This window comes from Triticum aestivum, chromosome 7D (assembly GCF_018294505.1).
Source record: "Triticum aestivum cultivar Chinese Spring chromosome 7D, IWGSC CS RefSeq v2.1, whole genome shotgun sequence".
NCBI lineage: Eukaryota > Viridiplantae > Streptophyta > Magnoliopsida > Poales > Poaceae > Triticum > Triticum aestivum.
The window spans coordinates 530,601,646-530,673,734 of NC_057814.1; the positions used below are offsets into that span (position 1 = coordinate 530,601,646).

A 72,089-nucleotide genomic window follows, 5' to 3' on the forward strand; every position below is an offset into this window, starting at 1 on the left:
CGCACTCTGGGAGACTTTCCTCGTCCGAGTACGACATTTCCTATGTTCATAATTCAAATATTAAACGTCTACAATTAAATATATGTACTAAAAAGCTTAAGTTAGATCATTATTATTCATCACGGGTTGACTATCGGTTTGTCGAGTCTTTTCGTGAAAACTCTCAGCTCACGTGGTGTATACATTCGACCGTTGGTGATGGTCGCTCCTCCATTTGTCCCCGAGTGCATTACACCAAAATGTCTAGCACACGGGAACAAAGGAGAAGCGACCCCCACGACAACAGTCGGGATTCTTCGTCCTCTCATATATATATATATGGTGGAACTCTCCCTCACTGATTCCTCTCTAACATTTGCGACCGTCGGTGATGGTATGGTAGCTCCTCCTTTCGTTCTCGAGTGCATTACACCAAATTGTCTAGCACACGGGAATGAAGGAGAAGCTACCCCCATGACAACAGTCGGGATTCTTCGTCCTCTCATATATGGTGGCGACTCGACAGACTTACAGTCAACCCGAAATATCATTTAATTATCTTTCTAAAAGAGGATTTGGCTAGTCTCACCTCGATGTCGGAGGGGCGGTGACGGGGACGACGGCGGGGATGATGGAGGGGCCGGGGGCTCCTAGATTTCTGCGAAAACAAAAACCCTATAAGCTATCAACTAATCATATGCATACGCCTTGCATAGTGCTCTCCAATTTTAGCATTCAAAGTAGGAGTAGTTTTCCACTTTGAGCATTCAATAAGCAAAATCAAATCACAAAATAAAGTAGTATTCAAATTAGGATGCATTCAATTATAAGTAAAACTACATCATCTCCATGCGTCCGTACATCGTCGAATATTATCACTAATACACCTCGAATACTATCATACATATAGCATCGCTAGTACAGCTAGAACAATAGCGCCCGACGGGTATCGGCGCGGGCCGTGGACACCCAAAGGGACGGAACCATCACAGGATCATAACTCTAGTGAGATCCCTGAAGAACCTGCTAGGTATTGTCAAATCTGCCCTCCAACGCAACCATGTAGCGACGGACGTGCTGGTCCTCCTCGCTGACACGGTGACGTACCACCTCCGCGGTGTCCGGAAGCCTCGGCACCGTCACTGGCCCACGCGACCGCCACCAAACAAGGATCGGGTCAACGACGGGCTGGCTCCTCACCAACCTACGCCCACCGGAAGGTAGCACCTCCCAAATCAAGCCCGGCGGAGCCCAGTCCCGGACGTGGCCCCTCTGATCAAGCCGGCCTCCTCCGCCGAGTCGACGACGAGGATGCGGGATAGGCATCGTCGACGTCGATGCGGGATTAATTGCTTGAACTAAAAAATAAACTAGTTCTATTAATTTTCTTGCTAAAATAAAGTAGTTCAACTAGTTCAACTACAAAGCACTTACTATAAATAAATAAAATAAAGTAGTTCTTACTAAAAATAAACTACTTCTATATATAGTAAAATAAAGTAGTTTTATTAAATCAACTAGTTCAACTACTAATTAAGCACTTACTATAAATAAAATAAAGTAGTACTTACTAAAATAAACTACTTCTATAGTAAAATAAAGTAGTTTTATTAAATCAACTAGTTCAACTACTAAGCACTTACTAAAAATAAACTTGTTTAACTAGTTCTATTATATTTAACTAGTTCAACACAATTTTTTTTTCTAAATATGCACATATATATACATAAATTGACAAAAAACATCTAATTCAACTAATCTAAAATACATGGAAAAACATCTAATCCAACTAATCTAACTAATTTTATTAAACACTTACTACTATATATACATGGAAAAAATACATATACAAAAAAAATGAAAAAAGGATTCGGGGCGGCGGCGGCTCACAGCGGGGCCGGCCGGCTAGGGCGACGGGGGGGCGGCGACGGCGTCGACGACGGCGACGGTGGGGGCGGCGGACGGCGTCGGCGTGCAGAGGATCCGGGCGGGCGCGCGGAGCAGGGCACGGGCGACGGCGTTGGCGGCGGACGGCGACGGCGTCGGCGTGGGCTCCGGGGCGGGGGCGACAGCGACGGCGTTCGGCAGCCTGGCGGCGTCCTCTCCGCGCGCGTCGTCGGGGGCGAACTGCAAGATGCAAACCAAAAATTTTCACAAGTGTGCCTTATATACATGAAGCTTTTGTCCCGGTTCTTGTCACGGACCAGGACAAATGCCCCTCTTTGGTCCCGGTTGGTACCACCAACCGGGACCAAAGGCCTCTTTTCAGCAGCCCAAAGGGCGGGAAGCAGAGGGCTTTGGTCCCGGTTGGTGGCACCAACCAGGACTAAAGGTTGGGCATTGGTTCCGGTTGGTGCCACCAACCGGAACCAAAGGGGGGCATTGGTCCCAGTTCGTGGCACCAACCAGGACCAATGTCCCGCACCTGCCAAAGCCGCGGTGCGGTGGGATGTTTAGTCCCACCTCGCTAGCCGAGGAGCGGCATGACCTGTTTATAAGCCCTGCCCCGCCAGCTCCATTGAACTCCTCTGAACTGCAGGCCTCTGGGCCTAATCTTGCACTGCTATGCCTGTGGGCCTTCTGCGGGCCTGAATCCTGGCCCATGGATGGGTTTCTAATCGTATTCCGGCCGTGGTGGCCCAGTAGGTGGCATTTTTAAATATTTTTTCCTAGTTATTTTGTTTTCTTTTTTGCTTTATTTATTTTATTTTGTTTCTACTTACAACAAAATACTTATTTATTTTATTTTATTTTGTTTCTAATTACTTATTTATTTTACTTTAAGATAATTCTTTTTGCTATTAAAGTTTCTATCAAAAAAAGTTCTTTATGAAAATTCTTTTTTGCTTTTAATGATTTTGAACAGAAAATACTTCGATAATTTTAGTTGCATCAATTTCATATGATTTTAGTTTCAATAATACAAGAGGTTTCTTATAATGTTTTGAACAGAAAATACTTTGTTAATTTTAGTTTCATAAATTTTATTAAAGTTTATTTTATTTTGTTTCTACTTATATATTTTAATAAAGTTTATATCATTTTGTTTCTAATTACTTATTTATTTTATTTGTTATTTTTCATGCAACATTTTCATGCATTTACTAATTATTTTGAGCTATAAGACCCTAAAATTGAAAAGCATTTCAAATGAACTCTGAAAAGGTTGAAAGTTGGCATGGTATCATCATTTCATCCACATAGCATGTGCAAGAAAGTTGATAGGGTTACGGCAAAAACTGGATGCACTTCGTGTACAAAACGGACAATCTCTTTCAATGTATCAAGATTTCATACGGAAACTCATCTGTTACAACGGGATTTTATTTTTTTAAACTTATTTGAACTCCTGACTTTTTGTGTGTTCAAAATGCACCATTCAAAGCCACATCATCATTTTTCAATCCTTTCTGACTTCATTTGTTATTTTTCATGCATTTACTAATTATTTTGAGCTATAAGACCCTAAAATTGAAAAGCATTTCAAATGAACTCTGAAAAGGTTGAAAGTTGGCATGGTATCATCATTTCATCCACATAGCATGTGCAAGAAAGTAGAGCGGGTTACTGCAAAATTTGGATGCACTTCGTGTACAAAATGGACAATCTCTTTCAAAGTATCAGGATGTCATACGGAAACTGGTCTATTACAAAGGGATTTCATTTTTTAAAACTTATTTGAACTCCTGACTTTTTGTGTGTTCAAAATGCACCATTCAAAGCCACATCAGCATTTTTCAATCCTTTCTGACTTCATTTGTTATTTTTCATGCATTTACTAATTATTTTGAGCTATAAGACCCTAAAATTGAAAAGCACTTCAAATGAACTCTGAAAAGATTGAAAGTTGGCATGGTATCATCGTTTCATCCACATAGCATGTGCAAGAAAGTTGAGAGGGTCCCGGCAAACACTGGATGTACTTCGTGTACAAAACGGACAATCTCTTTCAAAGTATCAGGATTTCATACGGAAACTCGTCTGTTACAAAGAGATTTCATTTTTTAAAACTTATTTGAACTCCTGACTTTTTGTGTGTTCAAAATGCACCATTCAAAGCCACATCATCATTTTTCAACCCTTTCTAACTTCATTTGTTATTTTTCATGCATTTACTAATTATTTTGAGCTATAAGACCCTAAAATTGAAAAGCATTTCAAATGAACTCTTAAAAGGTTGAAAGTTGGCATGGTGTCATCATTTCATCCATATAGAATGTGCAAGAAAAGTTGAGAGGGTCCTGGCAAAAACTGGATGTACTTCGTGAACAAAACGGACATTCTCTTTCAAAGTATCATAATTTCATGCGGAAACTCGTCTGTTACAAAGGGATTTCATTTTTTAAAACTTATTTGAACTCCTGACTTTTTGTGTGTTCAAAATGCACCATTCAAAGACACATCATCATTTTTCAATCCTTTCTGACTTCATTTGTTATTTTTCATGCATTTACTAATTATTTTGAGCTATAAGACCCTAAAATTGAAAAGCATTTCAAATGAACTCTGAAAAGGTTAAAGTTGGCATGATATCATCATTTCATCCACATAGCATGTGCAAGAAAGTTGAGAGGGTCCCGGCAAAAACTGGATGCACTTCATGTACAAAACGGACAATCTCTTTCAAAGTATCAGGATTTCATACGGAAACTCGTCTGTTACAAAGGGATTTCATTTTTTTAAACTTATTTGAACTCCTGACTTTTTGTGTGTTCAAAATTCACCATTCAAAGCCACATCATCATTTTTCAATCCTTTCTGACTTCATTTGTTATTTTTCATGCATTTACTAATTATTTTGAGCTATAAGACCCTAAAATTGAAAAGCATTTCAAATGAACTCTAAAAAGGTTGTAAGTTGGCATGGTATCATCATTTCATCCACATAGCATGTGCAAGAAAGTTGAGAGGGTGCCGGCAAAAACTGGATGCACTTCGTGTACAAAACGGACAATCTCTTTCAAAATATCAGGATTTCATACGGAAACTCGTGTGTTACAAAGAGATTTCATTTTTTAAAACTTATTTGAACTCCTGACTTTTTGTGTGTTCAAAATGCAGAATTCAAAGCCACATCATCATTTTTCAATCCTTTCTGACTTCATTTGTTATTTTTCATGCATTTACTAAATATTTTGAGCTATAAAACCCTAAACTCGAAAAGCATTTCAAATGAACTCTGAAAAGGTTGAAAGTTGGCATGGTATCATCATTTCATCCACATAGAATGTGCAAGAAAGTTGAGCGGGTTACGGCAAAATTTGGATGCACTTCGTGTACAAAACGGACAATCTCTTTCAAAGTATCAGGATTTCATACGGAAACTCGTCTGTTACAAAGGGATTTCATTTTTTAAAACTTATTTGAACTCCTGACTTTTTGTGTGTTCAAAATGCACCATTCAAAGCCACATCATCATTTTTCAATCCTTTCTGACTTCATTTGTTATTTTTCATGCATTTACTAATTATTTTGAGCTATAAGACCCTAAAATTGAAAAGCATTTCAAATGAACTCTGAAAAGGTTGAAAGTTGGCATGGTATCATCATTTCATCCACATAGCATGTGCAAGAAAGTTGAGAGGGTCCCGGCAAAAACTGGATGCACTTCGTGTACAAAACGGACAATCTCTTTCAAAGTATCAGGATTTCATACGGAAACTCGTCTGTTACAAAGGGATTTCATTTTTTAAAACTTATTTGAACTCCTGACTTTTTGTGTGTTCAAAATGCACCATTCAAAGACACATCATCATTTTTCAATCCTTTCTGACTTCATTTGTTATTTTTCATGCATTTACTAATTATTTTGAGCTATAAGACCCTAAAATTGAAAAGCATTTCAAATGAACTCTGAAAAGGTTAAAAGTTGGCATGGTATCATCATTTCATCCACAGAGCATGTGCAAGAAAGTTGAGAGGGTCCCGGCAAAAACTGGATGCACTTCGTGTACAAAACGGACAATCTCTTTCAAAGTATCAGGATTTCATACGGAAACTGGTCTGTTACAAAGGGATTACATTTTTTAAAACTTATTTGAACTCCTGACTTTTTGGTGTTGAAAATGCACCATTCAAAGACACATCAGCATTTTTCAATCCTTTCTGACTTCATTTGTTATTTTTCATGCATTTACTAATTATTTTGAGCTATAAGACCCTAAACTTGAAAAGCTTTTCAAATGAACTCTGAAAAGGTTGAAAGTTGGCATGGTATCATCATTTCATCCACATAGAATGTGCAAGAAAGTTGAGAGGGTTACGGCAAAAATTGGATGCACTTCGTGTACAAAACGGACAATCTCGTTCAAAGTATCAGGATTTCATACGGAAACTCGTCTGTTACAAAGGTATTTCATTTTTTAAAACTTATTTCAACTCCTGACTTTTTGTGTGTTCAAAATGCACCATTCAAAGCCACATCATCATTTTTCAATCCATTCTGACTTCATTTGTTATTTTTCATGCATTTACTAATTATTTTGAGCTATAAGACCCTAAAATTGAAAAACATTTCAAATCAACTCTGAAAAGATTGAAAGTTGGCATCGTATCATCAATTCATCCACATAGGATGTGCAACAAAGTTGAGAGGGTCCCGGCAAAAAGTGGATGCACTTCGTGTACAAAACGGACAATCTCTTTCAAAGTATCAGGATTTCATACGGAAACTCGTTTGTTACAAAGGTATTTCATTTTTTAAAACTTATTTCAACTCCTGACTTTTTGTGTGTTCAAAATGCACCATTCAAAGCCACATCATCATTTTTCAATCCTTTCTGACTTCATTTGTTATTTTTCATGCATTTACTAATTATTTTGAGCTATAAGACCCTAAAATTGAAAATCATTTCAAATGAACTCTGAAAAGGTTGAAAGTTGGCATGGTATCATCATTTCATCCACATAGCATGTGCAAGAAAGTTGAGAGGGTTACGGCAAAAACTGGATGCACTTCGTGTACAAAACGGACAATCTCTTTCAAAGTATCAGGATTTCATACGGAAACTCGTCTGTTACAAAGGGATTTCATTTTTTAAAACTTATTTGAACTCCTGACTTTTTGTGTGTTCAAAATGCACCATTCAAAGCCACATCATCATTTTCAATCCTTTCTGACTTCATTTGTTATTTTTCATGCATTTACTAATTATTTTGAGCTATAAGACCCTAAAATTGAAAAGCATTTCAAATGAACTCTGAAAAGGTTGAAAGTTGGCATGGTATCATCATTTCATCCACATAGCATGTGCAAGAAAGTTGAGAGGGTTACGGCAAAAACTGGATGCACTTCGTGTACAAAACGGACAATCTCTTTCAAAGTATCAGGATTTCATACGGAAACTCGTCTGTTACAAAGGGATTTCATTTTTTAAAACTTATTTGAACTCCTGACTTTTGTGTGTTCAAAATGCACCATTCAAAGCCACATCATCATTTTTCAATCCTTTCTGACTTCATTTGTTATTTTTCATGCATTTACTAATTATTTTGAGCTATAAGACCCTAAAATTGAAAAGCATTTCAAATGAACTCTGAAAAGGTTGAAAGTTGGCATGGTATCATCATTTCATCCACATAGAATGTGCAAGAAAGTTGAGAGGGTTACGGCAAAAACTGGATGCACTTCGTGTACAAAACGGACAATCTCTTTCAAAGTATAAGGATTTCATACGGAAACTCGTCTGTTACAAAGGGATTTCATTTTTTAAAACTTATTTGAACTCCTGACTTTTTGTGTTCAAAATGCACCATTCAAAGCCACATCATCAATTTTCAATCCTTTCTGACTTCATTTGTTATTTTTCATGCATTTACTAATTATTTTGAGCTATAAGACCCTAAAATTGAAAAGCATTTCAAATGAACTCTGAAAAGGTTGAAAGTTGGCATGGTATCATCATTTCATCCACATAGCATGTGCAAGAAAGTTGAGAGGGTTACGGCAAAAACTGGATGCACTTCGTGTACAAAACGGACAATCTCTTTCAAAGCATCAGGATTTCATACGGAAACTCGTCTGTTACAAAGGGATTTCATTTTTAAAACTTATTTGAACTCCTGACTTTTGTGTGTTCAAAATGCACAATTCAAAGCCACATCATCATTTTTCAATCCTTTCTGACTTCATTTGTTATTTTTCATGCATTTACTAATTATTTTGAGCTATAAGACCCTAAAATTGAAAAGCATTTCAAATGAACTCTGAAAAGGTTGAAAGTTGGCATGGTATCATCATTTCATCCACATAGCATGTGCAAGAAAGTTGAGAGGGTCCCGGCAAAAACTGGATGCACTTCGTGTACAAAACGGACAATCTCTTTCAAAGTATCAGGATTTCATACGGAAACTCGTCTGTTACAAAGGGATTTCATTTTTTAAAACTTATTTGAACTCCTGACTTTTTGTGTGTTCAAAATGCACCATTCAAAGCCACATCATCATTTTTCAATCCTTTCTGACTTCATTTGTTATTTTTCATGCATTTACTAATTATTTTGAGCTATAAGACCCTAAAATTGAAAAGCATTTCAAATGAACTCTGAAAAGGTTGAAAGTTGGCATGGTATCATCATTTCATCCACATAGCATGTGCAAGAAAGTTGAGAGGGTTACGGCAAAAACTGGATGCACTTCGTGTACAAAACGGACAATCTCTTTCAAAGTATCAGGATTTCATACGGAAACTCGTCTGTTACAAAGGGATTTCATTTTTTAAACTTATTTGAACTCCTGACTTTTTGTGTGTTCAAAATGCACCATTCAAAGCCACATCATCATTTTTCAATCCTTTCTGACTTCATTTGTTATTTTTCATGCATTTACTAATTATTTTGAGCTATAAGACCCTAAAATTGAAAAGCATTTCAAATGAACTCTGAAAAGGTTGAAAGTTGGCATGGTATCATCATTTCATCCACATAGCATGTGCAAGAAAGTTGAGAGGGTTACGGCAAAAACTGGATGCACTTCGTGTACAAAACGGACAATCTCTTTCAAAGTATCAGGATTTCATACGGAAACTCGTCTGTTACAAAGGGATTTCATTTTTTAAAACTTATTTGAACTCCTGACTTTTTGTGTGTTCAAAATGCACCATTCAAAGCCACATCATCATTTTTCAATCCTTTCTGACTTCATTTGTTATTTTTCATGCATTTACTAATTATTTTGAGCTATAAGACCCTAAAATTGAAAAGCATTTCAAATGAACTCTGAAAAGGTTGAAAGTTGGCATGGTATCATCATTTCATCCACATAGCATGTGCAAGAAAGTTGAGAGGGTTACGGCAAAAACTGGATGCACTTCGTGTACAAAACGGACAATCTCTTTCAAAGTATCAGGATTTCATACGGAAACTCGTCTGTTACAAAGGGATTTCATTTTTTAAAACTTATTTGAACTCCTGACTTTTTGTGTGTTCAAAATGCACCATTCAAAGCCACATCATCATTTTTCAATCCTTTCTGACTTCATTTGTTATTTTTCATGCATTTACTAATTATTTTGAGCTATAAGACCCTAAAATTGAAAAGCATTTCAAATGAACTCTGAAAAGGTTGAAAGTTGGCATGGTATCATCATTTCATCCACATAGCATGTGCAAGAAAGTTGAGAGGGTTACGGCAAAAACTGGATGCACTTCGTGTACAAAACGGACAATCTCTTTCAAAGTATCAGGATTTCATACGGAAACTCGTCTGTTACAAAGGGATTTCATTTTTTAAAACTTATTTGAACTCCTGACTTTTGTGTGTTCAAAATGCACCATTCAAAGCCACATCATCATTTTTCAATCCTTTCTGACTTCATTTGTTATTTTTCATGCATTTACTAATTATTTTGAGCTATAAGACCCTAAAATTGAAAAGCATTTCAAATGAACTCTGAAAAGGTTGAAAGTTGGCATGGTATCATCATTTCATCCACATAGCATGTGCAAGAAAGTTGAGAGGGTACCGGCAAAAACTGGATGCACTTCGTGTACAAAACGGACAATCTCTTTCAAAGTATCAGGATTTCATACGGAAACTCGTCTGTTACAAAGGGATTTCATTTTTTAAAACTTATTTGAACTCCTGACTTTTTGTGTGTTCAAAATGCACCATTCAAAGCCACATCATCATTTTTCAATCCTTTCTGACTTCATTTGTTATTTTTCATGCATTTACTAATTATTTTGAGCTATAAGACCCTAAAATTGAAAAGCATTTCAAATGAACTCTGAAAAGGTTGAAAGTTGGCATGGTATCATCATTTCATCCACATAGCATGTGCAAGAAAGTTGAGAGGGTTACCGCAAAAACTGGATGCACTTCGTGTACAAAACGGACAATCTCTTTCAAAGTATCAGGATTTCATACGGAAACTCGTCTGTTACAAAGGGATTTCATTTTTTAAAACTTATTTGAACTCCTGACTTTTTGTGTGTTCAAAATGCACCATTCAAAGCCACATCATCATTTTTCAATCCTTTCTGACTTCATTTGTTATTTTTCATGCATTTACTAATTATTTTGAGCTATAAGACCCTAAAATTGAAAAGCATTTCAAATGAACTCTGAAAAGGTTGAAAGTTGGCATGGTATCATCATTTCATCCACATAGCATGTGCAAGAAAGTTGAGAGGGTCCCGGCAAAAACTGGATGCACTTCGTGTACAAAACGGACAATCTCTTTCAAAGTATCAGGATTTCATACGGAAACTCGTCTGTTACAAAGGGATTTCATTTTTTAAAACTTATTTGAACTCCTGACTTTTTGTGTGTTCAAAATGCACCATTCAAAGCCACATCATCATTTTTCAATCCTTTCTGACTTCATTTGTTATTTTTCATGCATTTACTAATTATTTTGAGCTATAAGACCCTAAAATTGAAAAGCATTTCAAATGAACTCTGAAAAGGTTGAAAGTTGGCATGGTATCATCATTTCATCCACCCAGCATGTGAAAGAAAGTTGAGAGGGTTACGGCAAAAACTGGATGCACTTCGTGTACAAAACGGACAATCTCTTTCAAAGTATCGGGATTTCGTACGGAAACTCGTCTGTTACAAAGGGATTTCATTTTTTAAAACTTATTTGAACTCCTGACTTTTTGTGTGTTCAAAATGCACCATTCAAAGCCACATCATCATTTTTCAATCCTTTCTGACTTCATGCATTTACGAATTATTTTGAGCTATAAGACCCTAAAATTGAAAAGCATTTCAAATGAACTCTTTAAAGGTTGAAAGTTGGTATGGTATCATCATTTCATCCACATAGAATGTGCAAGAAAGTTGAGAGGGTCCCGGCAAAAATTGGATGCACTTCGTGTAAGAAACGGACAATCTCTTTCAAAGTATCAGGATTTCATACGGAAACTCGTCTGTTACAAAGGGATTTCATTTTTTAAAACTTATTTGAACTCCTGACTTTTTGTGTGTTCAAAATGCACCATTCAAAGCCACATCATCATTTTTCAATCCTTTCTGACTTCATTTGTTATTTTTCATGCATTTACTAATTATTTTGAGCTATAAGACCCTAAAATTGAAAAGCATTTCAAATGAACTCTGAAAAGGTTGAAAGTTGGCATGGTATCATCATTTCATCCACATAGCATGTGCAAGAAAGTTGAGAGGGTCCCGGCAAAAACTGGATGCACTTCGTGTACAAAACGGACAATCTCTTTCAAAGTATCAGGATTTCATACGGAAACTCGTCTGTTACAAAGGGATTTCATTTTTTAAAACTTATTTGAACTCCTGACTTTTTGTGTGTTCAAAATGCACCATTCAAAGCCACATCATCATTTTTCAATCCTTTCTGACTTCATTTGTTATTTTTCATGCATTTACTAATTATTTTGAGCTATAAGACCCTAAAATTGAAAAGCATTTCAAATGAACTCTGAAAAGGTTGAAAGTTGGCATGGTATCATCATTTCATCCACATAGCATGTGCAAGAAAGTTGAGAGGGTTACGGCAAAAACTGGATGCACTTCGTGTACAAAACGGACAATCTCTTTCAAAGTATCAGGATTTCATACGGAAACTCGTCTGTTACAAAGGGATTTCATTTTTTAAAACTTATTTGAACTCCTGACTTTTTGTGTGTTCAAAATGCACCATTCAAAGCCACATCATCATTTTTCAATCCTTTCTGACTTCATTTGTTATTTTTCATGCATTTACTAATTATTTTGAGCTATAAGACCCTAAAATTGAAAAGCATTTCAAATGAACTCTGAAAAGGTTGAAAGTTGGCATGGTATCATCATTTCATCCACATAGCATGTGCAAGAAAGTTGAGAGGGTTACGGCAAAAACTGGATGCACTTCGTGTACAAAACGGACAATCTCTTTCAAAGTATCAGGATTTCATACGGAAACTCGTCTGTTACAAAGGGATTTCATTTTTTAAACTTATTTGAACTCCTGACTTTTTGTGTGTTCAAAATGCACCATTCAAAGCCACATCATCATTTTTCAATCCTTTCTGACTTCATTTGTTATTTTTCATGCATTTACTAATTATTTTGAGCTATAAGACCCTAAAATTGAAAAGCATTTCAAATGAACTCTGAAAAGGTTGAAAGTTGGCATGGTATCATCATTTCATCCACATAGCATGTGCAAGAAAGTTGAGAGGGTCCCGGCAAAAACTGGATGCACTTCGTGTACAAAACGGACAATCTCTTTCAAAGTATCAGGATTTCATACGGAAACTCGTCTGTTACAAAGGGATTTCATTTTTTAAAACTTATTTGAACTCCTGACTTTTTGTGTGTTCAAAATGCACCATTCAAAGCCACATCATCATTTTTCAATCCTTTCTGACTTCATTTGTTATTTTTCATGCATTTACTAATTATTTTGAGCTATAGGACCCTAAAATTGAAAAGCATTTCAAATGAACTCTGAAAAGGTTGAAAGTTGGCATGGTATCATCATTTCATCCACATAGCATGTGCAAGAAAGTTCAGAGGGTCCCGGCAAAAACTGGATGCACTTCGTGTACAAAACGGACAATCTCCTTCAAAGTATCATGATTTCATACGGAAACTCGTCTGTTACAAAGGGATTTCATTTTTTAAAACTTATTTGAACTCCTGACTTTTTGTGTGTTCAAAATGCACCATTCAAAGCCACATCGTCATTTTTCAATCCTTTCTGACTTCATTTGTTATTTTTCATGCATTTACTAATTATTTTGAGCTATAAGACCCTAAAATTGAAAAGCATTTCAAATGAACTCTGAAAAGGTTGAAAGTTGGCATGGTATCATCATTTCATCCACATAGTGTGTGCAAGAAAGTTGAGAGGGTCCCGGCAAAAACTGATTGCACTTCGTGTACAAAACGGACAATCACTTTCAAAGTATCAGGATTTCATACGGAAACTCGTCTGTTACAAAGGGATTTCATTTTTAAAACTTATTTGAACTCCTGACTTTTTGTGTGTTCAAAATGCACCATTCAAAGCCGCATCATCATTTTTAATCCTTTCTGACTTCATTTATTATTTTTCATGCATTTACTAATTATTTTGAGCTATAAGACCCTAAAATTGAAAAGCATTTCAAATGAACTCTGAAAAGGTTGAAAGTTGGCATGGTATCATCATTTCATCCACACAGCATGTGCAAGAAAGTTGAGAGGGTTACGGCAAAAACTAGATGCACTTCGTGTACAAAACGGACAATCTCTTTCAAAGTATCAGGATTTCATACGGAAACTCGTCTGTTACAAAGGGATTTCATTTTTTAAAACTTATTTGAACTCCTGACTTTTTGTGTGTTCAAAATGCACCATTCAAAGCCACATCATCATTTTTCAATCCTTTCTGACTTCATTTGTTATTTTTCATGCATTTACTAATTATTTTGAGCTATAAGACCCTAAAATTGAAAAGCATTTCAAATGAACTCTGAAAAGGTTGAAAGTTGGCATGGTATCATCATTTCATCCACATAGAATGTGCAAGAAAGTTGAGAGGGTTACGGCAAAAACTGGATGCACTTCGTGTACAAAACGGACAATCTCTTTCAAAGTATCAGGATTTCATACGGAAACTCGTCTGTTACAAAGGGATTTCATTTTTTAAAACTTATTTGAACTCCTGACTTTTTATGTGTTCAAAATGCATCATTCAAAGCCACATCATCATTTTTCAATCCTTTCTGACTTCATTTGTTATTTTTCATGCATTTACTAATTATTTTGAACTATAAGACCATAAAATTGAAAAGCATTTCAAATGAACTCTGAAAAGGTTGAAAGTTGGCATGGTATCATTATTTCATCCACATAGCATGTGCAAGAAAGTTGAGAGGGTCCCAGCAAAAGGTGTATGCACTTCGTGAACAAAATGGACAATCTTTTTCAAAGTATCAGGGTTTCGGATGAAAACTCATCTGTTACAAAGGGATTTCATCTTCTTGAACTTATTTGAAGTCCAGACTTTTTGTGTATTGAAAATGAACCATTCAAAGAAGAGACTGATTTTGAATGGTGTATATTCAACACACAAAAAGTCTGTAAAGATCGCCAACCCCAACATAAAAAATGAGCATAGATGCGCCTATAGAGAAAATTCAACCTAAATTCATAATAAATTTCTATGAATTTCAGAGAAACTCACTATGAATTTAGGTCAAATTCCCCGTATAAGGGCATCTATTTTCATTTTGAGAGGAGCTCAACAAGGCAGAGAGGGACGGGCTTATAAACCGGTGTGAGCGCCCTTCGGTTGGCGAGGTGGGACTAAACTCTGGCCGCAACGAGGACCAACCCTTTAGTCCCGGTTTGTGGCACAAACCGGGACTAATGGTCATGGGCCAGGGGCGAGGCGCATTGGTCCCGGTTCGTGCGTTGAACCGGGACCAAAAGGTCCAGACGAACCGGGACCAGTGGCCCACGTGGCCCGGCCGGCCCCCTAGGCTCACGAACCGGGACTAATGCACCCCATGGGTCCTGGTTCGTGCGGAACCGGGACTAATGGGCTAGCCAGGCCCGAACAAAAGCCCTGTTTTCTACTAGTGAATTGATGTACCATAGCACACTGGATTTTGTCTTCATTTGCAATGTTTGAGTTTTTGATGAGTTTGTACGCCAAGTTGCTAAAGAAGTTATAGAATTTATGAACTGCTGTACTAGAATATAAGCATTTTCCAAATTGCAGTCTACTTAATGACAGTAAAATATAGCAGCTTCGCTACAATGCATAGCAAATCAGAGAAACTGGAGAAACACTCACATTTTTTAACACATCCATCAAAATGAAGATTTTATATTATCCATATGTATTGTCAGGGAGAACAATCAGCTATAGGCCGGTACAAAGTTGTCATGAATTCAACATCACATTTGCAAGATTTGACATTCCTAGTCTAAGTCTGCTCCATCAACAACCATTGCGTCTTCAGGGAGAGCCTTTGGATATAAGAATGACGGCGGAGTGTAGCTATTGTGCGAGTAGGTGGCCTCTTCGCTCCCTCATGTGGATGCCTACCACAACCTTTTACTACGGTTAGGATTCTATGCATCTTGCACCTGTACAAGGCATCATCCTTGTTCGAAGCACCAATGCTGTGCAGCGCCATCTTGACTGAAGCTCTTCAAGCATGCAGAGGGGAGAAGCTTATTCCTTTTTAATGTTCTACTATAACACTCTGCCAGCAGCAATCCAGTTGACTCTAGTCTTGTAAACAGTCAAGAAGCTTTGGTTTCCTAGCCCTCCACTTCTTCAGATTGTAGCAAAGAGATAATCCTACCTGGATTAATCAGAAGTCCAAGATCATGCATTAGCAATTATCCATACAAGGTGAGGTGGAAAAAACAATTCAGTACATGTAAATCATCATGTCACAAAGGAGCCACATGCTTAAACTATCAATTGATAACTATGTACTCACTAAGGGACTGATACATATCTCTTTTTTTCAGACTTGGAGAGATTTGTTAATCATTAATTAGGATTAGAATCAAACTACAAAGCATCAGATTTTTTTTGGAACAAAGTTCATCCAACTCCATTTGCTTCTCTCCCGATGCAATCAACAGTGAAATAAAGCATTCAGCTCTTTTACCTCCCTGCATACAGCCATCGCTTATGATCCGTGATAGGATTCGGCTAACTACTGAGTAGTTTAAGAGAAGAATTAGCAAAGCACTGCACGAGCCCGGGGAAATTACCTCTTGCGGACGCAAGTTTGGGCGACTCCCAGCGGAGGCAACTCCCGGCGGCGGCGATGCGATTCTCGGTGGCGGCGCTGAAGCGAATCCCGGCGGCGGCGAGGCGATTCCCGGCGGCGGCGGCGGCGGCGGCGAGGAGATTCCCGGCGACGTCGGCGGCGGTGGGGCTGAATCCCGGCAGCACAGGATTGGAGTCGGCGACTGCTCTGTTTTGTGTGGAGCCGAGCCGCGCATAGCCTACGAGTCAGACATCGCACGAAAAAGAGCCGATGTTGGCGTGCCTGCAGCGATTGGAGCCGAGCCGCGTCTCGCGTGGGGCAAACGCGAGGAGGCCGTCCGATGTCCAGCTGTACACGTGGCAGCAGATGACGTCCGGGTTGCAAAGGATGAGGTTTGCAACCGGTACGCACGGATTTTTTTCCAAGAGAATGATATGCTGCCGAGATCGGTGATCCGTCACATCAGAATCCAGCCAACAAAAATTCAAAAGAAAAATTCCAGCCATCAAAAGTATCGACCGAAATTTAGGAAAAAAAGGGAAATGATTCCCTTCAACCGACCGATCTTATGCGAGCGTTCACCGCCTACATGTCCGTTGGATGGGTTCCGTCAGACGGTCAGGAGCCAACCCCTCCATGTCCACGTTTTACAACTGGTCCATTGTTTCAGAAAAAAGGTTCTGCAACTGATCCCTTGTTGCAAACCGACCAAGGGCTAGATCCCGCAATGGCTAAATCCCACAACATGGCCTATGTTGCAAAATAAATCCCGCAACATGACCTATGTTACAAAAATATTCTGCAACACGACTCATGTTGCAAAAACAAATCTGGCAACTCAACATATGTTACAAAAAAACTCAACATAACCTTTATTACAAATATCTTTACAACAAGACATCTGTTGCAAAGTACAACTGTCAGATTCGACGGCGCGCTAGGTGACGGATCTTTCGCTTAGCAGTCCCCTAGAGGGAAGAAGTTACTGCATGCAGACATTCTTTTATGCCTGGCATGCTGCAAAGGACCAAGTTGAAGCAGCTTCCATGATCATGCACGCTTACCTCTTACGGCATCATTACATTTGTGAATTCACGCGTAGAGGAGAAAGGGAAAAAAGCAGAAATTGCAGCAGCAACCATGTCCTAGTTTAAACGTACGTGCGGGCATGTTTGTTGCATGCGTGTTATCCTTAGCTGAACTTAGCTTAGCTTGTAGTAGTAGCTAGACGCAACCAACTGTGGACCTCATTTTTAGTTGGATGAACTGAGTGGACCTTCCTATCCAGCTCTTTACAACGACCATCGTGTCTACGTACATTAGGCCGGATTGAAAATGACATGTACCACAGTACTGATGCACCATGTGTCTGCTTTACAGGCATGGCGGCCGATCAATATCTATAGTCATTTTAGCTGATGCTTTCCGTCCCAGCATATGAAAAAAGCAAGTAAATCAAAACAGCACTTTGGGTAAATTAGCTTATGCTTTTTTAGACGTCGATAACTATCACACGTGTGGCAAGAGGGAGGCGCACCACGCCTACTAAAAAAGCGAGTGCGTGTTGTTAATTAATCACATGGTTTGCCAACGTTTGTGCACGTTTTGCTGGCAGGCACTGCACGCTTTGCAGAAGCGCAAATTTAGATCTTCTGAGCTCTTTTCCTCGCCACCTTTAATGTTTCACAGGTTAGAGCATCTCCAACAGGTACAAAAATTCCGCGCCCTAAAATAGTTTTAGCGCGCCACTGCTGGGCCCAACATTGCTTTAGCAAATGCCAAAAAACGCGCGCCCAAAAGAACACGCAGTGTAATTGTGAAGTGCGCGCAATCCGGCGCCTCAAATTTGAAGCTTTTGATACCGTTTTTCAGCGCGCGCCTAACACTTTTTTGCGCGCGCACTGTTTTACAGCTTCGCCTGGAGCTGTCCTGCGCCCAAAAAACCCGAAATTTAGCGCGCGGTCCAGTTTTTGGGCGCCTGTTGGAGATGCTCTTAGCAACTGCACTTGTGCAACGCCACATTTTCACGGCACCTAGTTCACGTACGATGCGTTTGCCTTTTGCGAAATTACGGATGATCAAGGAATGTCACTCGATCGTCTGTGTATAAAGTGCCATGAGCGTGAGAGTGTACATATATACTCCCTCCGTTCCTAAATTTAAGACTTTGTGAAGATTCTTCTATGGACTACATACGGAGCAAAATGAGTGAATATCAAAAGTTGGGCAACACGTGGGCGCATGTGGACTGCTCTGCGTTGACGGTTGAACGACCCATGCACGGCTTCATACAGTGCACATGTGTTCTACGTTACCGAAAAAGGCTTTCGCCCTGCTTTATAAATAAAGCAAACCGCCAAGAGCACATATACAAGCACTAGTTCAGAACACACACGCCCAAGTCTCACAGGAAGAAGTACAAAGGTTCTGCTGAGGGCACAACTCAACAAGCCCTAACAAAAAGAAAACAAGGGGAGCCGGAGAACAAGTCCAACGCCTAATCTGGCTCCGGCGGTGGCGGAGGGAGCGGAGGCGACAGACGGTCGGCCATCAAGCGGAGGTCGGCGATGAAGGCGGAGATGGCGTCCCGGTCCTGAGGGCGGCTAAGCGGCCGCCAAAGCTGCAAGTAACCAGACAGTTTGAAGAGAGTGTCAGTAGCCCATCGAAGAGGAATGCGCTGGATCACAAGTTTATTGCGGATCGTCCAGAGGGTCCAAGCGAGTGCCCCAATCTCAAGCCACCTAATGTGGCGAGAGGGCAAGGGGGAGTTCTGGAGTTCGGCGAATAGGTCGGGGAAGTTGGTGTGGCACCAGTTGCCACCGACCACCTCTCTAAAGCAGCTCCACACAAATTGAGCGGATACACAAGAGAAGAAGATGTGATTCGAGTCTTCGAGGACATCGCAAAGCGGGTAAAGGCCAGTCCCAGGGCCATTTCGCTTGCGAACCTCCACCCCAGACAGGGTCCGTCCACGGATCCATTGCCACATGAAGATCCGGATCTTCAGGGGCAGGCGGATGGACGACACCACCGCGAAGGGGGCGGTGGAAGGGGCAATGGCCTGGTAGAGGGACTTGGTGGAGAATTGGCATGACGGCTCAAGACGCCACCTAACCTGGTCCGGGCCGGCATCCACTACCGGCTCCTGGAGAGCGACGCAATCAAGTAACTCACGCCAAGCGGCGGAATCCGGAGGTCCGAACGGCCTCCGGAATGCGAGGCGCCCTAGGTCAGTAAGGGCCCTCTCTACTGAAATGGAAGGGTCGACGGAGATGGAGAAGAGGACGGGGAAGCGAGGCGCGAAGGGGGTGTCTCCCGCCCACCGGTCGAACCGAACAGAGTCGCAACCCCAGATCCAATCGAGATGGAAGTCCCAATGCGGAGGACCGGGAGTGATGGAAATGTGCCCTAGAGGCAATAATAAAGTTGTTATTTATATTTCCTTATATCATGATAAATGTTTATTATTCATGCTAGAATTGTTAACCGGAAACTTAGTACATGTGTGAATACATAGACAAATAGAGTGTCCCTAGTATGCCTCTACTTGACTAGCTTGTTTATCAAAGATGGTTATGTTTCCTAGCCATAGACATGTGTTGTCATTTGATGAACGGGATCACATCATTAGAGAATGATGTGATGGACAAGACCCATCCATTAGCTTAGCAATACGATCGTTTAGTTTGTTGTTATTGCTTTCATCATGACTTATACATGTTCCTCTGACTATGAGATTATGCAACTCCCGAATACTGGAGGAACACTTAGTGTGCTATCAAACGTCACAACGTAACTGGATGATTATAAAGATGCTCTACAGGTGTCTCCGATGGTGTTTGTTGAGTTGGCATAGATCGAGATTAGGATTTGTCACTCCGATTGTCGGAGAGGTATCTCTGGACCCTCTCGGTAATGCACATCACTATAAGCCTTGCAAGCAATGTGACTAAAGAGTTAGTTGCGGGATATGCATTACGGAACGAGTAAAGAGACTTGCTGGTAACGAGATTGAACTAGGTATGGTGATACCGACGGTCGAATCTTGGGCAAGTAACATACCGATGACAAAGGGAACAACGTACGTTGTTGTGCGGTTTGACCGATAAAGATCTTCGTAGAACATGTAGGAACCAATATGAGCATCCAGGTTCTGCTATTGGTAATTGACCGGATAGGTGTCTCGGTCATGTCTACATAGTTCTCGAACCCATAGGGTCCGCACGCTTAACGTTCGATGACGATTCGTATTATGAGTTTATGTGATTGGATGTACCGAAGGTTGTTCGGAGTCCCGGATGAGATAACGGACATGACGAGGAGTCTCGAAATGGTCGAGACATAAATATTGATATATTGGAAGGTTATATTCAGACACCGGAATAGTTCCGAAGTGTATCGGGTATTTTCCGGAGTACCGGGGGGTTACCGGAACCCCCCGGGGGGTTAATGGGCCTTCATGGGCCCTAGTGGAAGAGAGGAGGCAATAGCCAGGGAGGCGCCCCCCAAAGCCCAAACCGAATTGGACTAGGGGTTGGGGGCGCCCCCCTTTCCTTTCTCTCCTCCTCCTCTTTCCCCCTTCTCCTTGTGGAAGTAGGAAAGGGGGGCGAATCCTACTTGGAGTAGGACTCCCCCCCTTGGGCGCCTCCTCTTGGCCGGCCTCCTCCTTCCTCCCTCCTTTATATACGTGGGAGGGGGCACCCCATAGACACACAAGTTGATCTTTAGCCGTGTGCGGTGCCCCCTCCACAGTTTTACACCTCGGTCATATCGTTGTCGTGCTTGGGCGAATCCCTGCGCCGGTAACTTCATAATCACCGTCACCATGCCGTCGTGCTGACGAAAATCTCCCACGGCCTCAGCTGGATCTAGAGTTCGAGGGACGTCGCCGAGCTGAACGTGTGCAGATCGCGGAGGTGACATGCGTTCGGTACTAGATTGGTTGGATCACAAAGACGTTCGACTACATCAACCACGTTACTTAAACGCTTCCACTTTCGGTCTATGAGGGTACGTGGACACACTCTCCCCGCTCATTCTATGCTTCTCCTAGATAGATCTTGCGTGATCATAGGAATTTTTTTGAAATACTACGTTCCCAAACAGTGGTATCAGAGCCAGGTCTATGCGTAGATGTTATATGCACGAGTAGAACACTAAGAGTTGTGAGCGATAATAGTCATACTGCTTACCAGCAATGTCATACTTTGATTCGGCGGTATTGTTGGATAAAGCGGCCCTGACCGACATTACATGACCGCGTTCATGAGACTGGTTCTACCGCCGTGCTTTGCACACATGTGGCTAGTGGGTGTCTGTTTCTCCAACTTTAGTTGAATCGAGTGTGACTACGCGCGGTCCTTGTTTAAGGTTAAAATAGCACACTTGACGAAAAATCATTGTGGTTTTGATGCGTAGGTATGAACGGTTCTTGCTAAGCCCGTAGCAGCCACGTAAAGCTTGCAACAACAAAGTAGAGGACGTCTAACTTTTTTTTGCAGGGCTTGTTGTGATGTGATATAGTCAAGACGCGATGATATATAAATTGTTGTATGAGATGATCATGTTTTGTAACAGTTATCGGCAACTGGCAGGATCCATATGGTTGTCGCTTTATTGTATGAAATGCAATCGCCATGTAATTACTTTACTTTATCACTAAGCGGTAGAGATAGTCGTAGAAGCAATAGTTGGCGAGACGACAATGATGCTTCGATGGAGATCAAGGTGTCAAGCCGGTGACGATGGTGATCATAACGGTGCTTTGGAGATGGAGATCAAAGGCACAAGATGATGATGACCATATCATATCACTTATATTGATTGCATGTGATGTTTATCCTTTATGCATCTTATTTTGCTTAGTACGGCGGTAGCATTATAAGATGACCTCTCACTAAATTTCAAGGTACAAGTGTTCTCCCTGAGTATGCACCGTTGCGACAGTTCGTCGTGCCGAGACACCACGTGATGATCGGGTGTGATAAACTCTACGTTCACATACAACGGGTGCAAGCCAGTTTTGCACACACAGAATACTCGGGTTAAACTTGACGAGCCTAACATATGCACATATGGCCTCGGAACACTGAGACCGAAAGGTCGAGCGTGAATCAAATAGTAGATATGATCAACATAGTGATGTTCACCATTGAAAACTACTCCATCTCACATGATGATCAGACATGGTTTAGTTGAATTGGATCACGTGATCACTTTGATGATTAGAGGGATGTCTATCTAAGTGGGAGTTTTTAAGTAATATGATTAATCAAACTTTAATTTATCATGAACTTAGTACGTGATAGTATTTTGCATGTCTATGTTTGTTGTAGATAAATGGCCCGTGCTACTGTTCCGTTGAATTTTAATGCGTTCCTAGAGAAAGCTAAGTTGAAAGATGATGGTAGCAACTACACGGACTGGGTCCGTAACTTGAGGATTATCCTCATTGCTGGACAGAAGAATTACGTCCTGGAAGCACCGCTAGGTGCAAGACCCGCTGCAGGAGCAACGCCGGACGTTGTGAACGCCTGGCAGAGCAAAGCTGATGACTACTAGATAGTTCAGTGTGCTATGCTTTACGGCTTAGAGCCGGGACTTCAACGATGTTTTGAACGTCATGGAGCATATGAGATGTTCCAGGAGTTGAATTTAATATTTCAAGCAAATGCCCGGATTGAGAGATATGAAGTCTCCAAAATGTTCTACAGCTGCAAAATGGAGGAGAATAGTTCTGTCAGTGAACATATACTCAAAATGTCTGGGTATCATAATCACTTGACTCAACTGGGAGTTAATCTTCCGGTTGATAGTGTCATTGACAGAGTTCTTCAATCGCTGCCACCAAGCTACAAAAAGCTTCATGATGAACTATAATATGCAAGGGATGGATAAGATAATTCCCGAGCTCTTCGCAATGCTAAAGGCTGCGGAGGTAGAAATCAAGAAGGAGAATCAAGTGTTGATGGTCAACAAGACTACTAGTTTCAAGAAAAAGGGTAAAGGGAAGAAGGGGAACTTCAAGAAGAACGGCAAGCAAGTTGCTGCTCAAGTGAAGAAACCCAAGTATGGACCTAAGCCTGAGACTGAGTGCTTCTACTGCAAAGGGACTGGTCACTGGAAGCAGAACTGCCCCAAGTATTTGGCGGATAAGAAGGATGGCAAAGTGAAAGGTATATTTGATATACATGTTATTGATGTGTACCTTACTAATGCTCGCAGTAGTGCCTGGGTATTTGATATTAGTTCTGTTGCTCATATTTGCAACTCGAAATAGAGGTTACGGACTAAGCGAAGATTGGCTAAGGACGAGGTGACGATGCGCGTGGGAAATGGTTCCAAAGTCGATGTGATCGCCGTCGGCACGCTACCTCTACATCTACATTCGGGATTAGTTTTAGACCTGAATAATTGTTATTTGGTGCCAGCGTTAAGCATGAACATTAAATCTAGATCTTGTTTGATGCGAGACGGTTATTCATTTAAATCACAGAATAATGGTTCTCTATTTATATGAGTAATATCTTTTATGGTCATGCACCCTTGATGAGTGGTCTATTTTTATTGAATCTTGATAGTAGTGATACACATATTCATAGTGTTGAAGCCAAAAGATATAAGTTTAATAATGATAGTGCAACTTATTTGTGGCACTGCCGTTTAGGTCATATTTGTGTAAAGCGCATGAAGGAACTCCATGCTGATGGGCTTTTGGAATCACTTGATTATGAATCACTTGATGCTTGCGAACCATGCCTCATGGGCAAGATGACTAAGACTCCGTTCTCCGAAACAATGGAGCGAGCTACAGACTTGTTGGAAATAATACATACTGATGTATGCGGTCCAATGAGTGTTGAGGCTCGCGGCGGGTATCATTATTTTCTGACCTTCACAGATGATTTGAGCAGATATGGGTATATCTACTTGATGAAACATAAGTCTGAAACATTTGAAAAGTTCAAAGAATTTCAGAGTGAAGTGGAAAATCATCGTAACAAGAAAATATAGTTTCTACGATCTGATCGTGGAGGTGAATATTTGAGTTACGAGTTTGGTCTTCATTTGAAATAATGCGGAATAGTTTCGCAACTCACGCCACCCAGAACACCACAGCGTAATGGTGTGCCCGAACATCGTAACTGCACTTTATTAGATATGGTGTGATCTATGATGTCTCTTACTGATTTACCGCTATTGTTTTGGGGTTATGCTTTAGAGACGGCTGCATTCACGTTAAATAGGGCACCATCTAAATCCATTGAGACGACACCATATGAACTGTGGTTTGGCAAGAAACACAAGTTGTCGTTTCTTAAAGTTTGGGGCTGCGATGCTTATGTGAAAAAGCTTCAACCTGATAAGCTCGAACCCAAATCGGAGAAATGTGTCTTCATAGGATACCCAAAGGAAGCTGTTGGGTACACCTTCTATCACAGATCCGAAGGCAAGATTTTTTTTGCTAAGAATGGATCCTTTCTAGAGAAGGAATTTCTCTCGAAAGAAGTGAGTGGGAGGAAAGTAGAACTTGATGAGGTAATTGTACCTGCTCGCTCATTGGAAAGTAGTTCATCACAGAAATCAGTTCCAGTGATTCCTACACCAATTAGTGAGGAAGCTAATGATGATGATCATGAAGCTTCTAATCAAGTTACTACCGAACCTCGTAGGTCAACCAGAGTAAGATCCGCACCAGAGTGGTACGGTAATCCGGTTCTGGACGTCATGTTACTTGACCATGACGAACCTACGAACTATGAGGAAGCGATGATGAGCCCAGATTCCGCGAAATGGCTTGAGGCCATGAAATCTGATATGGGATCGATGTATGAGAACAAAGTGTGGACTTTGGTTGACTTGCCCGATGATCGGCAAGCCATAGAGAATAAATGGATTTTCAAGAAGAAGGCTGACGCTGACGGTAATGTTACTGTCTACAAAGCTCGACTTGTTGCGAAAGGTTTTCGACAAGTTCAAGGAGTTGACTATGATGAGACTTTCTCACCCGTAGCGATGCTTAAGTCTGTCCGAATTATGTTAGCAATTGCCGCGTTTTATGATTATGAAATTTGGCAAATGGATGTCAAAACTGCATTCCTGAATGGATTTCTGGAAGAAGAGTTGTATATGATGGAACCAGAAGGTTTTATCGATCCAAAGGGTGCTAAAAAAAGTGTGCAAGCTCCAGCGATCCATTTATGGACTGATGCAAGCCTCTCGGAGTTGGAATAAACATTTTGATTGTGTGATCAAAGCATATGGTTTTATACAGACTTTTGGAGAAGCCTGTATTTACAAGAAAATGAGTGGGAGCTCTGTAGCATTTCTAATATTATATGTGGATGACATATTGTTTATTGGAAATGATATAGAATTTCTGGATAGCATAAAAGGATACTTGAACAAGAGTTTTTCTATGAAAGACCTCGGTGAAGCTGCTTACATATTGGGCATCAAGATCTATAGAGATAGATCAAGACGCTTAATTGGACTTTCACAAAGCACATACCTTGATAAGATTTTGAAGAAGTTCAAAATGGATCAGTCAAAGAAAGGGTTCTGGCCTGTGTTACAAGGTGTGAAGTTGAGTGGGACTCAATGCCCGACCACTATAGAAGATAGAGAGAAAATGAAAGTCATTCCCTATGCCTCAGCCATAGGTTCTATCATGTATGCAATGCTATGTACCAGACCTGATGTGTGCCTTTCTATAAGTATAGTAGGGAGGTACCAAAGTAATCCAGGAGTGGATCACTGGACAGCGGTCAAGAACATCCTGAAATACCTGAAAAGGACTAAGGATATGTTTCTCGTTTATGGAGCTGACAAAGAGCTCATTGTAAATGGTTATGTCGATGCAAGCTTTGACACTGATCTGGATGACTCTAAGTCGCAAACCAGATACGTATTTATATTGAATGGTGGAGCTGTCAGTTGGCGCAGTTTCAAACAGAGCGTCGTGGCGGGATCTACGTGTGAAGCGGAGTACATAGCTGCTTCGGAAGCAGGGAATGAAGGAGTCTGGATGAAGGAGTTCATATCCGATCTAGGTGTCATACCTAGTTTATCGGGTCCAATGAAAATCTTTTGTGACAATACTGGTGCAATTGCCTTGGCGAAGGAATCCATATTTCACAAGAAGACCAAGCACATCAAGAGACGCTTCAATTCCATCTGTCATCAAGTGTCGGAAGGGGACATAGAGATTTGCAAGATACATACAGATCTGAATGTTGCAGACCCTTTAACTAAGCCTCTCTCACGAGCAAAACATGATCAGCACCAAGACTCCATGGGTGTTAGAATCATTACTGTGTAATCTAGATTATTGACTCTAGTGCAAGTGGGAGACTGAAGGAAATGTGCCCTAGAGGCAATAATAAAGTTGTTATTGACATTTCCTTATATCATGATAAATGTTTATTATTCATGCTAGAATTGTATTAACCGGAAACTTAGTACATGTGTGAATACATAGACAAACAAAGTGTCCCTAGTATGCCTCTACTTGATTAGCTTGTTTATCAAAGATGGTTATGTTTCCTAGCCATAGACATGTGTTGTCATTTGATGAACGAGATCACATCATTAGAGAATGATGTGATGGACAAGACCCATCCGTTAGCTTAGCACTATGATCGTTTAGTTTGTTGCTATTGCTTTCATCATGACTTATACATGTTCCTCTGACTATGAGATTATGCAACTACCGAATACTGGAGGAACACTTAGTGTGCTATCAAACGTCACAACGTAACTGGGTGATTATAAAGATGCTCTACAGGTGTCTCCGATGGTGTTTGTTGCGTTGGCATAGACCGAGATTAGGATTTGTCACTCCAATTGTCGGAGAGGTATCTCTGGGCCCTCTCGGTAATGCACATCACTATAAGCCTTGCAAGAATTGTGAATAATGAGTTAGTTGTGGGATGATGCATTACGGAACGAGTAAAGAGACTTGCCGGTAACGAGATTAAAGTAGGTATGGTGATACCGACGATCGAATCTCGGGCAAGTAACATACCGATGACAAAGGGAACAACGTATGTTGTTGTGCGGTTTGACCGATAAAGATCTTCGTAGAATATGTTGGAGCCAATATGAGCATCCAGGTTCCGCTATTGGTTATTGACCGGAGAGGTGTCTCGGTCATGTCTACATAGTTCTCGAACCCGTAGGGTCCGCACGCTTAACGTTCGATGACGATTCGTATTATGAGTTTATGTGATTTGATGTATCAAAGGTTGTTCGGAGTCCCGGATGGGATCACGGACATGACGAGGAGTCTCGAAATGGTCGATACATAAAGATTGATTTGGAAGGTTATATTCAGACACCGGAATAGTTCCGAAGTGTATCGGGTATTTTCCGGAGTACCGGGGGGTTAATGGGCCTTCATGGGCCCTAGTGGAAGAGAGCAGGCAGCAGCCAGGGAGCCCCCCCCCAAGCCCAAACTGAATTGGACTAGGGGTTGGGGGGCGGCCCCCCTTTCCTTTCTCTCCTCCTCCTCTTTCCCCCTTCTCTTTGTGGAAGTAGGAATGGGGGGCCCGAATCCTACTTGGAGTAGGACTTCCCCCTTGGGCGCGCCTCCTCTTGGCCGGCCTCCTCCTCCCTCCCTCCTTTATATACGTGGGAGGGAGGCACCCCATAGACTCACAAGTTAATCTTTAGCCGTGTCCGGTGCCCCCCTCCACAGTTTTACACCTCGGTCATATCGTCGTAGTGCTTAGGGGATTCCCTGCGCCAGTAACTTCATCATCACCGTCACCACGCCGTCGTGCTGATGGAACTCTCCCTCAGCCTTAGCTGGATCTAGAGTTCGAGGGATGTCACCGAGCTGAACGTGTGCAGATCGCGGAGGTGCCTTGCGTTCGGTACTAGATCGGTTGGATCGCAAAGACGTTCGACTACATCAACCGCGTTACTTAAACGCTTTTACTTTCGGTCTACGAGGGTACGTGGACACACTCTCCCCGCTCGTTGTTGTGCTACTCCTAGATAGATCTTGCGTGATCGTAGGAAATCGTTTGAAAGTCTATGTTCCCCAACAGGGAGTAGCTGGATTACCGACTGCCAGAACTGGGAACCGCCAGATATCTGACAGAAGGCTAGGGGTTGCCCACGCAGGTACTTGTTCCGGATGATGTCTAACCAGAGGCCGCCATGCCCTTGTGAAATGCGCTAGAGCCAGCGGGATAAGAGGGCAATATTCATGCACTTAGAGCACATGATACCGAGTCCTCCTTGTTCCCGAGGCTTGCAAATGTCTGGCCAGCTAACCATATGTATTTATGCTTATTGTTGTCGCCTGCCCAGTAGAAACGAGACTGGACTTTGGCGATCTCATGGTGCAGAGTCTCGTGAAGCCTGTAGAAGCTAATGAGGAACAAGAGGAGGCTGGAAAGGGAGGAGTTAATGAGGATCATCCGAGCCGCCTTCGACAGCCACCTACCCTGCCAGGGCTCTATGCGCGTTTGCAGCTTGGCCACGGTCGGACGCAAGTCAGTGACGGTAAGCCTAGAGTCACTAATGGGCGTTCCGAAGTAGGTCGCGGGAAAGGAGCCCAGGCGGCAGTTAGGTCGGTTGGCAATACTCAGGCATTCCGCCGGAGAGTAGCCCATCACCATCACACTCTTGTCGAAATTGATCTTGAGGCCAGACATTTGTTGGAAGCAGAGGAGGAGGAACTTAAGGTTAGAGATGTCCGACTCCGAGCCTTCTACCATGATGATGGTGTCGTCGGCTGAAAGAACATGCAGTGCCTCCATGTTTGGTTTTGGTAATTGATGACAATCTCTATGGACTAATGGTTGCCTTGAGCTATATTTGAAGGTTTTGTCCATAGGCTTTTCTTGGATTACTTGTGTTGTTTTCAAGGAGAGTTTGAGTTAACCAAGGTGCTATTAAGGAATTATCCAAGATTGGTCATCATCATCCAAATGAAGAGAGTTGGAAAGATTCAAGGTTGATCAAGACTAAGTACAGAGAGTGGTTCAAGTTGATCATCACACAAAGCGTAGAATGTACACCGAGTGGGATCAAGTGATCTCACGGTTTGGTAAGCATTTTTCATTGAGCTTTGTGTACTAATCCATGGTCTTTGTGAGAGTTCTATGTGGTGTTAGGTTTGCTTCCATGGGCTTGCGTCAAGAGGAAGATCTCATACAACCCATGGAGGATGACATCAAATCAAGGTTGTGTTGTGCAAGTTCAAGTGGAGCATCACGAAGAAATCATGCTTGTAGCTTGACGTCCATTGTGGTGACAATGGACTCGTGAAGGTGTACCGAAGAGTGACTCACCCATAGTGGAGTATGGGGGACCAATCAACTAGCCTTCATCGAGCCAACGCAATCACGAAAGGTGGTCCAACTTGAGGAAGTCAAAATCGTCATCATCTAGATCAAGTAGACTTCGTGCAAGGCAAAGGTTTGCCCTTGATAGGTTTTCTATTTTACTGGTCTCATGGTGATAGTTTGGAGACCGGGTTATAGGATCGATTACCGTACTATCAAGGGGGGCTCTCAAGTGAGTAGCTTAATCGTATTGTTCATAGAGAGCTCAAACCATTGCATGCTTGCATCATCTTTCTTGGTTTTTGTTTGTTTTTCTCCTTGTGAGATTTGGAGCTTATGGTCATCTTCTTGACAAGCTCGAGTTCATCAAAAACGGAGTTCACATGCTTCTTCTATTGCGTATTCGATGTTGGAGGTTTTACCAGTCTTATTCGAGGAAGGGTTCTCACCATTTTCTTATGTGTCATTTCTAATTTCCTTCTTATTGGTATTTCTATCAATATTGTGTTAGCCCTTGTCGCTAGCTTTCCAACAAACTTGGTTTCGTTGATTTCGGAGTCCGTTTGCAGAAGTTGTGTCAGTTTTGGTGTCCTTAAAAGGGGTTGCTGCGGATGTAATTTTTTACTACCGCTCTTGGGAGTGGTACTACCGCGACTACTGATGTCTACTACGCAACCTTCTCCTTGTAGACGTTGTTGGGCCTCCAAGTGCAGAGGTTTGTAGGACAGTAGCAAATTTCCCTCAAGTGGATGACCTAAGGTTTATCAATCCGTGGGAGGCGTAGGATGAAGATGGTCTCTCTCAAACAACCCTGCAACCAAATAACAAAGAGTCTCTTGTGTCCCCAACACACACAATACAATGGTAAATTGTATAGGTGCACTAGTTCGGCGAAGAGATGGTGATACAAGTGCAATATGGATGATAGATATGAGTATTTGTAATCTGAAAATATAAAAACAGCAAGGTAACTAATGATAAAAGTGAGCGTAAACGGTATTGTAATGCTAGGAAACAAGGCCTAGGGTTCATACTTTTACTAGTGCAAGTTCTCCCAACAATAATAACATAATTGGATCAAATAACTATCCTTCAACATGAAGTTATCCTTTCTGATCGATCTATTCAAGAGTCCGTAGTAAAATAACACGAAGCTATTCTTTCAGTTCGATCTATCATAGAGTTCGTACTAGAATAACACCTTAAGATACAAATCAACCAAAACCCTAATGTCACCTCAAGTATCCGTGGGTATGATTATACGATATGCATCACACAATCTCAGATTCATCTATTCAACCAACACAAAGAACTTCAAAGAGTACCCCAAAGTTTCTACTGGAGAGTCAAGACGAAAACGTGTGCCAACCACTATGCATAAGTTCACAAGGTCACTGAACCCACAAGTTGATCACCAAAACATACATCAAGTAGATCACGTGAATATTCCATTGTCACCACAGATAAGCACATGCAAGACATACATCAAGTGTTCTCAAATCCTTAAAGACTCAATCCGATAAGATAACTTCGAAGGGAAAACTCAATCCATTACAAGAGAGTAGAGGGGGAGAAACATCATAAGATCCAACTATAATAGCAAAGCTCACGATACATCAAGATCGTACCACCTCAAGAACACGAGAGAGAGATCAAACACATAACTACTGATACATACCCTCAGCCCCGAGGGTGAACTACTCCCTCCTCGTCATGGAGATCGCCGGGATGATGAAGATGGCCACCGGTGAGGGATCCCCCCTCCGGCAGGGTGCCAGAACTGGGCCCCGATTGGTTTTTGGTGGCTACAGAGGCTTGCAGCAGCGGAACTCCCGATCTATTCTGCTCCCCGATGTTTCTAGGGTATATGGACATATATAGGCGAAAGAAGTCGGTCAGGGGAGCCACGAGGGGCCCACGAGGGTGGGGGGCGCTCCTCCCTGCCTCGTGGCCACCTCGAAGCTTCCCTGACATGTACTCCAAGTCTCCTGGATTGCTTCCGTTCCAAAAATAACTCTCCCGAAGGTTTCATTCCGTTTGGACTCCGTTTGATATTCCTTTTCTTCTAAACACTGAAATAATCTAGAAAATAGCAATTTGGGTCGGGCCTTCGGTTAATAGGTTAGTCCCAAAAATAGTATAAAAGTGTTTAGTAAAGCCCATAAACATCCAAAACAAATAATATAATAGCATGGAACAATCAAAAATTATAGATACGTTGGAGACGTATCAACTACTTCCGTGGCTACTTCCGCTCCGGACCAAAACTCGTCTGAAGTTCAGTGGTGGTAGGCACGGATGTATTTTTTTTAGTACCGCTCGCAAGCAGTAGTACCGCTACCCTTTGAGGTAGTACCGCTACCCCTAGCGGTAGTACCATGAGGACGAGCGGTAGTACCGCCCTGTGAGGGCTGTGAGCATAACGGTTGGATTTTTCCCCACCTATAAAAGGGGGTGTTCTTCCCCAATGAACCTTATCCTTTGAGCTCGTGTTCTTCCCCCAATGTTGACCTTCTTCGAGCTTGCTATCTCTCAATCCCTCCATGGATTCTTGCTAGTTTTTTAGGGAAAAGAGAGAGGAGATCTAGATCCACATTTCCACCAATCACTTTCTCCTCTATGTGAGTGGAACCCCTTGGATCTAGATCTTGGAGTTCTTCTTCTTGTTCTTCCTCTCATTTTCCTCCCTAGCATTAGTTGCTTCGGTGGGATTTGAGAGAGAAGGACTTGGGCACTCCATGTGCCCTTGCCATTGCATTTGGTGCATCGGTTTGAGTTCTCCACGGTGATACGTGGAAGTTACAAGTTGAGAAGCTTATTACTCTTGGGTGCTTGGTACCCTTGAGCTTGTTCCTCTTGGGTGCTTGGGCGCCCTAGACGGTTGGTGGTGTTCGGAGCTCAATCATTGTGGTGTAAAGCTCCGGGCAAGCGTCGGGGTCTCCAATTAGGTTGTGGAGATCGCCCCGAGCAATTTGACGGGTACCGGTGACCGCCCCCACGGGTTGCCAAAGTGTACGGGTTCGGTGACCGCCTCCAAGGGTTGCCATTTGTACGGATTCGGTGACCGCCCTCAAGGGTCCCTTAGTGGAATCACGGCATCTTGCATTGTGCGAGGGCGTGAGGAGATTATGGTGGCCCTTGTGGCTTCTTGGGGAGCATTGTGCCTCCACACCGCTCCAAACGGAGATTAGCATCCGCAAGGGTGTGAACTTCGGGATACATCGCCGTCTCCGCGTGCCTCGGTTATCTCTTACCCGAGCTCTTTACTTATGCACTTTACTTTGCGATAGCCATATTGTTTCTTGTCATATATTTTGCTATCACCTAGTAGTTTATCTTGCTTAGCATAAGTTGTTGGTGCACATAGGTGAGCCTAGTTGTTGTAGATTTTGTGCTTGACAAATTAACCGCTAGGTTTATTCCGCATTTGTTCTAGCCTAAACCGTAATTATTTTAAAGCGTCTATTCACCCCCCCTCTCTAGGCGACATCCACGATCTTTCATCGGCGTACTGGAGAAGGGAGATCCCGGAACCGCCGGCCAGGTGGAGGGTGATCCCACGAATAAGGCCCGCAGCCTTAGCCTTGTCCAGGATGGCGGCAAGCGCATCCACCACCATGTTGAACAGGAATGGGGAGAAGGGGTCGCCTTGTCTAACCCCATAAAGGGTGGGAAGTAAGGGCCGATCTCCCCATTCATGTTCACGGCAGTGCGACCGCAGGACATCATCTGCATCACTCGGGTGATCCACCGGTCGTCGAAGCCCTTCCGGAGCAGAACTTCCCGATGGAAGGGCCAACTAACAGTATCGTACGCCTTATGAAAATCGATCTTTAAGAAGACCGTCTTGAGTGTAGGGATCCATGCGTGTAGGGATCGCATCACTTAATTAACACGACATGCATGGAGCTGTATATCCAGGTTTTTCTTTTTTGGGGGAGTTAGGTTGGAAAGAGAGAGGCGATTGATGGATGAGTAAAGCGGACGGAAAGGTCCATAGTTGGAAAAACTCGTGGCACAACTTCGTTTTTTACGAAACGGAATCATGGCACAACTTGATTTGCGGCAACGGCGACGTAGAACCGCACGAGGCGATCGTGACCGATGCATGTTGAGCCGGCCAGATCGCTGCTTTGCGAGGGAGCAGCAAAAGCTCTGACGGGGCATGTAACATGCACTAGTAGTGTTGTTTTCAGGGTTTTGTCGACTTTTGCCGACAGCCCCGACATTACTGAAAAAATGCACGGCAGGAGGGATGTGGAGTTTTTGCAACCGAGCTCACATGCTCTTTCATGAACAGTGAAATTAGAAAAAAAATTGTAAAAAAACTTATATTGTGGGGTGTATACTGTAGCATGCATGCACTTGAGTTTTTCTTAATGACCTTATCATATACTCTCTCCGTTTCGAATTACTTGTCGCAGAAATAAATGTATCTCGAACTAGAAAATGTCTAGATACATCCATTTCTACGACAAGTAATTCTGAATGGAGGGAATACTACCTTTGAATTAAAATACAAGTCGTTTCTTGCATTTTAATTTGAAGCACAAAAAAGTCTTATATTGTGGTACGGAGTAGTACCTTTCTAGAAACAAGAACAATTAGAGGAAAGTTGAATCTGACTATTACGATTTTTCATATCTGCTGCTCGTTCGTGAGTGGTAGGATGACTGATTGCGACTTCCCGTTTGATCGACTTTGCTTTGACGCGGAAGCCACACAAAAATCGAGGCAGAACTCGTTGAATCCCCACGGAGTGTCCCTCAGAAGACGCAACAGCCGCATAGGCTTTGCTCTTTTCCACGCCTGCCGAAACTCTCAACAGATGGATCTGCGGTACCAGTTGTACAACGAGAATACCAGAAATATGTTGTGTCAAGTTAGAAATATTCAGATTGCACTATGAGATAGTGGTATACGTAGTGTGTTATACTGGTATACGTACTACTGTATATGATTATCCAGCGTTGCGGAATGCGGAGAATTTTTAGGCGAGCTACTCATATAGGAGTAATTAGATAGAAAGAAAATTGGTTAGAAGACGGTTGAGGCAAGCACGTACATAGGTTACCCGGAAAAAAAAGGACGTACGTAGGTTGGGAGAGCGACTGGACTCATAATCCGTACTTAACCCTCTAAAAATGGTCTACTACTTGTAAACACATCCCCTGAAAAACGGCGGGAGTATAGAATTCTGCCGCTGAGTCGCTGCCTAGTGCGTGTCGGGCCTGCGACAGCGACGGAACACTACTAGTACAAGGTTTATTTTGTACTCCATGGGCTGAGCTGGACGTCTACGAACTTCGCCCCTCGGTGAGAAAAAATGAGTAGCCCTAGTCCAACTAAATCTTGCGAATTTTATTTCGTGATTGGCAAGAATAAGCAAACACATGGGTGCTTCTGCTCTCTGGGACAACACACCACAGCGTAGACCACACGGTAGGTAGTACGAACACGCGAGGAAAATAACGGAGCGACGGTGGTGGAAGAGCAGACTGAATTCCCGCGAAGTTGCATGCCATGTTTTATAAGAGCGTTTGGAATACAAGCTACTCCGTCTGTAAAAAAAAATATAAAAGCATTTAGATCACTACTGCAAGCATTAGGTACTTTCATTTGAAAACTCGCACTAATACCGAAAGAAAAATAAGGGTCTGATACACATATACGAAAAAGTACGAGCATTTATTCCTTTTCCTTCTTGTTTTTTCTTTTACTTTTTTTTTCCACTTTTCTGACTTTATTTTTATTTTATGTTTCACTTTTTTCTTCTTTACCTTCTCAATTTCATTTGTGGATTTTCTTTTCAAATCTGTGAACATTTTTTCTTCATCAAATTCAAAAATGTTCATCAATGTAAAAATAAATGTTTAACAATTCAAGAAATTTTCTTCTAATCTAATTTTTTGTCCATCGAATTAAACAAATGTTCATTAATTCGAAAAAATTCATCATTAAAAAAATCATCAACTTCAAAGTTTGTTCATCCATTTTTTAATCAAGTTAAAAAATGTTCATTGAATACAGAAGATGCAATCATTGTTAAAAAATGCTCATAAAAATTGTTCATTAAAATTCAAAAAATGTTCATTCTTTTGAAATCACGAACATTTTTTAATTCAAGAACTATTTTTGAAAATTCACAATTCTTTAACATTTCAGAACTTTTTTGTAATCCCAAATTATTTTAATAGCATAGAATAAAACATAAAAAATAAAAAGTAAAAACGAAAAAAGGGGCGTCTATCCCTGCAAATGGGCCAGCCCAAACTGGCGCGCCAGTGGAAGAGACACTGCGCGTTCGACGACCCCTGCCGCGCATCGCGGCATATAGGAGGTTCACTGTTGGGGGTTATATGGCAAGCCAAATTCAGTGTTTTCACCCTTTTCGTAAACTTGAGCAAGATATGGCCCCTTTTTGATAAAATTTCGAGATCTGACCCCTTTTCCTACCGTTGTGGTCGATGGCTGTAGGGTATAACTGCCTACCGGCAGGGGTAGGCAACTTATCCACATCAATGCATCTTAAACAACCCACCGTCAACCCTACCGCCATTGACCCGGGTGGTAGGGTTTGAACAGTTATTAGTCACGAGGAGGGGAGGGGTGGCTGGCGAGGCCCACCCACCAAGCCAGCCCCCATCTTCCTCCTACCGCCTCGAAGAATGGAGGAGGAGGCGCCTCTCTCCTCCTCTCCACTCCCCCTTCCATCTCTTTCGGTTCTCCACCATTATTGCGGATCGAGATGCCTCCACGATGACCTAAGTATGCTCTTTCGATTCCTCCAAGTAGTTTTAGTCAAAAAGTTATGGTTTTGATGGCACAAGATGAACTAGGTTTATTTGGAATGATTCAATATGATGGATGTGTTGAAGATGAACCCTAGTTCATATTGTAGTTTCTACTTGACTCTATCTAGTTTGAAGATGAACCCTAGTTCATATTATAGCCTTTTTTTAGAGTGGTTCATTGATGTTTGATAAATATGATTGATGTGGTTGAACATGATTGATTTGGGGACCGCGAAATCTGACAGCAAGCTGAGGGAAGTGTCTAAGGTAAGTTTGAACCTAGCCATATGTTTGAGTAACCGCAACCTTGGCCCATATCATGTTTTTGTCACTTTGAGCTTAGCCATAATCTAGTATATTTGTCACTACTAGATCCATAACCATAAACTTGACCCCTATCATGTTTTTTATTATTAGTTATTGCAGAATTTCATGAACCGTTGTCGCAAGCTAGTGAGCATGTTTGGGTGTGCTAGCTCGGCTGATCTGCATGTGTTGGAAATATACCCTAGAGGCAATAATAAAATGGTTATTATTGTATTTCCTTGTTCATGATAATTGTCTATTGTTCATGCTATAATTGTATTAACTGGAAACCGTAATACATGTGTGAATACATAGACTACAACATGTCCCTAGTGAGCCTTTAGTTGACTAGCTCGTTGATCAATAGATGGTTATGGTTTCCTGACCATGGACATTGGATGTCATTGATAACGGGATCACATCATTAGGAGAATGATGTGATGGACAAGACCCAATCCTAAGCATAGCACAAGATCGTGTAGTTCGTTTGCTAGAGCTTTTCTAATGTCAAGTATCGTTTCCTTAGACCATGAGATTGTGCAACTCCCGGATACCGTAGGAATGCTTTGGGTGTACCAAACGTCACAACGTAACTGGGTGGCTATAAAGGTGCACTACAGGTATCTCCGAAAGTGTCTGTTGGGTTGGCACGAATCGAGACTGGGATTTGTCACTCCGTATGACGGAGAGGTATCTCCGGGCCCACTCGGTAATGCATCATCATAATGAGCTCAATGTGACCAAGGAGTTAGTCACGGGATCATGCGTTACGGAATGAGTAAAGAGACTTGCCGGTAACGAGATTGAACGAGGTATGGGGACACCGACGATCGAATCTCGGGCAAGTAACATACCGATGGACAAATGGAATTGTATACGGGATTGATTGAATCCCCGACATCGTGGTTCATCCGATGAGATCATCATGGAACATGTGGGAGCCAATATGGGTATCCAGATCCCGCTATTGGTTATTGGCCGGAGAGGTGTCTCGGTCATGTCTGCATGGTTCCCGAACCCGTAGGATCTACACACTTAAGGTTCGGTGACGCTAGAGTTGTTATGAGAAATAGTATGTGGTTACCGAAGGTTGTTCCGAGTGCCGGATGAGATCCCGGACGTGACGAGGAACTCCGGAATGGTCCGGAGGTGAAGATCGATATATTGGACGAAGGGTATTGGAGTCCGGAATTGTTCCGGGGGTACCAGGTGACGACCAGCGTGTCCGAAAGGGGTTTCGGAGGCCCCGACAAGCGTTGGGGGGCCTTATGGGCCAAGGGGAGGGGGCACATCAGCCCACTAAGGGGTTGTGCGCCCCTCCCGCCCCATCTCACGTAACGTGGAGAGGTGGGGCGCCTCCCCTAGGGCAGCCACCCCTCCCGGCTTGGGGGGCAAGTTTCCTAGGGGTGGGGGCGCCCAAACCCATATAGGGTTTCCCCTGTGGCCGCCGCCCCTCCCCTAGGGAAACCCTAGGGAGCCTCCTCCTCCCCCCCTTTCCCCTATATATAGTGAGGGAGAGAGAGGGCAGCCGCACCCCCTTCCCTGGCGCAGCCCTCTCCTCCTCCAACTCGTCCTCCTCTTCCGTAGTGCTTGGCGAAGCCCTGCCGGAGAACCACGAGCTCCATCGCCACCATGTCGTCGTGCTGCTGGAGTTCTCCCTCAACTTCTCCTCTCCCATTTCTGGATCAAGAAGGAGGAGACGTCCCCGGGCTGTACGTGTGTTGAACGCGGAGGCGCCGTCCGTTCGGCGCTAGATCGGATCTTCCGCGATCTGAATCGCCGCGAGTACGACTCCATCAACCGCGTTCTTTGTAACGCTTCCGCTTAGCGATCTTCAAGGGTATGAAGATGCACTCCCTCTCTCTTGTTGCTAGCATATCCTAGATTTATCTTGGTGACACGTAGGAAAATTTTGAATTATTGATACGTTTCCCAACAGCATGTTCCTAGACCGTCAACATGTACGGTTTCTTCATTGACCCATGTCGGCAGAGGTTCCTCTAGCCATGCCGCCTCGTCGTCTCGCATTGTTGAGGAGGACGAGGAAGATGAGGAAGAAGAGGACGAGGAGCAAGCCAATAGAGAAGATGAAGAGGATGGCGAGGAGTGGTACGATGAGGATGAAGGACATCCACCCACTCAGCCAACCCAGGACAAAAGGGGGTAGGAACCAAAATATCAATGGAAGAGTCCATCCCCATTTCAACGTTCTTGTCGCGCAATAATAACACAAGAGACTCGCTCGAAGAGAAACAAGGAGCGCATCGCCAAGAGAGGAGGAAGACTAAGTGATAGAACTATTTGCTTTGTGTTGATATGTGAACGAGAACTTATTGGTTATGTTGAACTACTTGCTATCGTCGATTTGCTAAACTATTTGCTATGTTGGACATGTAAGCCTATTTGGTATGTTTGATATGTTGAACTATCCTTTTATTTCAATTTGTGATGCATATTATGATGTATGATTTGTGTTGAGATTCTAATTTTGATTTGCAAACTATATTCTGCTATGTGGTGAAATTTTGAATATAATGATCAAGTTTTGTAGTTCGAAAATCAAAATTTAAATGGGACAGAGTCCCACTCCTACGACCATAGTCCCTAGCTGTAGGGTTGCACACCCTACCGCAAAAACATATATTAAGTTTTAGATACAGTACCGATACCCCCTACCGCCAGGCTTGTTTGACGATAGGGTTGCACTGCCTATCACATTTTTCCACCTCCCTACCAACAATATGGGTTTTCGGTGTTTGGGGGAGGGGGTCCACCCTACCGCTAGACTCGTTGGCGGTAGGGTTTACCAAGCTACCGCTAGCCTATTGGCGGTAAGCCATTAAGCCACTTCAACCCCAGCCAAAGCCCTACTGCCAGGGCTGCCGGCGGTAGGCTATTATACCCTACCGCCATCCGCCCCGGCGGTAGAAAAAAGGCTAGATCCCAAAAAAAATTAACTTAGGGCCATATCTTACTTAAGTTTTTGAAAAGGATCAAAACACTGGATTTGGCCACTATGGCACGACGATGTGGGTCCCAACTCGGTTTTGGTGTCCCCGGAAACACGCAATGTGGGGCCTCCCAGGTTTGACCGGACGACCCGGACCGCGAGGCATGTGTCGGGGCTGACGAAGGAGCAAAAACTTTTGTTTCAACTGGAGATTCGTGTGATTGGACGGGGCAGGAACCAAAACCCTCTCGCCAGCGTGTGACGTTTCTCGGTCGGTCAAGAGTTTTACTACCTCCGTCCTGTACAAGTCCCCTTTGTACTTTGTGCCAAATTTTGACTAGAAATTTAATTAATCAAATATTAATGCATGTTACCAAAAATTATATCGTTGGATTCGTGTTTGAATATTGTTTCTAATTATATTTTTTATGACATGCATTAATATTTTGATAATTAAATTTAAGATCAAAATTTGGTACAGATTACAAAGGGGACTAATAAATCAGGACCGAGATAGTATTGCGGTGTCGCTTCCAAATTCCAAAGCCTACGGTGCTTGTGCTCGAGTGCTGGTCTGGTTACATCTTTGACTCTGGTTTCTCGTTTCATGAAGTCACCACAGCAATCAAAAACGCCAAGGGGTTGGCGGTCATGCCCTTTGTTCCCGCAGCAATTCCACATCGTAACTGAGAGCAGGTCTGCCGGATCGATATGCTAAAAATGAACTGATACTGTATTCTTGTTCGATAATTTTGCCGGCAATAATTCGACGAGTTGTGGCGTCGATGTGCTGTTGTGCACCGACTCGACTACGACGGAGGAGAGTGATGCCCTTCTCGTTGAGAAGGCAGAACATTCCATGTGAGGCTGTCATGTGTAGGGTATACCAAACAGAATCGCCGTTGGATGGCAACAACGCATGAACATCGAGGATGGATTGCCAGTAGATGTGCCATGTCGCGCGCCTCCCTTGACTTTTTTTGCTCCGATCGTTGTACCTTCGTGGGAATTTCAGATCACAACTACTCGTACGTCGCTGCATTCCATTTGGTCTGGTGTACTATATGCAAACCACATGTAGTACTCTTTGTTTGGAGAAGATGGTGGCGTTGCGTGGTTCAGGTTCGGGTTGGCCGATTAGGGGCCCAGTCATCGTGTGGCACCGACCTATAATATTTTTATACTCCAATAAAAAGGTTCCGGTACATTCTGTTCTTCAATCATAGGTGAGGCCATGCCATTTCGCAGCACATTCCCCTCTCAATGCAATCTCCTACAGTACGTATTTTTTTAGATCCCCTTTATTTTGCAACGACACAATCCAACTCCCACCTGAGGCTGAATTTTGTGTTTTCACCCTTTTGGCATATAAATTCAGGATCTGACCCCGGTTTGAATTTTTTTTCGGGATTTGACCCTTTCACTACCGCCAGGGGCTCTGGCGGTAGGGTTACACAGCCTACCGCCAGGGGCCCTGGCGGTAGGGTGCAACGGAGGGGGATGGCGGCCGTTTGCCCGAGCTGACGTGGATAAGTACCCTACCGCCAGGTACCCTAACGATAGGCTGTCTAACCCTACCGCCAGTACACCTGGCGGTAGGGTGTGGCTGGGTTTTGCCTCCGAAACATTCTGTGACGAAATATCAAAGTGCCCTGGCGGTAGGTTCACCCTACCGCCAGGGGGGTTGGCGGTAGTCTGTGCGACCCTACCGCCAGCGGTCGTGGCGGTAGGGTCCTGTGTTTTATATTTTCAAGTTCAGTTGCTTGCTTCTTTTCAAATTCAATATGACAGCAATATCACAGATAGATAAGCACAACAGCAAAAAGTGTTTGCATATGAAATTATGATAACCTCACACTTATAGATAGTAAAATCGATGTATCCATTAAGTTCAACATATCAAAATAGGTTCAACTACTAACATAGGTAGCAATAACAGGACACCGAGTAGTTCAACATAAGACAACTAATTTAACTTAGCAAGTTCAACAACACTAGTTCCTCCCCCTCCCCCTCTTGGCGGCATGCTCCTCGTTTGTCTTCGAGCGGCCCTCGTCCGGCTTCTTCGAGCGATGACGAGGAACCGGTTTCTGAAACGGTGATGGGCTCAGAACATCTTGGTGCGGATGAGATACCCTCTTCGCCTGGGTTGGCTGAGTCGGTTGAGGTCCATCATCGTCGTCGTATTCCTCCTCATCACCTTCTTCTTCGTCACCTCCTTCCTCTTCTCTCTCTTCTTCCTCTTCCTCCTCATCCACTTCCTCTTCTTCCTCGGTCTCGTTAACAAGGCGAGACGACGAGGCGGCATGGCTCGAGGAACCTCCGCCGGTGTGGCTTGATGAAGCTAGGGCACGTGTCGACCCACCAGGAGGAGGAACATGCACGTCAACCGAGGCAGCACAACCAAGCATGCCCGCTAGCTCGCGGCAACGGTTCATGATCTTCTGCAATAACAAATATAGTAGAGTATGACTTGGATCAGGTTTAGGGTTGCGAATAAGTAAGAACATGGCATGGATCAAATTTGCGTTATAGCTTAAAGTTACCTTCATCGCTTCCCTCAGCTTGGTGTCACCCTCCACGGTTCCGGGGTCAGAACTTAGCGCATTCGAGGCGTCGAAAATGCTTCTGTTTAGCTCTGCGGCCTGCAAATCCAAGGATCATTAAAAAGTTAACGAGAATGACCATGTCATCATCATTAGCTCGAATGCATTTCAACAAAACTTACCACTCTGTTCATCAAGGGCGCATACTCCCTGAAATCACCTTGCATATCTCTGAGGTTTCTCTTGTATACTTCATCCTCAGAGTCCTCCTCCTCCTGAAGTGATGCCATGTCCGCTTCCGTCCATCGTGGCCTCAGACGCAGACGAAACTTGATGCCATCGTCATACCAATTCATGTGCCTCTCATACACATTCCAGCAAATGCCTGACGTCTCCCCATCTTTGCGGAACGTCCTCTCGTCCCACATTGTCACAAAAGACTTGTGCTCGTCAGCCCAGTCCAATATCGACTGAGAATACTGCCTGCTCTTCCTGCATAGGGGCATAACAAACAAAAAAACACAAAAGACCATAAGAACATTGAACTTAAAGAAATCACGGTAAAGAGATGGCAGCACATACTTGTGAAGGTCGTAACCGCCGGTGTCGTGGGGCCTTGCCGGTGGTGTGTGTTGCAATACGCCAAATTGTGTCGCCACGCGTTGTGGTAGGTGCCATTCAACGGCGTACACGCATATCAGCGGGACAATGCACCGGAAGAGAAGGCGGCCCCGCTCGCACATCTCGTTCAGCTCGAACCCCCAAGCTCTATCGTAGTACGGCCACCAGTTAACCTATACAAAGATTTTTTAGCAACCGTGAAAGTATAAACATTAAAAACTAGCTCGCTCATTGGTATACCTGAAAAGATGTCAGGTTGTCCAGCTCGTTGGTGAAGGCCTTGTACATTGCACTTCCCTTGCCCGAGAAGAGCTTAACCGTGTCCCAAGAATAGGCGACGGTAGGGTATCGAGAACTGTCGCCATCCTCGCCATACTCCGTCCACTCTGTCTGTGGCAGTTTCTCAGGGCGACCAACCGACAGCCGCTCCCAACTCCAAATCGAGAGGGCCCAGACACACCCACACATCCCAGATGTTTTCTCGGTCCTTTGCGTTGCGTCATCCAGCTGCAAACAACAAGTGATGATCAAATGACACAATTTAAAGCAATTTAAAGAACCACACACATAGGTGAGATGTATGACGTCTTACCGAACGGTAGAGGTACGCGAGGCCAGCAGACCCCCAGCTGTACCCTGCATCCCAGTCGGCCAGGAAGTCCAGGTACATCCATAGGGCGTTGTCCCCCGAGCAGTCAGGAAAGACCACCTCTGTGAGAAGAAACCACAGGTAGGCCCTTGCATACTGGTCCACGGTCCTCGGATCCGCATCTTGCGGGCATTCGGCCCGGTGGTCTAGGAGCCATGCCAGTGCTACACCAGATGTTCGGTTACTTTGGGAGGGCAGTCGCCGATGAGGGCGGTAACCCTGTCCGGCCAGTTCTTCCTATCCACGCGCCCAATGAGAGCATGGCCCTTGATCGGTAGGGCCGTGATCATGGCGAAGTCCTCGAGCGTCACTGTCATCTCACCACATGGGAGATGGAAAGAGTGCGTCTCGGGCCGCCAACGGTCCACCAACGCTGTGAGGGCCGTGTGGACAAGCGTCGGCGGCGTACGCTTGAACTGGAGCGCGAAACCCAAGAGCCCGGCTCTCCTGTAATATGGCTCGTAGCGGTTGTCGTAGTTCATCTCTTTGACCTTGGTGTGGCCCCTCATACGTAATGGCGGAAACATCTGTCAATGTGCACACGAAAATAGTTAGAAAAAACTTTTGAAAAGGCAAAATTGTGATGCAACACGTTGATCAGTGCTATTTACCACTCCGTTCTCGATGTAACGGGTGTGATGACCGTTGTCGAATGCCGGGTCAAGCATAGTGTAATTAGTGCCGATCGCCGGACCAATGGGGGGCCTCCTAAAACACGAACACTTTGTTATGAACATATAATCATATCATATTAAATCGTTCAACTAACATCAATCATATCATATTCAACAAATGTAAAAAAAATATGAATATGACTACAGTTCATCTTCAAACTAGTTATTCTATCCTATTATGAATATGAACATTAACCAATCATATTCAACAATTGTAAAAACATATATAAAAATTACGAACATATTCATCTTCAAACCACATCACCTCATCTTGTGCCAAATAGGTTCTATCCTCAAACTAGTTAACAAATCCAACATATTCAACCACATCACCACATCACCTCATCAATCATATTCAAACATATTTAACCACATCAAACATCAATAAATAATTCAAAAAATATTAACATGAACTAGGGTTCATCAACTATATAAAATAGGCTCTATCATAGTCAACTTCAACCACATCACCACATAAATCATATTCAACTACATCAAACATCATATTACTCCTAATTAAACAAACCTAAAAACAACAAAAATCAAAATCTACTAGATGAAATAGGGTTCATCTTGTGCCAAATAATGCGTCGAATCGAAAGCTTCTTAACTAAAACGAATTGGAGGGATTGAGAGAGCTTACTTTTCTCGTTTCGGGGCCATCTCGATCCGCAAAAACCGTTCACAAACGAAGAAGATCGGATGGGGGGAGTGGAGGGGATGAGACAGGCCTTCCCCTCTCTGTTCTTGCGGGCGGCGACAGGGGAGAAGAAGATGGGGGCTGGGTTCGTGGATGGGCCCCACGAGCCGGCCCTCGCGAGCTTATAACGGTTCGGCACTTACCGCCAAGGACATTGGCGGTAGGGTTGCACAAGGTAGGGTCGACGGCACGAAACGGCAGCCGTTTGGTGAGGCTGACGTGGATAAGTACCCTACCGCCAGGGCCCCTGGCGGTAGGCTGTGTAACCCTACCGCCAGAGCCCCTGGCGGTAAGAAAAAGGGTCAAATCTCGAAAAAAAATTAAACCGGGGTCAGATCCTCAATTTGTATGCCAAAAGGGTCAAAACACGAAATTCGGCTCCCACCCGAATAAACTACTCCGCGACGGCGCCGATCGGCCACAAAGATGAGGTGTCTTTCCGCGACGGCGCCTTTCCCACTGCCGGCCGTCGAGCGTGGAGTCGTTACGACGCATGGGCAGGCAGGCCGGGCTCAGTTCGACCTCCACGAGAGAGTCCCTTCCACCATGATCACTGCTCGAAAGCAAGCTTTGTTTGCAATTATCAAGAAACCAAACGAGCATTAGGCGTGCCAAAGGCATAGATCACGGGACTGCGCCAAAGATCCCCTCGCTTTCCTTCTCGCTGATCCGAATCCTCATTTGCAAGCTGCTGCCCAGTTCCTCCGGGAAAGCGCTCATGGCCACATTCGATAATGTCAGGGACTGCCAAAAACAAATAAGGTGACCACGCAACCAAGATGTGGAGGAGTAGCAACAGAAGCAGAAGCAGAAGCAGGCACGTTGGCATGCACTGTGGAGCAAGGTGGCCGGCGCGACATGGCTTTTCCTTGACGCCTCTCCGTCCAAACAGCCGCCTCGGCATCTGGGCGTCGTTCGCCTTGCCTTTTCTCGCTCACTTGAGCAAAACTGTAGCAAATGAAGCACCAGACACCACTCACCGGTACGTATACTCCTATTCATCACATATCTGTGTTAGTTGGCCAACGGATATCACACGAAAGGGCGGCCTGCTCGAAACTCTGTCCTCCATAATCTTTACAACTTTTAGTAGTACGTCCTAGTGTCCTGTTACTGTAGCACAAAACATAGCAGCAGCATGCAACAGTATCACTGACGCGCGTGCAAAATTGCAAACATGCACCAGCTTTAGGAGCAGCAGCAGATGTAGTAGCACTATAGTGCAACTACGTACTGCTGCGAGTGGAAGGATACATGACAGGGCCCCAGTCCCATAGTGCACCTGACACCGTCGTGCGAGGGAACACTTGGATTTGCCATGTCTCCTCGCGCTCAGGCACGCCTTTGCCCTCTTGTTTTCCATGGGAGAGAGCACCTGATGCTGATGGCCTTTGATCACAAGGGGGAGGTCCCCAGCTTTTCTAGTCGATCGGGGCATATCAGCACAAACGGATACAGTGAATTCCAATCAATCCAAAATCCAAAAGGCCGTGGTATGTGACGAAACGTTAGAAATTTAGGGCTCCCCTTTTCCTTCCCACATGCACGCATGCATGCACAAAAATATGAAATCTGATGTCAGCAAAATTAAATTTCACCTTAGTTTGAAAATTAAATATGTTTTGTAGTATCTCAGTCTGATTAATCGGATTCGCATCTGTTTCCACCGTTAAATCCGTAATCACAGGCCTTCAAACTGGATTTCATGTTGGTATATTTCGATGAATATTTTCCCAAGTTAAAAGTTACGAAGCCAAAGTATGTAGTAACTACATATTTGAAATACAAATGATTACACTACTCCATGCCCGTACGATCAAATGGGGCAACGACATGTTTGGGGACTTGTTTGTACGTGGATAATTGCAGGTGCACAAACCAACAGTGTACATGTGCATCAGTAGATACAAAGAAGTGCAAGGGAACACTTGGAAATACAAATGAACGAAATTTTAACAGGGAAAAAATGACGTGAAGGAAACTATCAAAGTTCACCTCCCTTTTGATTACGGATCTCATTGCCTCTGCCTGTGTAGATACACAATCAGCAGCTAAATGCAAACGCATCCATGTCATAATCGTCAGTACCACGGAAGAATGATAAGATCGTCAGATTAAACACCAAGAAACCAAAACATTGACTGTAATTTATAAGAAAATCGATAGATATCTCCTATAAAAATGTTTTATTAATGTGAAGAAAAAGTAATATGCACAATCACCATACGGCTTCATGCAAACTATTGACTATACTCACTTGGTCCATATTAATTGTCGCAAATTTAGCATAAATTTAGTACAAAGGAGATTCTTGAAAGAATGCATGGCTTCCTCCTATTCCGCTTCAACAGAAGCCCTTAAAATCCTGCTGCTATGGCAGCAAGGGACTTGACTATCCTTGAGATAGCAGTTCCCTGGTCAGGAAAGCGGAGTCACTAGAACGATATGAGAAACACGCACGTCTCGATAACTTTGTACTAAGTCCGCGTCAACTAATTTGGGACGGAGGAAGTACATTAGATAGCCATTTCCCATTCTAGAAAGATGTCAACTCAAGTGGATTGAATTTTCGAACAAATATGGACCGACCATTAGTCGGGTGCCTTTGTGTGTGTGCGCGCATGTGTATGTGTCAGTCAACTTTTTGAAGCATTAAATCTTTATCCAACGACCACCAATCGACTACGCACTATTCATTTTCTTCCTCCCCATGCTGCCAACCGACACCAGCCTAACCTCGGGCTCCAGCCTCCTGCGGGCGGCACGCTCACATGGACCGCCACCCCGGTCGTTCCCAACCTGACCTGAATAGTCAACCCTCAAATTCACTTTCGTCGTCGATACCATGGCATCACCGACTCTCGTTCGTTCACGGCTGGCACTTGCCATGGAATCCGAGGCCGACCACGACCTCCCCTTGTCGCATTCGGGCGGACAAAAATCAACTAACGCAGCAAAAAAGTTCAGGTGTGTAATGATTAAAAAAAGCGAAACAAATAACAGTGGGACAGAAATTATACTCAACAATACAGGCGACATGCATCCTCTCCCCTAAAAAAGCCTAGGGTTCCTCTGCCTCCCACCGGCGCACCGCCGGCTCGCCTCTTCTCTGGTGGCCTTAGGGCCATGGGGGTGTGGTGGATCCCGATCCTTGCTAACGTGATGGCTCTATTTTTGGATGTCCCATCGAGTTTTGTTAGGGTTTATGTCCTGCTCTGGAAGACGACACGACGCCGACTCCCTGAAGATGTAATATAAGGTTCTCTTTGCCTAGCCCATGTCTCAGTGGTGTGTCTATCCTCGTTGGTATGTGGAGGTGTGTCTTTGGCGGATCTGTCATTGATGGATTTGCTTGGATCTGGTCGTAGTTCGTCTATGTTCGTGTATCTTTAGGTAGGATCCTTCCGATCTATGCTACTCTTCATAAGTGGCGGTTGCTGTTCTGCCGCGCTGGTCTTATAGGGCCTTAGCACAACAACTTCCCGACTGTCTACTGCGACGAGTTTTGCTCGGCTCCGGCGAGGGAGGGGCGATGACGGAGAAGGCTCGCTTCGGTGCTTGTAGCCACCGCTAGATGGTCTATGGATCTGAATCTAATTTTTTTTATTTTTTATGTTTGTTGTACTGCCATAATAGAAAACGAATAGACTAGAAGTTTTTTTTTTTTTGTAAAAAATAAATAAATAACAGCAGGACAACTTAAAGGTGGTAGAGTGAAAAGGGTCGCACTACACAGGAGACACCACACACGCACGAAGAAGAGCATGTAAAAAATGCATGATTTGCGTGCATGCATGCAAGCCAGCGGCATGACTGGGAGAGTCAGGTTTACAATAAAGTGCATCTCGACAGTAATCCAGACTGCTGTGCGTGGAGTGCTACGGCCATAGGCGACCAGCTCATGACTAATAATGTTTTGTAGATGGCTACAATGAGTAAAAGAGATCTCCCTAGCATCACTTTCAACAAACCTGCGGATCTCCTCTATAAGTGCACGGTGTGACGATCTATTCATCTCGCATGTTGTGATCAGTGACACTGTCTCCGCGCTATCCAACTCAACCAAAACAGGTAGGTTAGACCGATGCAAGACCAGCTCCAACCAGGGCCGGCCCTGGGGGAGGCGGGGGGGGGGGGGGGGGGGGGGGCAGAGGGGGCCGCCGCCCCGGGCCCCTAACGTCTATGGTGAAGGAAATATGCCCTAGAGGCAATAATAAAGTTGTTATTTATATTTCCTTATTGAAGGAAATATGCCCTAGAGGCAATAATAAAGTTATTATTTATTTCCTTATATCATGATAAATGTTTATTATTAATGCTAGAATTGTATTAACCGGAAACATAATACATGTGTGAATACATAGACAAACATAGTGTCACTAGTATGCCTCTACTTGACTAGCTCGTTGATCAAAGATGGTTAAGTTTCGTAGCCATGGACATCAGTTGTCATTTGATTAACGGGATCACATCATTAGAAGAATGATGTGATTGACTTGACCCATTCCGTTAGCTTAGCACTTGATCGTTTAGTATGTTGCTATTGCTTTCTTCATGACTTATACATGTTCCTATGACTATGAGATTATGCAACTCCCGTTTTCCGGAGGAACACTTTGTGTTCTACCAAACGTCACAACGTAACTGGGTGATTATAAAGGTGCTCTACAGGTGTCTCCTAAGGTACTTGTTGGGTTGGCGTATTTCGAGATTAGGATTTGTCACTCCGATTGTCGGAGAGGTATCTCTGGGCCCACTCGGTAATGCACATCACTATAAGCCTTGCAAGCATTGCAACTAATGAGTTAGTTGCGGGATGATGTATTACGGAACGAGTAAAGAGACTTGTCGGTAACGAGATTGAACTAGGTATTGAGATACCGACGATCGAATCTCGGGCAAGTAACATACCGATGACAAAGGGAATTGTTATGCGGTCTGACCGATAAAGATCTTCGTAGAATATGTGGGAGCCAATATGAGCATCCAGGTTCCGCTATGGGTTATTGACCAGAGACGTGTCTCGGTCATGTCTACATAGTTCTCGACACTGTAGGGTCCGCACGCTTAAAGTTTCGATGACGGTTATATTATGAGTTTATGAGTTTTGATGTACCGAAGGTTGTTCGGAGTCCCGGATGTGATCACGGACATGACGAGGAGTCTCGAAATGGTCGAGACATGAAGATTGATATATTGGACGACTATATTCGGACACCGGAATGGTTCCGGGGGTTATCGTATACATACCGGAATACCGGGGGTTACCGGAACCCCCCCGGGGGTTTAATGGGCCTACATGGGCCTTAGTGGAGAAGAGGAGGGGCGGCCAGGGCAGGCCGCGTGCCCCCTCCCCCTCTAGTCCGAATTGGACAAGGAGGGGGGCGGCGCCCCCTTTCCTTCCTCTCTCCCTCCTCCTTCCCCCCTTCTCCTACTCCAACTAGGAAGGGAGGGAGTCCTAGTCCCGGTGGGAGTAGGACTCCTCCTGGCGCGCCTCCTCCTGGCCGGCCGCCTCTCCCCCCTTGCTCCTTTATATACGGGGGTAGGGGGGCACCCCATAGACACAACAGTTGATCATTGATCTCTTAGCCGTGTGCGGTGCCCCCCTCCACCATAATCCACCTCGATAATATCGTAGCGGTGCTTAGGCGAAGCCCTGCGTCGGTTGAACATCATCATCGTCACCACGCCGTCGTGCTGAGGGAACTCTCCCTCAAAGCTCGGCTGGATCGGAGTTCGAGGGTCGTCATCGAGCTGAACGTGTGCTGAACTCGGAGGTGCCGTACGTTCGGTACTTGGATCGGTCGGATCGTGAAGACGTACGACTACATCAACCGCGTTGTGCTAACGCTTCCGCTTTCGGTCTACGAGGGTACGTGGACACACTCTCCCCTCTCGTTGCTATGCATCACCATGATCCTGTGTGTGCGTAGGATTTTTTTTGAAATTACTACGTTCCCCAACAGTGGCATCCGAGCCTGGTTTTATGCGTAGATGTCATATGCATGAGTAGAACACAAGTGAGTTGTGGGCAATACAAGTCATACTGCTTACCAGCATGTCATACTTTGGTTCGGCGGTATTGTTGGATGAAGCGGCCCGGACCGACATTACGCGTACGCTTAGGCGAGACTGGTTCTACCGACGTGCTTTGCACACAGGTGGCTGGCGGGTGTCAGTTTCTCCAACTTTAGTTGAACCGAGTGTGGCTACGCCCGGTCCTTGAGAAGGTTAAAACAACACCAACTTGACAAACTATCGTTGTGGTTTGGATGCGTAGGTGAGAACGGTTCTTGCTCAACCCGTAGCAGCCACGTAAAACTTGCAACAACAAAGTACAAGACGTCTAACTTGTTTTTGCAGGGCATGTTGTGATGTGATATGGTCAAGGCATGATGCTAAATTTTATTGTATGAGATGATCATGTTTTGTAACCGAGTTATCGGCAACTGGCAGGAGCCATATGGTTGTCACTTTATTGTATGCAATGCAAACGCCCTGTAATGCTTTACTTTATCACTAAGCGGTAGCGCTAGTCGTAGAAGCATAAGTTGGAGAGACGACAACGATGCTACGATGGAGATCAAGGTGTCGCGCCGGTGACGATGGTGATCATGACGGTACTTCGGAGATGGAGATCACAAGCTCAAGAAGATGATGGCCATATCATATCACTTATATTGATTGCATGTGATGTTTATCTTTTATACATCTTATCTTGCTTTGATTGACGGTAGCATTATAAGATGATCTCTCACTAAATTACCAAGGTATAAGTGTTCTCCCTGAGTATGCACCGTTGCGAAAGTTCTTCGTGCTGAGACACCACGTGATGATCGGGTGTGATAGGCTCTACGTTCAAATACAACGGGTGCAAAACAGTTGCACATGCGGAATACTCAGGTTAAACTTGATGAGCCTAGCATATAACAGATATGGCCTCGGAACACTGAGACCGAAAGGTCGAGCGTGAATCATATAGTAGATATGATCAACGTAGTGATGTTCACCATTGAAACTACTCCATCTCACGTGATGATCGGACATGGTTTAGTTGATTTGGATCACGTGATCACTTAGAGGATTAGAGGGATGTCTATCTAAGTGGGAGTTCTTAAGTAATATGATTAATTGAACTTAAATTTATCATGAACTTAGTCCTGGTAGTATTAGCATATCTATGTTGTAGATCAATAGCTCGCGTTTAGCTCCCCTGTTTTATTTTTGATATATTCCTAGAGAAAACTAAGTTGAAAGATGTTAGTAGCAATGATGCGGATTAGATCCGTGATCTGAGGATTATCCTCATTGTTGCACAGAAGAATTATGTCCTTGATGCACCGATAGGTGACAGACCTATTGCAGGAGCAGATGCAGACGTTATGAACGTTTGACAAAGCTCGATATGATAACTACTTGATAGTTTAGTGCACCATGCTTTACGGCCTAGAACCGGGACTTGAAAAATGTTTTGAACGCCACGGAGCATATAAGATGTTCCAAGAGTTGAAATTGGTATTTCATACTCATGCCCGTGTCGAGAGGTATGAGACCTCTGACAGTACTTTGTCTACAAGATGGAGGAGAATTGCTCAGCTAGTGAGCATGTGCTCAGAATCTCTGAGTACTACAATCACTTGAATCAAGTTGGAGTTAATCTTCCAGATAAGATAGTGATTGACAGAGTTCTCTAGTCACTATCACCAAGTTACTAGAACTTCGTGATGAACTATAATATGCAAGGGATAAACGGAAACGATTCCCAAGCTCTTCGTGATGCTGAAATCGACGAAGGTAGAAATCAAGAAAAGCATCAAGTGTTGATGGTTGGCAAGACCACTAGTTTCAAGAAAAGGGAAAAGGGAAGAAGGGGAACTTCAAGAAGAACGGCAAGCAAGTTGCTACTCAAGTGAAGAAGCCCAAGTCTGTACCTAAGCCTGAGACTAAGTGCTTCTACTGCAAAGGGACTGGTCACTGGAAGCGGAACTGCCCCAAGTATTTGGCAGATAAGAAGGATGGCAAAGTGAACAAAGGTATATTTGATATATAGATTATTGATGTGTATTTTACTAGTGTTCGTAGCAAACCCTCGGTATTTGATACTGGTTCAGTTGCTAAGAGTAGTAACTCGAAACGGGAGTTGCAGAATGAACAGAGACTAGTTAAGGGTGAAGTGACGATGTGTGTTGGAAGTGGTTCCAAGATTGATATGATCATCATCGCACACTCCCTATACTTTCGGGATTAGTGTTGAACCTAAAATAAATGTTATTTAGTGTTTGCATTGAGCATGAATACGATTGGGTCATGTTTATTGCAATACGGTTATTCACGTAAGCTAGAGAATAATTGTTGTTCTGTTTACATGAATAAAACCTTCTATGGTCATACACCCAATGAAAATGGTCTGTTGGATCTCGATTGTAGTGATACACATATTCATAATATTGAAGCCAAAAGATGCAAAGTTGATAATGATAGTGCAACTTATTTGTGGCACTGCCGTTTAGGTCATATCGGTGTAAAGGTCATGAAGAAACTCCATACTGATGGACTTTTGGAACCACTTGATTATGAATCACTTGGTACTTGCGAACCATGCCTCTTGGGGAAGATGACTAAAACGCCGTTCTCCGAAACAATGGAGCGAGCAACAGATTTGTTGGAAATCATACTGATGTATGTGGTCTGATGAATATTGAGGCTCGCGGCAGGTATCGTTATTTTCTGACCTTCACAGATGATTTGAGCAGATATGGGTATATCTACTTAATGAAACATAAGTCTGAAACATTTGAAAAGTTCAAAGAATTTCAGAGTGAAGTAGGAAATCATCTTAACAAGAAAATAAAGTTTCTACGATCTGATCATGGAGGAGAATATTTGAGTTACGAGTTTTGGTCTTCATTTGAAACAATGCGGAATAGTTTCGCAACTCACGCCACCTGGAACACCATAGCGTAATGGTGTGTCCGGACGTCCTAACCATACTTTATTAGATATGGTGCGATCTGTGATGTTTCTTACCGATCTACCACTATCGTTTTGGGGTTATGCATTAGAGACAGCTACATTCACGTTAAATAGGGCACCATCTAAATCCGTTGAGATGACACCTTATGAACTGTGGTTTGGCAAGAAACCTAAGCTGTCGTTTCTTAAAGTTTGAGGTTGCAATGATTATGTGAAAAAGTTTCAACCTGATAAGCTCAAACCCAAATCGGAGAAGTGCGTCTTCATAGGATACCCAAAATGTTGGGTACGCCTTCTATCACAGATCCGAAGGCAAGCTCTTTATTGCTGAAAATGGATCCTTTCTAGAGAAGGAGTTTCTCTCGAAAGAAGTGAGTGGGAGGAAAGTAGAACTTGATGAGGTAATTGTACCTACTCCCGAATTGGAAAGAAGTTCATCACACAAATCAGTTCTAGTGATGCCTACACCAATTAGTGAGGAAGTTAATGATGATGATCATGAAACTTCAGATCAAGTTACTACTGAACCTCGTAGGTCAGCCAGAGTAAGCGTCGCATCAGAGTGGTTCGGTAATCCTGTTCTGGAGGTCATGTTACTTGACCATGACGAACCTACAAACTATGAGGAAGCGATGATGAGCCCTGATTCCGCAAAATGGCTTGAGGCCATGAAATCTGAGATGGGATCCATGTATGCGAACAAAGTATGGACTTTGATTGACTTGCCCAATGCTCGGCGAGCCATTGAGATTAAATGGATCCTTAAGAGGAAGACGGACGCTGATAGTAGTGTTACTATCTACAAAGCTAGAATTGTCGCAAAAAGGTTTTCGACAAGTTCAAGGTGTTGACTACGATGAGAGTTTCTCATTCGTATCTATGCTTAAGTCTGTCCGAATCATGTTAGCAATTGCCGCATTTTTTTGAAATCTGGCAAATGGATAAACAAAACTGCATTCCTTAATGGTTTTATTAAAGAAGAGTTGTATATGATGCAACAAGAAGGTTTTGTCAATCCTAAAGGTGCTAACAAAATATGCAAGCTCCAGTGATCCATCTATGGACTGGTGCAAACATCTCGGAGTAGGAATATACGCTTTGATGAGTTGATCAAAGCATATAGTTTTATACAGACTTGCGGTGAAGCCTGTATTTACAAGAAAGTGAGTGGGAGCACTACAACGTTTCTGATAAGTATATGTGAATGACATATTGATGATCGGAAATAATGTAGAATTTTCTGGAAAGCATAAAGGAGTGTTTGAAAGAAGTTTTTTCAAAGAAAGACCTCGTTGAAGCTGCTTACATATTGAGCATCATGATCTATAGAGATAGATCAAGACGCTTGATAAGTTTTTTTTTCAATGAGTACATACCTTGACAAGTTTTTGAAGTAGTTCAAAATGGAACAGTCAAAGAATGAGTTCTTGCCTGTGTTGCAAGGTGTGAAGTTGAGTAAGACTCAAAGCCCGACCACGGCAGAAGATAGAAAGAGAATGAAGGTCATTCCCTATGCCTCAGCCATAGGTTCTATAAAGTATGCCATACTGTGTACCAGATCTATTGTAAACCCTACACTGAGTTTGGCAAGGGAGTACAATAGTGATCTAGGAGTGGATCACTGGACAACGGTCAAAATTATCCTTAGTGGAATAAGGATATGTTTCTCGATTATGGAGGTGACAAAAGGTTCGTCATAAAGAGTTACGTCGATGCAAGCTTTGACATCGATCTGGATGACTCTAAGTCTCGATCTAGATACATATTGAAAGTGGGAGCTCTTAGCTAGAGTAGCTCCGTGCAGAGCATTGTAGACATAGAAATTTGCAAAATACTTGCGGATCTGAATATGACAGACCCGTTGACTAAAATTATCTCACAAACAAAATATGATCACACCTTAGTACTCTTTGGGTGTTAATCACATAGCGATGTCAACTAGATTATTGACACTAGTAAACCCTTTGGGTGTTGGTCACATGTCGATGTGAACTATGGGTGTTAACCACATAAAGATGTGAACTATTGATGTTAAATCACATGGCGATGTGAACTAGATTATTGACTCTAGTGCAAGTGGGAGACTGAAGGAAATATGCCCTAGAGGCAATAATAAAGTTATTATTTATTTCTTTATATCATGATAAATGTTTATTATTCATGCTAGAATTGTATTAACCGGAAACATAATACATGTGTGAATACATAGACAAACATAGTGTCACTAGTATGCCTCTACTTGACTAGCTCGTTGATCAAAGATGGTTAAGTTTCCTAGCCATGGACATGAGTTGTCATTTGATTAACGGGATCACATCATTAGAAGAATGATGTGATTGACTTGACCCATTCCGTTAGCTTAGCACTTGATCGTTTAGTCTGTTGCTATTGCTTTCTTCATGACTTATACATGTTCCTATGACTATGAGATTATGCAACTCCCGTTTACCGGAGGAACACTTTGTGTTCTACCAAACGTCACAACGTAACTGGGTGATTATAAAGGTGCTCTACAGGTGTCTCCGAAGGTACTTGTTGGGTTGGCATATTTCGAGATTAGGATTTGTCACTCCGATTGTCGGAGAGGTATCTCTGGGCCCACTCGGTAATGCACATCACTATAAGCCTTGCAAGCATTGCAACTAATGAGTTAGTTGCGGGATGATGTATTACGGAATGAGTAAAGAGACTTGCCGGTAACGAGATTGAACTAGGTATGGAGATACCGACGATCGAATCTCGGGCAAGTAACATACGATGACAAAGGGAACAACGTATGTTGCTATGCGGTCTGACCGATAAAGATCTTCGTAGAATATGTGGGAGCCAATATGAGCATCCAGGTTCCGCTATTGGTTATTGACCGGAGACATGTCTCGGTCATGTCTATATAGTTCTCGAACCCGTAGGGTCCGCACGCTTAAAGTTTCGATGACGGTTATATTATGAGTTTATGAGTTTTGATGTACCGAAGGTTGTTCGGAGTCCCGGATGTGATCACGGACATGACGAGGAGTCTCGAAATGGTCGAGACATGAAGATTGATATATTGGACGACAATATTCGGACACCGGAATGGTTCCGGGGGTTATCGGATATATACTGGAGTATCGGGGGTTACCGGAAGCCCCCTCGGGGGTTTAATGGGCCTACATGGGCCTTAGTGGAGAAGAGGAGGGGTGGACAGGGCAGGCCGCGCGCCCCCTCCCCCTCTAGTCCGAAATGGACAAGGAGGGGGGCGGCGCCCCCCTTTCCTTCCTCTCTCCCTCCTCCTGGCCGGCCGCCTCTCCCCCCTTGCTCCTTTATATACGGGGGTAGGGGGCACCCCATAGACACAACAATTGATCATTGATCTCTTAGCCGTGTGCGGTGCCCCCCTCCACCATAATCCACCTTGATAATATCGTAGCGGTGCTTAGGCGAAGCCCTGCGTCGGTAGAACATCATCATCATCACCACGCCTTCGTGCTGATGGAACTCTCCCTCAAAGCTCGGCTGGATCGGAGTTCGACGGACATCATCGAGCTGAACGTGTGCTAAACTCGGAGGTGCCGTACGTTCGGTACCTGGATCGGTCGGATCGTGAAGACGTATGACTACATCAACCGCGTTGTGCTAACGCTTCCGCTTTCGGTCTACGAGGGTACGTGGACACACTCTCCCCTCTTGTTGCTATGCACCACCATGATCCTGTGTGTGCGTAGGAAATTTTTTGAAATACTACGTTCCCCAACACTTATATCATGATAAATGTTTATTATTCATGCTAGAATTGTATTAACCGGAAACTTGATACATGTGTGAATACATAGACAAAACATAGTGTCCCTAGTATGCCTCTACTTGACTAGCTCGTTAATGAAAGATGGTTAACTTTTCTAGCCTTAGACATGTGTTGTCATTTGATGAACGAGATCACATCATTAGAGAATGATGTGATGGACAAGACCCATCCGTTAGCTCAGCATAATGATTGTTTAGTTTATTGCTATTGCTTTCTTCATGACTTATACATGTTCCTCTGACTATGAGATTATGCAACTCCTAAATACCGGAGGAACACTTAGTGTGCTATCAAACGTCACAACGTAAGTGGGTGATTATAAAGATGCTCTACAGGTGTCTCCAACGGTGTTTGCGAGTTGGCATAGATCGAGATTAGGATTTGTCACTCCGTGTATCGGAGAGGTATCTCTGGGCCCTCTCAGTAATGATGATCACTATAAGCCTTGCAAGCAATGTGACTAATGAGTTAGTTGCGGGATGATGCATTACGGAATGAGTAAAGATACTTGCCAGTAACGAGATTGAACTAGGTATGATGATACCGACGATCGAATCTCGGGCAAGTAACATACCGATGACAAAGGGAACAAAGTATGTTGTTATGCCGTTTGACCGATAAAGACCTTCGTAGAATATGTAGGAGCCAATATGAGCATCCAGGTTCCGCTGTTGGTTATTGACCGGAGATGTGTCTCGGTCATGTCTACATAGTTCTCGAACCCGTAGGGTCCGCACGCTTAAATTTCGATGACAATTTGTATTATGAGTTATGTGATTTGATGACCGAAGTTTGTTTAGAGTCCCGGATAAGGTCACGTACATGACGAGGAGTCTCTAAATGGTCGAGAGGTAAAGATTCATATATTGGAAGGTTGCATTCGGACATCGGAATGGTTCCGAGTGATTCGGGCATTTTTCCGGAGTACCGGGAGGTTACCGGACCCCCCCCCCCCCCGGGGAAAGATATGGGCCTTATGGGCCATAGGAGGGAAGCTAACCAACGCACAAGGGGCTGGTGCGCCCCCCACAAGGGAGGAGGCCGAATTGGACTTGGGAAGGGGGCGCCACCCCCTTTCCTTCTTGTACTCCCTCTCCTTCCCTTTCCCCCCTCCGGTAGAAGGAAAAAAGGGTGGGACCGAATCCTACTAGGAATGGAGTCCTAGTAGGACTTCCCTCTCCCTGGCGCGCCCCTTGTTGGCCGGCCTCCTCCTCCCCTCCTTTATATACGGGGGCAGGCGGCACCCCAAAGGCACAACAGACTATCTCTTAGCCGTGTGCGGTGCCCCCCTCCACAGTTTTACACCTCGGTCATATCGTCATAGTGCTTAGGCGAAGCTCTGCGCCGGTAACATCATCATCACCCTCACCATGCCATTGTGCTGACGGAACTCTCCCTCGGCCTCAACTGGATCAAGAGTTCGAGGGACATCACCGAGCTGAACGTGTGCAGATCGCGGAGGTGTCGTGTGTTCGGTACTTGATCGGTTGGATCGCGAAGACGTTTGACTGCATCAACCGCGTTACTAAACGCTTCCATTTTCGGTCTACGAGGGTACGTGGACACACTCTCCCCGCTTGTTGCTATGCTTCTCCTAGATAGATCTTGCGTGATCATAGGCAAAATTTTGAAATACTACATTCCCCAACGGTGGCATTCGAGCCAGGTCTATGCGTAGATGTTATATGCACGAGTAGAACACAAAGAGTTGTGGGCGATAATAGTCATACTGCTTACCAGCATGCATACTGTGATTCGGTGGTATTGTTGGATGAAGCGGCCCAGACCGACATTACATGACCGCATTCATGAGATTGGTTCTACCGCCGTGCTTCGCACACAGGTGGCTAGTGGGTGTTTGTTTCTCCAACTTTAGTTGAATCGAGTGTGACTACGCCCGGTCCTTGTTGAAGGTTAAAATAGCACACTGGACGAAAAATCGTTGTGGTTTTGATGCGTAGGTAAGAACGGTTCTTGTTAGAAGCCCGTAGCAGCCACGTAAAACTTGCAACAACAAAGTTGAGGATGTCGAACTTGTTTTTGCAGGGCTTGCTGTGATGTGATATGGTTAAGACGTGATGATATATAATTTGTTGTATGAGATGATCATGTTTTGTAACAGTTATCGGCAACTGGCAGGATCCATATGGTTGTCGCTTTATTGTATGAAATGCAATCGCCATGTAATTGCTTTACTTTATCACTAAGCGGTAACGATAGTCGTAGAAGCAATAGTTGGCGAGACAACAACGATGCTTCGATGGAGATCAAGGTGTCAAGCCGGTGACGATGGTGATCATGACGGTGCTTTCGAGATGGAGATCAAAGGCACAAGATGATGATGGCCATATCATATCACTTATATTGATTGCATGTGATGTTTATCCTTTATGCATCTTATTTTGCTTAGTACGGCGGTAGCATTATACTACGATCTCTCACTAAATTTCAGGGTACAAGTGTTCTCCCTGAGTATGCACCGTTGCAACAATTCGTCATGCCGAGACACCACGTGATGATCGGGTGTGATAAGCTCTACGTTCACATACAACGGGTGCAAGCCAGTTTTGCACACGCAGAATACTCGGGTTAAACTTGAGGAGCCTAGCATATGCAGATATGGCCTCGGAACACTAAGACCGAAAGGTCGAGCATGAATCATATAGTAGATATGATCAACATAGAGATGTCCACCATTGAAAACTACTCCATCTCACGTGATGATCGGACATGGTTTAGTTGATATGGATCACGTGATCATTTAGATGACTAGAGGGATGTCTATCTAAGTGGTAGTTCTTAAGTAATATGATTAAATTGAACTTTAATTTATCATGAACTTAGTCCTGATAGTATTTGCATAACTATGTTGTAGATCAATAGCTCGCGATGTAGCTCCCTGTTTATTTTTGATATGTTCCTAGAGAAAAACTATGTTGAAAGATGATAGTAGCAATGATGCGGACTAGGTCCGTGATCTGAGGATTATCCTCATTGCTGCACAGAAGTATTATGTCCTTGATGCACCGCTAGGTGACAGACCTATTGCAGGAGCAGATGCAGACGTTATGAACGTTTGACAAGCTCGGTATGATGGCTACTTGATAGTTTAGTGCACCATACTTTACGGCTTAGAACCGGGACTTCAAAAATTTTTTGAACGACATGGAGCATATGAGATGTTCCAAGAGTTGAAATTAGTATTTCATACTCATGCCCGTGTCGAGAGGTCTGAGACCTCTGATAGTACTTTTCCTACAAGATGGAGGAGAATAGCTCAACCAGTGAGCATCTGATCAGATTGTCTGGGTACTACAATCGCTTGAATCAAGTGGGAGTTAATCTTCCAGATAAAATAGTGATTGGAAGAGTTCTCTAGTCACTATCACCAAGTTACTGGAACTTCATGATGAACTATAATATGAAAGGGATGACGAAAACGATTCCCGAGCTCTTGGTGATGCTGAAATCGACGAAGGTAGAAATCAAGAAAAGCATCAAATGTTGATGGTTGACAAGACCACTAGTTTCAAGTAAAAGGACAAGGGAAAGAAAGGGAACTTCAAGAAGAAAGGCAAGAAAGTTGCCACTTCCATGAAGAAGCCCAAAGCTAGACGCAAGCCTGAAACCGAGTGCTTCTACTGCGAAGGAAATGGTCACTGGAAGCAGAACTGCCCCAAATACTTGGCGGATAAGAAGGATGGCAAAGTGAACAAAGGTATATGTGATATACATGCTATTGATGTGTACTTTACTAGTGTTTATAGAACCCCCTGGTATTTGATATTAGTTCAGTTGCTAAGAGTAGTAACTCGAAACGGGAGTTGCAAAATAAACAGAGACTAGTTAGGGGCAAGGTGATGATGTGTGTTGGAAGTGATTCCAAGGATAAGATCACCATCCCACACTTCCTTTACCTTCGGGACTAGTGTTGAACCTAAAATAAATGTTATTTGGTGTTTGCGTTGAGCATGAATATGATTGGATCATGTTCATTGCAATTCGGTTATTCATGTAAATCAAAGAATAATTTTTGTTCTATTTATATGAATAAAACCTTCTATGGTCATACACTCAATATAAATGGTTTATTGAATCTCGATCGTAGTGATACACATATTCATAATATTGAAGCCAAAAGATGAAAAGTTAATAATGATAGTGCAACTTATTTTTGGCACTGCCGTTTAGGTCATATTGGTGTAAAGCGCATGAAGGAACTCCATGCTGATGGCCTTTTGGGATCACTTGATTATGAATCACTTGATGCTTGCGAACCATGCCTCATGGGCAAGATGACTAAGACTCCGTTCTCCAGAACAATGGAGCGAGCAACAGACTTATTGGAAATAATACATACTAATGTATGCGGTCCGATGAGTGTTGAGGCTCGCGGCGGGTATCGTTATTTTCTGACCTTCACAGATGATTTGAGCAGATATGGGTATATCTACTTGATGAAACATAGGTCTGAAACATTTGAAAAGTTCAAAGAACTTCAGAGTGAAGTGGAAAATCGTTGTAACAAGAAAATAAAGTTTCTACGATCTGATCGTGGAGGTGAATATTTGAGTTATGAGTTTGGTCTTGATTTGAAACAATGTGGAGTAGTTTCGCAACTCACGCCACCTGGAACACCACAGCGTAATGGTGTGTCCGAACGTCGTAACCGTACTTTATTAGATATGGCGCTATCTATGATGTCTCTTATCGATTTACCACTATCGTTTTGGGGTTATGCATTAGAGACAGCTACATTCACATTAAATAGGGCACCATCTAAATCTGTTGAGATGACACCGTATGAGCTATGGTTTGACAAGAAACCTAAGTTGTTGTTTCTTAAAATTTGGGGTTGCGATGCTTATGTGAAAAAGTTTCAGCCTGATAAGCTCAAACCCAAATCGGAGAAGTGGGTCTTCATAGGATACCCAAAGGAGACTGTTGGGTACACCTTCTATCACAGATCCGAAGGCAAGATATTCGTTGCTAAGAATGGATCCTTTCGAGAGAAGGAGCTTCTCTCGAAAGAAGTGAGTGGGAGCAAAGTAGAACTTGATGAGGTAATTGTACCTGCTCCCGAATTGGAAAGTAGTTCACCACAGAAATCAGTTCCGGTGATTCCTACACCATTTAGTGAGGAAGCTAATGATGATGATGATGAAACTTCAGATCAAGTTAATACCAAACCTCGTAGGTCAACCAGAGTAAGATCCGCACCAGAGTGGTACGGTAATCCTGTTCTGTGATACGTGTCCAACGTATCTATAATTTTTGATTGTTCCATGCTATTATATTATCCATCTAGGATGTTTTATATGCATCTATATGCTATTTTATATGATTTTTGGGACTAACCTATTAACCTAGAGCCCAGTGCCAGTTTCTGTTTTTTCCTTGTTTTTGAGTATCGCAGAAAAGGAAAACCAAACGGAGTCCAATTGACCTGAAATTTCACAGAGATTGTTTTTGGACCAGAAGAAGCCCACGGAGTATCGGAGATGGGCCAGAAGAGTCCTGAGGCACCCACGAGGGTGGGGCCCCGCTCCCTACCTCGTGGCCGCCTCAGAGACCCCCCTGACTTGTTCCCGCAGCCAACACCTCTTATATATACAGAAACCTCCAGAAAATAACCTAGATCGGGAGTTCCGCCACCGCAAGCCTCTGTAGCCACCAAAAACCAATCTGGACCCTGTTTCGGCACCCTGCCGGAGGGGGGATCCCTCACCGGTGGCCATCTTCATCATCCCGGCGCACTCCATGATGAGGAGGGAGTAGTTCACCCTCGGGGCTAAGGGTATGTACCGGTAGCTATGTGTTTGATCTCTCTCTCTCTCTCTCGTGTTCTTGATTTGGCACGATCTTGATGTATCGCGAGCTTTGCTGTTATAGTTGGATCTTATGATGTTTCTCCCCCTCTACTCTCTTGTAATGGATTGAGTTTCCCCTTTGAAGTTATCTTATCGGATTGAGTCTTTAAGGATTTGAGAACACTTTATGTATGTCTTGCATGTACTTATCTGTGGTGACAATGTGATATTCACGTGATCTACTTGATGCATGTTTTGGTGATCAACTTGCGGGTTCCATGACCTTGGGAATCTATGCATAGGGGTTGGCACACGTTTTCGTGTTGACTCTCCAGTAGAAACTTTGGGGCACTCTTTAAAGTCCTTTGTGTTGGTTGAATAGATGAATCTGAGATTGTGTGATGCATATCGTATAATCATACCCGTGGATACTTGAGGTGACATTGGAGTATCTAGGTGACATTAGGGTTTTGGTTGATTTGTGTCTTAAGGTGTTATTCTAGTACGAACTCTATGATAGATCGATCAGAAAGGATAACTTTGAGGTGGTTTCGTACCCTACAACAATCTCTTCGTTTGTTCTCCGATATTAGTGACTTTGGAGTGACTCTTCATTGCATTTTGAGGGATAGTTATATGATCCAGTTATGTTATTATTGTTGAGAGAACTTGCACTAGTGAAAGTATGAACCCTAGGCCTTGTTTCAACGCATTGCAATACCGTTTTCGCTCACTTTTATCATTAGTTACCTTACTGTTTTTATATTTTCGGATTACAAAAACCTATATCTACCATCCATATTGCATTTGTATCACCATCTCTTCGCCGAACTAGTGCACCTATACAATTTACCATTGTATTGGATGTGTTGGGGACACAAGAGACTCTTTGTTGTTTGGTTGCAGGGTTGTTTGAGAGAGACCATCTTCATGCTACGCCTCCCACGGATTGATAAACCTTAGGTCATCCACTTGAGGGAAATTTGCTACCGTCCTACAAACCTCTGCACTTGGAGGCCCAACAACGTCTACAAGAAGAAGGTTGCGTAGTAGACATCAAGCAATTTCTGGCGCCGTTGCCGGGGAGGTGAGTGCTTGAAGGTATATCTTTAGATCTTGTAATTGAATCTTTTTGTTTCGTGTTTTATCACTAGTTTATTCTATAAACGAAAACTACAAAAAATGGAATTAAGGTTTCTCATATGCTTCATCTTTTTAATATCTTTCGTGAAAATGATGGAAAGGAAAATTGTGCCCAAGTACTAGAAGAAAAATGCATTAAAATGTTTGGCACTAAATCTTTGAATGATGAGCATGATTGCAATGTTGTTAGTATGAATTCCTTGAATATCCATGATGCTAATGATATGCAAAGCCACAAGCTTGGGGATGCTATGTTTGACGAAGATGATATTTTTTGTCCCCCAAGTTTTGATGAACAAATTTATTATGATGATAGCATGCCTCCTATTTATGATGATTATATTGATGAAACTGGGTTTGGAAGAGTGTCAACTTTAGGAAGTAATGATCCCACTATTTTGGAGGGTGTTGAATCTTATTGTGATAATTATGAAAGTGGATTTGGAGAGGTCATGACTTTATTTAGTGATGAGTCCACTATTTTGGAAGAGGTTCCAATTGATTATGAGAACAAAGTTGCTATCTATGATGATTACTGTGATGACATGTATGCTATAAAGAACAATGATAACCATGAAACTTGTCATCTTGATTTTAGTTTTCAATTGGATTATGCCTCACATGATAGTTATTTTGCTGAGTTTGCTCCCACTACTATTCATGAGAAGAAATTTTGCTTATGTGGAGAGTAATAAAAATTCTATTCTTGTAGATCATGAAAAGAATGCTTTATGTGACGGTTATATTGTTGAATTCATTCATGATGCAACTGAAAATTATTATGAGGAAGGAACATATGCTTGTAGGAATTGCAATAATATCAAGTTTCCTCTCTATGTGCTTAAAGTTTTAAAGTTATGCTTGTTTTGCCTTCCTATGCTAGTTGATTATTGTTCTCATAAGTTGTTTGCTCACAAAATCCCTATGCATAGGAAGTGGGTTAGACTTAAATGTGCTAGTCATATTCTTCATGATGCTCTCTTTATGTTTCAATTCTTATCTTTTATGTGAGCATCATTGAAATCATCATGCCTAGCTAGGGGCGTTAAACGTTAGCGCTTGTTGGGAGGCAACCCAATTTTATTTTTGTTCTTTGCTTTTTGCTCATGTTTAGTAATAAATAATTCATCTAGCCTCTGTTTAGATGTGTTTTTATGTTTTAATTAGTGTTTGTCCCAAGTAGAACCTTTGGGAAGACTTGGGTGAAGTCTATACGATCTTGCTGTAAAAGATAGAAACTTTGTGCTCATGAAAATAATTGTTAAAATTCACCAGAACGTGATAAAATGCTAATTCTTTTTGCATAAGATCAATATACAAATTATCCTGGTTGTCCTAGTTTTCAGAATTTTTGGAGTTCCCGAAGTATTCGAATGATACAGATTACTACAGACTGTTCTGTTTTTGACAGATTCTGTTTTGTATGTGTTGCTTGCTTATTTTGATGAATCTATGAGTACTATCGGAGGGTATGAACCATAGAGAAGTTGGAATACAGTAGATATTACACCAATATGAATTTAGAATGAGTTCACAACAGTACCTAAGTGGTGATTTATTTTCTTATACTAACGGAGCTTACGAGTTTTCTGTTAAGTTTTGTGTTGTGAAGTTATCAAGTTTTGGGTAAAGATTCGATGGACTATGGAATAAGGAGTGGCAAGAGCCTAAGCTTGGGGATGCCCAATGCACCCCAAGGTAATATTCAAGGACAACCAAGAGCCTAAGCTTGGGGATGCCCTGGATGGCATCCCCTCTTTCGTCTTCGTTCATCGGTAACTTTACTTGGAGCTATATTTTTATTCACCACATGATATGTGTTTTGCTTGGAGCGTCACTTTATTTTCTTTTGTTTTGCTTGCTGTTTGAATAATATACCAAGAGCTGAAATTCCTAAATATTAGAGAGTCTTCACATAGTTGCATAATTATTCGACTACTCATTGATCTTCACTTATATCTTTCAGAGTAGTCTGTCATTTGCTCTAGTGCTTCACTTATATCCTTTTAGAGCACGGCGGTGGATTTATTTTGAAGAAATAGATGAACTCTCATGCTTCACTTATATTTATTTGAGAGTCTCTTAGAACAGCATGGTAATTTGCTTGACTTGCCCGATGATCGGTGAGCCATTGAGAATAAATGTATCTTCAAGAGGAAGACGGACGCTGGTGGTAGTGTTACTATCTACAAAGATCGACTTGTCGTGAAAGGTTTTCGACAAATTCTAGGTGTTGACTACGATGAGATTTTCTCACTCGTAGCGATGCTTAAGTCAGTCTGAATCATGTTAGCAATTGCCGCATTTTATAAAATCTGGCAAATAGATAACAAAACTGCACTCCTTAATGGATTTATTAAAGAAGAGTTGTATATGATGCAACCAGAAGGTTTTGTCAATCCTAAAGGTGCTAACAAAATGTGCAAGCTCCAGCGGTCCATTTATGGACTGGTGCAAGCATCTCGGAGTTGGAATATACGCTTTGATAGTGTGATCAAAGCATATGGTTTTATACAGACTTTTGGAGAAGCCTGTATTTACAAGAAAGTGAGTGGGAGCACTACAACCTTTCTGATAAGTATATGCGAATGACATATTGTTGATCGGAAATGATGTAGAATTTTTCTGGAAAGCATAAAGGAGTGTTTGAAAGGGTTTTTCAAAGAAAGACCTCGGTGAAGCTGCTTACATATTGAGCATCAAGATCTATAGAGATAGATCAAGACACTTGATAAAGTTTTTTCAATGAGTACATACCCTGACAAGATTTTGAAGTAGTTCAAAATGGAACAGTCAAAGAAGGAGTTCTTGCCTGTGTTGCAAGGTGTGAAGTTGAGTAAAGACTCAAAACCCGACCACGGTAGAAAATAGAAAGAGAATGAAAAGTCATTCCCTATGCCTCGGTCATAGGTTCTATAAAGTATGCCATGCTGTGTACCAGACCTATTATATACCCTGCCCTGAGTTTGGCAAGGGAGTACAATAGTGATCTAGGAGTAGATCACTGGACAGCGGTCAAAATTATCCTTGGTGGAATAAGGATATGTTTCTCGGTTATGGAGGTGACAAAAAGTTCGTCGTAAAGGGTTACGTCGATGCACTTTGACACTGATCCGGATGACTCTAAGTCTCAATCTGGATGCATATTGAAAGTGGGAGCATTTAGCTAGAGTAGCTCCGTGCAGAGCATTGTAGACATAGAAATTTGCAAAATACATACGGATCTGAATGTGGCAGACCCATTGACTAAACCTCTCTCACAAGCAAAACATGATCACACCTTAGTACTCTTTGGGTGTTAATCACATGGCGATGTGAACTAGATTATTGACTCTAGTAAACCCTCTGGGTATTGGTCACATGGCGATGTGAACTATAGAGTGTTAAATCACATGATGATGTGAACTATTGGTGCTAAATCACATGGCGATGTGAACTAGATTATTGACTCTAGTGCAAGTGGGAGACTGAAGGAAATATGCCCTAGAGGCAATAATAAAGTTGTTATTTATATGGGGTATTGTGTTCTGCGCGAGAACGAATCCGACCTGAGTTCATCTTTTCAATGAACGGGATTTCGGACATCCTCTTCAAAGGAAGTTTTGTATGGGGTATTGTGTTTTGTTCCCAAACACATCCCACTAATTTTAAAGTCTTTTCCAATATGATTTTCACCATCGCGCCGGTGTCAAACCAGCCCGACAACGTTGCTCCACGGTTGCCGACCTGCGCTAGACACGTCGTCGCTTTGTTGAGCCGAGCTCAACTTCATCGAATCATCATCTCGGCAAGTCAAACATGAGTTCGACATCGCGAAGGATAAATCATCACCAACCTCGCCGCCCCACGGATTACACGGAGCGGGCACATCGGCATCGCCGCACGGTCACTTCATCAAGCCGGCATTGACCACATCACGAGTTATGACCTGCATCGGCATGGCCGCACCGTTGCTTCTTTGAGCCGATGTCTATCACGCCGAACTACTTCAACACCTCGGCCGACATGGCAGCTGCGACGTCTCCTTGCTGACCTGCTCCGTCACCTCATCTGGACCGGGGGCTTCGCCATCCCTTCATCAACCTACTCCGGATACTTCGGCGTCGTCAGCCGACCATCTTCGTCACGTTAGCTGGACCGGGGGCTTTGCCTCGGCGAGCCAACCTTTACCAGCATCGCCATGTCGTCGCTTCACCGCCCATCAGGCAATGGGTGTGCGGATCGAGTCCCAATTTTGGGAGTCACTTTTCTTCAGACTGCTACAACAAATAAACCAGGTGCTATTATTCCTAGCAATTTTTGCTTTTTTGGGTTTATTTTTCCCAAGGAATTATTACTTTGGTTTGTTTATCATCTATACACGGGTCTATCAAATAGCGGCCGCATTAACGACGGTCGCGTGGTGTTTCAGTCAGTTTCCGTACATAGTTCGGCGAACGCCGCATCCGGAACTTGGACCGACCTGTTAATTCAGGCTTTGCCACGCCTTTACCGCATCACGCCGACGCCCTGCATCGACATTGACTTCGGCGCCAGGCCACATATCTTTACATAAATTATCTTGCGTAAATTAATTACGCAAGGATTTTTATATATTTATATTATTATTGTTGTCTTGCACTATTTTACATGTGCAGGTAATGGACTTCGACTGCGTCACGTGGTCTCTTCCGCAACCCGACGCCGTCGTCCCAATCGGCGTAAATCGGCTCGCATGATCACCTTGTTGGTCGTGTTGCCATACCGACGTGCCCGGTTGCCTCGGGGACTTCGGCATCGCCGAGAGAGCTCTACCTCATCTAGCGTTCGGCGCATAGGCCATATTCCTTTAATTATTCACTTTGCATAAATTATTTATTATGCTACATTTTTTAATTTATTATTATTACAATTATCTTCGGTTTGCACCATTTTTTGTGCACAGGTAAATGATTCGGGTCGGGCAGTGTTGTCACCTCGGCGTACTGATATACCACGTCACCTCGGCTGGACGGGGGGCTTCGTCAACACTTCATTAACCCACGCCGGGGACTTCGGCGTCACTCTGCCGGCCTGCATTGGCCGTGCTATGTCACCACTTCGGAGTGCCGAACTCTTCGCTCCACCACCTCGGGACCGGCTTGGGAGATGGAACCTTGTCCCGCATCAAGCTTGGACCGCGTCATCGATGCCGAACACATTAACCAGCTAAGTCGCTATCATGCTCAAAGTTTTAAATTTTTAACTTGTGTTCGGTTCGACCATGCTCACATACGTTGTTCATTAAAAGAAACTCCCCTTACCCATGTTAACTGGGGGCTCTTAAAATTTACACGAGCCCTTCTATAATAATGTGTTTTCTTCTTGGTCGCTGCAAAGTCTTTTTTTACCGCTCCTTTTTCGACTCGAGTGTATGCCCAATAGCCGGATAGCCTAGCTTCTCTCTAAAGCCGCTCGAGTTTAGTTCGCTAAACTGGCCTCGGAGAAGCACTCCGCCTTCGGGATAAGGAGCTTGAAGCCGTAGGCTGACCCGCTTGAAGTCTTGAGATCGGATGTGTCATGTTAAAGCACGACAAAAGCGCAATTTTTTATTTAAAAAGACCAATTTTGGATTGGCACCAAAATCTTGGTTTAGTCCGGATGTCAAGCTTTTACATAAGTTTTTCGGCTTTTCGAGCCTATGGCACTTTTAAACTATTGGTGTGTTTCCAGCATAAGTATCGTAGTGCAACGCCGGACACCTTTAGAGATTCTGCAAAAACATTCTCAGAAATTGCTATATGCATCGGTTTCGAATTGTGTCTTTGGTCAATAGTTGGGTTGCCCGGCTCCTGAGCTTGCCTCCTACGTTCTGCTTTGTTCGGCTAGGTGTGCAAAGGGAGAACCACTTCGATTGTGCTTCCAGCTCACATAGTTAAGCACCTCAGTGGAGAAAGCCGAAAACTGACTGTCACAATAAGCGTAAACTGGTCAGTGATCCGATGACTGTGTTCAATGACGAGCCGTTCATAACATTGGCCGAAGTGTTTACGGCTTGACCTCGGCTGTCGCCGAACACTAACCAGGGGTAGTAGCTGGCCTCCCAATGTTAAGCTCCTATGACTAAGTGAAAGTTATAAAGCCCGCATATCTGATTGCCTCGTTTCCACTAACACAACCGCCTTCGGGCACCAAGACGTCGGCTAAGGGTTGTTTGTTATTGCGGAAACACCCTGCGTAGCATCTACAAGGGGGTGGAAACCGACGATGGGCCACTTTCAACTGATAAACGATTACAACAGAGTCAAAATAAACATATCATCGGCATTTGTATTTAATATACAAGGGCCGCCTTCTATAATCATCGTTATAAAGCCATAAATATGCATCAATTTGACTTAAGATTTCGGCCAAGCAGGGTTGCCTGGCTCCTGTGATTACCCCTAAGTTCCCGATTGTTCGGCTAGGAGGTAAAGGGAGCACCTCTGTGATGGTTACTTCCGGGTCATCCGTGTTAGTACCTCAGACTGGGAGAAGCCGAAAGCTAGCCATCTTAGAGAATATAATTGGTTGGCAACGACGGAAGTGAAATTTTTGGTTCATTTAGACCACATAGTTCGGAAACTTTCCCCGAACTAAATCCTCAATATGTTCCTCCCACATTGATCGGAGGTGAGGATTCATGATCATGATCAGCATGACAACCCGAAAGGAACCGATAGCGGGACTATTTTCCTTGGAAGATGTTTCTTACATTAAAAAGTAATATAACATATCTCTCCGCGTACCTTTGTTTATAAAACCGTATGACCGGATTGCCTTGTTTGTCGTAAATCTTTGCTCTAATAAAGGCTTTATAAAGAAGGACAAACACTCCCCGGCTGCTAGCCGAGGAGGTTGAAGCCGATGGACGGTCAACAAAGTTTTGTACAATGCGGATCCGAGCATTAATGATGTAAAATACTTGGATACATAGGATCATAAATTGCGAGTAAAGTCGATTTATTGCATCCCATCTTTTAAAGACCAAGGGGCGCAATCTCGCTGAGACAACCGAGCAACTTACATAAAGCTCTCCTAAATTCCAAGTGGCATCGATTTCCTATCTATTAAGCCCCTTGGGGCCAACCTTGACGAGCCCAACTTTCGGTGGCTCTAGCTCCTTTAAGAGATCTTTATTCTCTTTTCGAGAAGTTTGTGTTAAACACAACAATTTTTTTTCTGTCAAACGGGTATCAATCCTTAATTCGGCCACCCGTGCCCACATTAAGGCTCGTGGGCTACTGGGCTTTGCGCTCATTATTTATAAATATTAAAGGGGCACATCGATCCCCTGATCTGGTGTTGCCACCCGACCAGTGGCTCGGGGGCTACTGCATTGCCTATTCAATGCAGAAAATTCAAAGTGCTCAGTGGTCGGCATAACCGAACTATGTACAAGCGCGTCTTCGGACGACAATAAGTACCATATGGGACTTATCCGGCATCAAGCTGATATATCACGGCGACTTCTCACGACCCTCTCTCAGGGGCCCGTCCACCGATCATTATTACCTCTAATATATTACACTACGTTTCTATTCCTATGTATGCTGCCGAGCTAGGAGTTGATCCTCAGGCCGATTTTACGACCTGAGTCTCAGAAGCTACTAGGATCAGCGGTTTCATATTTTCCTTCAGGTGCATCTCGGATTTTAGGCCGACAGACACCTTGATGGCTACT

At 43.2% G+C, this 72,089-nt stretch overlaps 1 long non-coding RNA gene across 1 annotated transcript; it reads right to left on the reverse strand.

Moving 5' to 3' along the window:
• Positions 1-15,240: 15,240 nt before the first annotated feature.
• LOC123168486 (uncharacterized) lies at positions 15,241-16,403 on the reverse strand. Its single transcript, XR_006484378.1, has 2 exons — positions 16,162-16,403; positions 15,241-15,740 (listed from the first exon to the last, which is right to left on the reverse strand). It is a non-coding gene; the product is annotated as an uncharacterized lncRNA (long non-coding RNA).
• Between the last annotated feature and the right edge of the window lie 55,686 nt (positions 16,404-72,089).